This window comes from Ziziphus jujuba, chromosome 2 (genome assembly GCF_031755915.1).
Source record: "Ziziphus jujuba cultivar Dongzao chromosome 2, ASM3175591v1".
NCBI classification, from domain to species: domain Eukaryota; kingdom Viridiplantae; phylum Streptophyta; class Magnoliopsida; order Rosales; family Rhamnaceae; genus Ziziphus; species Ziziphus jujuba.
In genome coordinates this window covers 6,842,039-6,904,443 of record NC_083380.1, presented here as the reverse complement: position 1 = coordinate 6,904,443, position 62,405 = coordinate 6,842,039, and the positions used below count along the sequence as shown (strand labels likewise).

Genomic DNA, 62,405 nt, shown 5'->3' with positions numbered 1-62,405 from the left:
AATCATTGTTAACCTCCTGATGTAGCTAAAGTTTATGAGAAAGACTGACTGATTCTCGAGAACGCCAAGAATTGAAATAAAAAGAATAATTCTTTGAAATTTTATTAATCAAAATTGAACTGCCTTACAAAAATAAAATAAAACTTAACGCCTTATAATTATTGAAATTACAATAAATACATTAAAGAAGAAAAATTTGCTAATTTGAAAATAATATTAGAGTTCACAATCCTTTGATTCACAAACAATTAACGGAATTCAACTTGCACATTTCTAGGCTGAGATTTTAATTTTAATAAAAATAGTAATTGTAACTTTTTAAAACTCTCAATGATAAAATTTCATATGGGCACCTTATTAGTCACATCCAAAGACAGTGAGTATAATTTATGGCATTTTATCCTATTAAATTAGGCTAAAAGATTGTCAAAATCTCACATTTCCTGGAAAGCCATAAAAGCATCAGCAGCTTTATATATTCAAAATGTTCAACGTGGTCCATATAATTTAATGCTAGACACACTGTATCATCTCTTTTTAGTATTTTATATTTATCACAGTAGATCTGTTTGTCATTTTTTTTTAAGATAATTCTTAGTTAAATATCATAAAAGAAATTAAAAATCAGTATTTTATAATTAAATAATACTGTAAAAATATAATTATGACATTTAATTATTAAAATTAATTGTTAAAAACTAACTTATAATGTTTAAATGATGATTTTCAAAAAATGTAAAATCTAACAATAATTAGAACAAAATTGAGAGAGTTTAAATGATTTTTCTTTTTAATTGACAACTAAAAAGTGTTCTCGTCAACAAGGACCACAACTCTTAATATTTCTACAAAGCTTAGATCCTCTTCATTTTAATTGCTTAATAAGTGTTAAATCACAAAGCTTTAAGCTTAATGTTTGTTGGATCGGTGCTTAAAAGTTTTACCATTTGATCAGAAACTTAATTTAAACAGCATTTTTAGCAAATATTAAGCTTAAAAAATAAGAGGAAAGTATACTATTTAAACATCATATTCATTCATAAACAACAACAATTAATTTCTATTATCTTTCTCGAGTTTTCTTTTTTTTTTTTCTTTCACCAATTTCATGAGGAAATTGTTATCATGAAAAAAAACCAAGAATTAATTTCTATTAGCTTTCTAAAGTTCTCTTTTTTTTCTTTTTTCTTTTTTTTTCTTTTTTTTTACCAATTTTATGAGGAAAATTTTATCATGTAAAAAAACCAAAATTAGAAGATTTATTGAAATAAAAAACTCATTTGATTCTGCAAGAATAATTTATTCTTTTTTTTGACTAGAACTACAAGAATAAGAAATTTCAACTATAGCCTGATTGTCATTATGATATGCAGAGATTTCTCAGCAATTACATTGATTAAAGTAAACAGATTTACATTGCCATGGCCTTGTCTATAGAATTTTCATTGATTTTGAAAAAGGACACACGCTCGCTTGCCTCCTTTAGGAGTCTGTAATAAGTTTGAAACTTGGTTGTCATGAATTTTCTTTGGTACTGTGTTGGTGGGGAACCGTTGGAGTGTTGGTTGGATTAATTAAATGAACTTCTATGTGAATGAAAGGAGCTGAAATGACAACACAGGGAGCACAGAAGAAGGGGAAGAAAAAGCAGGATCGAACATGAGTCAATCTCATATTTGGCTGAACATCAGTGAAGGGATTTTGTCTTCCAAGCATTACACGTGTTGGAGGGTTTAAGGTTAATGTTGCAGATGTCACACGTAGTCGCACACGATTGGACAGTGATCCCCCATCAAAAAGGTTGTAGTAAATATATTTTAACATAAAAATAGAACTATAAGAGTTATTTTAACCTTCCATGTATGGTAAAATCTTAGACACATGTAAGGCCAAGATTGGATGTATAGACATATCTAATAAATGTAGGCTTTTTGGTCTGCCTTCCAGGTAGAGCCCGTGGGGTAAGCATCAAAATGCGAAATAGAAAGAAATGGAAGGAAAGCTTTTCACCTCTGTTGTTTTTCATTGCCATACTGAGAAAGGAAACTAAAAAATAATTATATATACTTTCTAATTTCCGAAAAACCTAAAACATTTTCTTTTTTGCTTTTCTTTTTTTAAACTTTTATTTCTTTATTTATTTGTTTTGTATTAAGCTAATACGTATCTAGTCCTCGCTCTCACATTTAAAACTAATTTAGTAAATTTAAAATGAGTTATATATTTTTAAAAATTTGATAAATTATTATTGAATTTCATAGACTTCATTAAAAAATTATAAAAATCCAACGAATCGTTGACGTTAAAGTTAAATTTCATATTAATAATTTTTTTCACAATTTTACTTTAGAAATCCTTTTAAATCTATTAAAATTTTTCAATTTTTAAAATCATTTAAAATTAATTATTTTTTAAATGATTTTAGATTTTAAAACAATTCTACAAAGTTTTAATTGAATACATCTAGATTTTAATTGACTTTTATAAAAAAATTTAAAATCTGAATTAAATATCATTAGACTTGTATGAATTTTTTTAATATCTAAATCGAATACCTTTAAACTTCTGAGCATTTTTAAAATCCTTCAAATTCTAAATTGAATACATCCCTTAAAAAAAATGCATTTTTAAATATTCGAAATAATTGAAAGAATTCAAATTAATGGATATTTTTGTTTCCAACGTTTGAAACACCGCTGGGTTAGAAAATGAAGAAACGCCTCCATTAGTGGGTTAGAACAAAAGAAAAGGCCATATCAATGAAAGGTGGTGGGTTAATTTGTTTTGTTATTTTATTCACTTATCTTGTTGATATATATATATATATATATATACCTGCAAACATTGTTGTTGATTTGCTACACATAGATCTTCTTCTTTATATTTCATTGAAGCTTTCTTTGTTTTTGCTCTTCTTTATCTTTTTCTTTCTTTTACTTTCAACAACTATTCCTCTTGATATTCCTCTTCACACTAAATCACAATTTTCTAGTGAATAAGTTTGTAGCTCTAGTGGAAACAATTACATGGCTTCCATTAATGTTTCTGATTCTATGCTCTGTGAGAGGAGAATTTCTTCCCAGCATTGATGCTCACTTGATGAATTGCATGGAGTCGGACCGAGAAGCTCTCATTGACTTCAAGAATGGTCTTCATGATCCTGCAAATAGGCTTTCTTCATGGAAGGGAAGCAACTGTTGTCGTTGGCGGGGAATAAGTTGTGAAAACACTACTGGAGCTGTTTTGCAGTTGATCTTCGTAATCCACATCCAAATAATAATGATGATGAATCTCTCAATAGGTATGGATTCTGGAACCTCAGTGGGGAAATTAAACCTTCATTGACAAAACTCATGTCCTTGAGGCATTTGGACTTGAGTTTTAACATGTTCATTGACAACCCAATTTCTAATTTTTTTGGATCTTTGAAAAACTTACAATACCTGAACCTCTCTAATGGTGGGTTTAGTGGTGCAATTCCTCTAAATTTATGGAACCTTTCTAGCTTGCAGTATCTTGATGTTTCTAGTGATTTGATTTGGAGGGAGTCAGGTTAATTTGTTGATAATCTTAAATGGTCAACAGGTCTTGTTTCTCTAAAGCATCTTGGGATGAATAGAGTTGATCTGTCAATGGTAGGATCAGACTGGATTAGGCAACTAAATAAACTCCCATCCTTAACCGAGTTGCATCTATCTTTTTGTGGCTTATCTGGTTCCATTCCACCTCCGACCCCTTTAAATTTAACTTCACTTGTTGTCTTAGATCTTAAGTCTAATTCCTTGAATTCAAAAATCCTCGATTGGCTTGTCAATATTTGTCAGGACCCATCCAAGATCCCTCATTGGAACCCTAGACAAGTCCTGATCCTAGGAAAATCCTACCGGACCTTCCAATGGAAAATCCGGCAGAACATCCCCTAAAGGTTGGACTTACCACAAAATTTTCCTGCACGGAAAATACTTTTAGAAATATTCCCTTATTCCTCCCACCTTACTACAATTTGTTTCCACAAATTTACAGCATTCCAAAATAATAACAGGGAATCAGTAAGCAATTAAATAAATATCTATCCAATCCGTATACAGAGCATTATACAAATAAATATGAAATTAATACAATGATAGATGAAGCAATACAAGATGGAGAGGAAAAAGGGAAGAAATGCTTCTTGGACTTTCGGCAATGAACTGAGACGTCGAGCTCGCCCTAGACGATCAACGTCTCCCAACCTGGGCCTAGGAGAATGGAATTTAAAAACATGAGATGCTAATCATCTCAGTGAGTGATCCAATCTATTATACAATTATAATATTAATAATATAACAATAAAAGAAACTTAATTAATCAATACCAAACAATTAAATGAATAATTATAATAAATATTTGAAATAATATTTTCTCTCAAAACTCTCACAATTCATTCTTTTAGAAATGTTTTCCTTTTTAAAATGTTTTACAAAACCCGCTATTTGTATGCCCTGAAAACCAAGAAAACAATTAGTCAACTAAATATCAAATAAAGTATAATAAATCAAGCATCCAAAATTTATAATGAAAATAAAATAGAAATAAAAATAAAAATAATTTTGTAACAATTACTAAATGATTGATAAATGTCATGAACAAAGTATACAAAAATATTAATGAAACTTACATTAAGACAATTCAGAAAATAATAAAAATAATTAGAATGAACTAATTAATTGAACAATTAAATAAAGGAATAATTAAACCAAATTAAAACCTCCATTTAAAATAAATGGTAAGAACATAGTAAGATCTCTTTAAAATCATCAAATCAACGTAAATAGTAAAATCAAGATAAAATACATTGTTAAAACATTAATATAAATATGTAATTAAAACATAATAAAATTCCATAAAATTTGTATTAAAATCTCCAATTGAAATAAATAATAAAAACAACATTAAATACATTCTAATTTAAATATAATTTCAAAATATTTATTTTGAAAATCATGTCTGAAAACCACTTCATGCACCCACTATATACCAGTAGCACCAATGGTACCCAGCATCCCGAGCACCTCCAGATAGGAGGTTAAAGAGAGAAACCGATATACGGTCGTGTGGCGTCCCACCACGCCGCTGCTAACAGACGTCCTGGCCATGGAGGGGCGGTCTACCCTCATCCGATGGCAACCACAGGACAACCCCATAAATCCCCTGTGTGCTACTCACACCCACCTGCACACTAATCATATCCATTTGTGCACTAATCACATCCATATACACAGAACACCAGTACGTCTATGGTGCATCTAAAAACTCGTAAATCATAAATCAATATTTTTCAAAATCTCCAAATTTCATAAATATTATCGGGTTTATTCCATCCAATTAAACCCGTAATTTTCCACATTCTCTTTTAAATCATCATTATAAATCCATCAAGTTCAAATCCATCAATTTGAATATACAAATTTTTCAATGGCATAAGGTCAGGCCATTAATATTTCAATGCATAAATATTTTTGAAACATAATAATTTAAATGCATATTTTTCTCAAATTCTCAAAAATCAATTTAAATCAATAATATGAAAACCATATAAATTCCATATATAATTAATTCATATAATTGTGCACAATAATTGAATAATAACCATAGCAATAATTAAAATAAATCAAAACCACAATTTCTCTAAATTCTCAAATATATTCTTTTGGCACCAAAACATGTATTAAAAATATTATAAATTGGCAATACAATTCTAGATAGAAATTCTCATAATATCGAACACATAAACATATTTTTGAAATATTCAATTATGAAATATTCCAACAAATTAATTTAATAATTAATAATTTCAATTTCAATTTCATAAAATTCTTTAGATCAAAATATTTCTTAATATATAAATATTTTGATTCATTCAATTGAGCATCAAATTTTCAAATATAAATCTACTAAATATTTATCACATAGAATATCAATTTCAAATATTCAATTAATACAAAATATTCACAAATATTATTCCCCAAATTAATTTGAAGGTGGGTCACTCACCTCGAGCATGCAATCCAACCAAGATCCTCCATAGGATCAATTCTACGGCTCATACTTGCTCCTAAAACAATAATATTACAGAGGATCAAATAAATTAATATTTTATTCGGATAAATAATACCCGGTACCTGGGGGTTTAACACAAACGGTGTCCAAAATTCATAAATAAGATATCAACGGAAAGCTAAAGGGATGAGGAATACATTACCGATGTCCGTTGGACTCAATTTGATTGGCAGGGACCGGCAGAATGGACGGGAAGTTTCAACCAAACTTCAACTTGTCGTATCTCCCAAACGACAAGGAATTGAGCTGAATGGACCTCGAAATCGAGCTCTGAAGGTCCAAAATAGATGGAAATGAGTATCAATTTGGCCGGGTGGTAGCCGGATCGCCAACAGAGCCAATTTTTCCATCGTCGGCAACGAAGCCCGATCTGGCCGCATCCGGTGACAGTTGGCCGCCATTTTCCGACTGCTGGTCGGAATCTTCCCCCTCTTCCTCCCCATCAGGCACGTGTGGCTTCATATGATCGAAAAAAAGAGAAACGGCGTGAAGCCGAGAGGGAGAAGGAAGGAAGAAGGAAGAAGGAAGAAAGAAGAAGGAAGAAGAAGAAGACAAGAAAAGAAAAAGAAAAAGAAAGAAATTTTCGTGGGTGTTTCCCCACGTGAGGAAAAAAGAAATTTTTTTTTAAATAATAATAATATTAACAAAATAATAAAATAATAAAATAAATAAATAATATTAAGATAATATAGTATTTAATATGGTTGACATGTGGCATCTCCTCATTGTGACACATGGCACCCTTTACACACGTGGCATACTGTTTATATATTTAAAAATAATATTAAGATAATACTGTATTTGAAAAACTTTACAGGTCTATAACTTTTAAACAAAATATCCAAATCAAGTGTACGGCTAGTTTACGGACTCGTATCGATAAGTTATTCACATTCATACATGAGTCAAAGCTCATATCTCAAAAATAAAAATCAACTCGGTACCCTTGAACAATTTGGATCTCAACTTGTTTTGCTCATAACTTTCAAACCATAGCTTCGTTTTCGACGTGCTACTAGTTTATGAACTCGTGCCAATGTGTACTTCGTAATGGGACCTCGGTCAATGTGAAATTCCACCGAAAGCAAAAGTCAACATTTGACCCCTTCTTTGTCAATGATGGTCAAACCTGGTCAACCTCGGTCAAATTTGAGAAATTTTCAGTGTACTTCGAGATGGGGTTTTACAATATTAATAGCCTTGTTACTTTGGATATAAGCAGTACTTATATGCATGGAACAATTCAACTTTGTTTGAGTGAACTACCAAATTTGTAGTTTTTATATCTGGGAGACAATTTTCTCTCACAAAGTTGTCATCGATTGTTTGGGGGACAATGGGAGAAGATACACGTCCTTGACTTCAGACGGAATAATCTGCATGGGAAACTTCCTGCCTCCATTGGAAACCTGACATTTCTCAATCACTTAGATCTTAATTCCAATAGTGTTGATGGTGGGATTCCAAGCTCTATTGGAAAACTTTGCAATTTGATTTCCTTATATATGTCTGGTAATTACATCAACGAAACCTTACCAAAATTCCTTGAAGGAGCAGAAATTTGCCTTTTTAGGAGGCCACTGACTAGTCTGCAATCTTGGACTTGTCACGCAATCACTTGGTTGGTAGTTTACCAGAATGGTTGGGTCAACTTGAGAATCTTGTAGCACTTTATTTATCCTATAATTCTCTAAATGGTCAAACCCCAGCTTCCTTCGGATCACTCCAAAATCGTTCTGGGAGGCCACTACCAAATCTGCAATACTTGTACTTGTCAGACAATCAATTGGTTGGTAAACTACCAAAGTTGCTAGCTCAGCTCGAGAATCTTGTTGAGCTTGATTTGTTCAATAACTCTCTATATGGTCCCATCCCAACTTCTTTTGTAATATTACAGCAAAATCTTACTGTTCTGCTTCTAGGAGAGAATGAGCTAAATGGGACCCTCCCTGAAAGTTTGGGACAGCTTTTTGAGTTGCGTATCTTTGACGTTTCATCCAATCAATTGACAGGTTTAGTTACTGAAGCGCATTTTCTAAAGCTAAAAAAGCTATCAGATTTGGATCTGTCTTCAAGCTCTTTCACCTTGGATGTCAAATCCGATTGGGTTCCTCCATTCCAGGTCTCTTCTCTTGCAATGAGTTCCTGCCATTTGGGTCCTTCGTCATTTCCAACTTGGCTAAAGTCACAAAAGCAGGTCTACGATGTGGATTTCTCAAATGCTAGCATTTCTGGCTCCATACCTTACTGGTTTTGGGAATTTTCTTCTTCATTGTCACTGTTGAATCTTTCTTTTAATTAACTAACAGGTCAACTATAAAGTCCACTAAAGTTTGGTTCACAAATTTTGTTAATGGGATACGTACCAGGTGCAGTAGTTTATTTCAGCTTAAATAATTTCAGTGGGTCCATTCCTATTCTAAGTGGCAACTTTGACTTACTTGATCTATCCAAAAATAAATTTTCTGGTAATATTTCAAATAAATGGAATATCACCGGTGCTACATTTTCTTTCCTTTCTATTGCTGAGGACCAACTAAATGGAGAAATCCTACTTGGAACATTGTTCCTGCACTTAAAGTCATTGATCTTTCTAATAACAACTTAATAGGAAGTATTCCATCAAGCATTGGAAATTGTGTTCATCTCTCTGTAATAACCACTTGTCTGGAACCATTCCTACATTCTTGGGTCAATTAAGTTGGCTTGAAACATTGCATCTCAATGACAATAAGCTATATGGACAGCTCCCATCAACTTTACAAAACTTATCGAGTTTGGAGACCTTAAATCTTGGAAACAACAGATTAAATGGTAGAATTCCACCATTGATTGGGAAAGGATTTGAAAGTCTAAGAATTCTTAGCTTGAGGTCTAATTCATTTTCAGGAGAACTTCCGGCTCTGTTATCAGATTTAAGTTCACTACAAGTCCTGGACCTAGCAGAAAATCAGTTGATAGGTAGTATTCCAGCTAGTTTTGGACATTTCAAAGGTATGTCACAAGCCCAAATCATTAACCATTATCTATTGTATCAGGCTCGTAACTACGTATATACTTTGGTTGGCAAATAGTATGAAAGTTTTGTCGTAAACACGAAAGGCCAACTTCAAAGATACACCAAGGCCCTCTCTCTTGTAACCATGCTAGATCTCTCAGGGAATAACTTGAGTGGAGATCTTCCTACGAAGATGACAAATTTGTTCGGTTTGGTCATTCTCACCTTGTCAAGAAACCATTTCACTGGTCACATTCCCAAAAGCATTTCAAAGCTGAAGCAATTGTCTTCTCTTGATCTGTTGGATTTTAGAACAAAAAACACAACAAAAATGAAAGAGAAAGAAGCTTAAATTGGTGCGGTCTGGACACCCTCATTCATTATGGACATATCATATAACCACAAGTTTTCAGAAACAGTAAACCACCTAATTTTCACCTACTACTGAGGTAATCATATTGCCAAAGGACAAGCCATACTTTGGCTACCTAATACAACAGTGTTTTTATCAAAAACTGAAAGTACAATAACTAATCATTACAAAGCAACTTATGAGAGCAACAAAAGTGACATTACACTAACACTCCTCCTTGGCACTTTTGCTAGAAACTCAAAGATCATTTCTTAGTGTTTCAAACCTGTTTCTTGGCAAAGCTTTCGTTAAAATATCAGCAAGCTGGACCTCAGAACTGCAATGAACCAGCTTCATTTCACCATTTCTTTCAGCTTCTCTCATAGCATGATATTTGATTGAAATATGCTTTGTTCTTCTATGTTGACCTGGATTTTCAGCAATGGAAATTGCAGACTTGTTATCACAGTATATTGAGGTAGCTTCTTCTTGCCTCTCATTTAAATCAACAAGCAACTTCCTTAGCCATAAAGCTTGATTTGAAGCAGCTGCAGCAGCAATATATTCAGCTTCAGCTATGGATTGAGCAACTGAAGTCTGTTTTTGGGAGCTCCATGAAAAAAGACCTGAATCAAGAGAAAATAAGTCCCCTGAAGTACTTTTTAAATTCTCCATGCTTTCAGCCCAATCACTATCAACATATCCCATCAACTTGCCTTCTTCTTGCTTCAAAAACCAAACACCATAGTCTATGGTGCCTCTAATGTACCTTAGCACTCTTTTAGCTACAGAATAATGCATATGTGAAGGAGCATGCATAAATCTGGAAAGCAAACTCACAGAAAACATAATGTCAAGTCTAGAAGCACATAAATATAGCAAACTTCCAATAAGGCTTCTATAGGTTGAAACTTCAATCTTGGCAGCACCATCTTCAAGTTCAAATTTTTGATTGTAAACCATTGGAGTGTCAGCTGGATTACACTTCTCCATGTCAAACTTTTTGAGTAGTTCCACAGCATAATTCTTTTGGGATAAGAAAATGCCATGACTAAATTGATATATCTCCATGCCAAGAAAGTAGTTCATCACTCCTAAATCTAACATTTCAAACACCTTTTGCATTTCAGATTTAAACTCCAACACACTTTGAGAAACAATCAAGTCATCAACATATAGAGAAACAATCAATTTTTCATCATTTGAACCTGACTTCATGTACAAAGTAGGCTCATTCTCACTCCTTTTAAATACTTTTCCAACAAGGTGTGAGTCAATTCTGCTATACCAAGCTCTGGGAGCTTGTTTCAAGCCATAAAGAGCTTTATGCAATTTATAAACTTTGTCTTCCTTTCCTTGAACAATAAAGCCTTCAGGTTGTTTAACATATACTTCTTCCTCTAGGTAACCATTTAGAAATGCAGATTTCACATCTAAATGGTAAGCTTTCCAGCGGCAAGTGCTAGAAAAATCTGATTGTTTCATGTCTCGCAACTTGTGCAAACGTATCTCCATAATCAATACCAGGTTGCTGCACATAACCTTTAACTACCAATCTTGCTTTATGCTTATTTATTGTACCATCAGCATTGACCTTGGTCCTAAATACCCATTTCACTCCAATGGCCTTTTTGCCTTGGGTTTGGTTCACTAATTCCTAAGTTTTGTTTTTGCCAATCATATTGATTTTCATTTTCATGGCCTCTCTCCATGTCTCGAACTGATTTGTGTCATTGAAAGTAATTGGATCACACAATGATAGGTTGCATCTTTGATATTCATCAGTCAAGGGTTTTGTACCTTGAACATCGGACAGAGGTCTTATAGCTCGGACATCGGACAGTGATCTTGTATCTCAGACATCAGATAGGGGTCTTGTAGCTTGGACATCGGACAAGAGTCTTGTATCTCAGACATCGGACAGGAGTCTTATATCTCGAACATCGGACAGAGGTCTTATAGCTCGGACATCGGACAGAGGTCTAGTATCTTGGACATCAGACAGGGGTCTTATAGCTCGAACATCGGATATGAGTCTTGTATCTCGGACATCGGACAAGGGTTTTATAGCTCGGACATCGGACATGAGTCTTGTATCTCAAACATCAAACAAAGGTCTTGTATCTCGGACATTTCTCTCGAATGCATCAGTGAAGGGTCTTGTACCTCGGATGTTTATCTTGGATGCATCAGTCAAAGATCTTGTACCTTGGATGCTTATCTCAGATGCATCAGTCAGAGGTCTTGTACCTCGGATGCTTTTCTCATATACATCAGTCAAGGACCTTGTACCTCGGTTTCCAACAGCATCTTCATCATTTGAATCATTCTCCTCTTGAATCTCGTCATGTTCTTGGATAAACTTCTTTTTTGAGGCTTGAACTTCACTTTTTTCCCAATTCCAAACAGCAGCTTCATCAACTTTAACATTCCTACTAACAATTAGCTTGTTAGTTTTCAAATGATATACTCTGTACCCTTTTTTTTGTGCTGCTGTAACCAACAAAAATTCCTATATCAGCTTTTTGATCCAACTTATCTCTCTTAATTTTAGGAAAATGTGTATAACAAATGGTCCTGAATATCTTCAAATGCTCCACGGTAGGCTTGACTCCATACCACACCTTATATGGAGTTTTAAACTCCAATGCTTTAGTTGGTAATCTATTTAGTAAATACACTGAGGTGTTCACTGCTTCAGCCCAAAACTTCTTTGGTAATTGCTTCTCAAACAACAAGCATCTACACATTTTCATAATAGTCCTATTCTTCCTCTCACTAACCCCATTTTGCTGAGGAGTATAGGGAGAGGTCAGCTGATGTTGAATTCCAGCTTCTTTGCATTTCAACTCAAACTTTTGAGCTGTATATTCAGTCCCATTATCAGATCGTATCACTTTGATGCTACATTTTGCTTGATTTTCCACCATGGCTTTAAAGCTGGTGAAAATTTTAGCAACTTCAGATTTTTTGTTTCAGAAAATACACCCAACACATTTTGGAGAAATCGTCTATGAAAGTGAGAAAATATCTACTACCGTTGATAGAATTCTCACTCATAGGTCCACATACATCACTATGAATTAACTGAAGCTTTTCAGAGGCTCTCCAAGCGCCTTTCGAAGGGAATGACAGCCTTTGTTGCTTACCAAGCTGACACACTTCACACACTTCCAGGTTTTTGCTAACAGCATGCATATTCTCCACCAATTTCTTTTCATGCATTAGATTCAAGGAGTCATAGTTAAAATGACATGGTCTTTTATGCCACAACTTAGATTTATCACTAGTTTTGGCATAAAAAACATTATTTTCCTTCTTGTTCCATTCTACCACAAAGCTTTTATCTTTCATTCCAACATTTAGAATTTCACTTCCATGTTGATCATATATTATGCAAGACTTATCTTGAAAATTCAAAGAATATCCATTTTCAAGCATTTGTCCCACACTTAACAAGCTTTGATTAATTTTGGATACATCTAACACATTTGAAATGAGTTTAGTACCTGTTGAAGTTTCCACAGCCCCTTCTCCTTTGCCTTGAACTTCAATAAAATCTCCATTTCCTATTTGCACTATGGAAACAAAGCTTCTATCCAAGGTCTTAAAGAGATCAGCATTATGAGTCATATGTTGAGTGCAGCCACTATCCACCAACCAAGCTTCTTTGTTGCCGTTTTCTACATAACATGTAGCAACAAATAGCCTTTCCTCATTTGCCGTGCTTCATCAGTAACTTGTACTTGGTGTGCTTGTTGCACTGGTCCTCCTTTGTTTTTGCAAACTTTTTCAATATGTCCCAGTTGTTTGCAAACTCTACATTGAACATTTAGCCTAAACCAACAATATTTTTCAGGATGGTTGTCTTTTTTGCAATAAGAGCACTTCGTAAACTTCTTTCGTTCACCTTCTCTGCTTGTACCAACATCATGTTTTCCTTTAACATTACTTCCTCCACCTTGCTGCTTCTTTTGATTATTGTTTGCTGGAGCCTTACCTTTTTGTAATGCTAAAAAAGCACTTTCTGAGATTTATTCTTGTCTTATAGATCTTCTTTGTTCAGTTGCTTGTAAGGCATTAACAAGCTCTGACAAAGAAATATGATTCAAGTCTCTTGACTCCTCCAAGGATGATATCTTTGCTTCGAACTTTTCTAGTAAGCTGATCAGCACTTTCTCCACCACTCTTCTATCTCCTAGCTCCTCTCCAAGAATTCTGATCTGGTTTACTACCTTCATAAGTCTATCAATAAAGTCTTTTACCAACTCAAAATCCTTCATTCTTAAAGTTTCAAACTCCCTCCTTAAGTTCAAAACCTGCATTTGTCTTGTTCTTGCACTTCCCTGGAACTCTTCTTTTAGCTTGTCCCAGACCTCTTTAGTTGTAGTACAAGCCATAATTCTGGTGAACATCACTTTTGAAACACCAGCATGTAAGGCAGATAAAGCTTTAAACGTTTTAGCAATCTCCTCACTATGTTGCTTTATTTGAGTGATAGTGGGATTTGTTGTCAAAGGGGGAGGATTTCTTTCGGTCTCTACTACTTCCCACAAGTCAAAAGCTTGAAGGTAAGCTTTCATTTTTATAGACCACATGGCATAATTTTCTCCAGAAAATATAGGAGGTGATAGAGCAGAAAAATGAGTTGAAGCCATTTAGAAAGGAAGGAAAGGTAGAAGGAAGGTTTCTTGTATTTTTGCTATTTCACTCACAGCCCCTCCAAGATCATTAGAGCTTTGATACCATTTGTTGGATTTTAGAACAAAAAACATAGCAAAAACGAAAAAGAAAGAAGCTTAAACTGGTGTGGTCTAGACACCCTCGTTCATTATAGACATAGCATATAACCACAAGTTTTCAGAAACAGTAAACCACCTAATTTTCACCTACTACTGCGGTAATCATATTGCCAAAAGACAAGCCATACTTTGGCTGCCTAATACAACAGTGTTTTTATCAAAAACTGAAAGTACAGTAACTAATCACTACAAAGCAACTTATGACAGCAACAAAAGTGACATTACACTAACATGATCTCTCGAGTAATAGGTTCTCCGGTGCTATTCCTCAAAGTTTGGGGTCACTTTCATTCCTAGGGTATCTGAATCTGTCAAACAATGAATTGTCTGGTCCTATTCTTGATAAAGATCATATGCTTACTTTCGATGCATCCTCTTTTGCTGGAAATGTTGGCCTTTGTGGTAGTTCACTTGCTGTAAAATGTCTAGGTGATGATGAAAATGAGAAACTAGATAAGGGATGGATGACTCCTAAGGATACTAGTAATGGTGACAGCTTCATTGATAAGTGGTTTTATTTGAGCATTGGATTGGGATTTGCAGCTGGAATTCTTGTCCCGTATTTGATAATGGCGATGAGAAAATCTCGGAGCATAGCCTACTTTGATGTTGTTGATAAAGCTGTGGATAGAATACTATATCTATGGTTGAAATATAGAACCATAAAGCAGACGACTAGAGGGCATCAGCGAAGAAGATAAAGAATATGTTTTCTTTCTTCAATTTGTTACCACATGTGCTTTCCTTTCTTTGTTCATGTCAGGTTACTCGTCAAACTGGTTTTGTGATAAATAGTGCTTCTAAACTTTCATTCCTAAATAATAATATGTTTCTTTGACAATGTGTTTCTCATCGACTAATATACTAAACTAGAGGGCATCAATGCGCATTAGGCATGCTTTAAGGTAACTTGCTCTCCTTGCCAACCAAGATTCCGAAACATTTTTCTGGAGTTTAACAATCCAAAGTATTTTTAGATGCCTTTCTGATCTTCACATTAGTTCCCATCCAAAAATTATAAAAGGAGAACAAAGATAGGGAACCTAAATGTTGCACACACCATGTAGGTATGTACTAGCAAGAGAAAGCAAATCAGCAGGGAACCTGCAACCAGAGGCAAGTTTGACATTCTTGGGAATATCAATAACAACAGCAGCAGCAGTATTATATAAAAGGAGAAGAAAGACAGAGAAACCTAAATGCAATACACAACATCTAGGTATTTACCAGCTAGAGAAAGCAAATCAGCAACCAGTGGCAAGTATAACATTATTGGGAATATGAATAACAACAGAGGAAAATAAGAAGAAAAAGAAAGTTTCTAACTTAAACAGAAAAGGAGAAACAAAATAATAAAAGGATATAATCAAAAGTCACAATTAAATATACTTGACATCTAAGTAATTGCATCCTATATTCATGCACATCATCAAGGTAATAATATTTCTAATATTGTCCATAATAGCTATTATGCAATGGCATCAAAATAATTTCCATTATCTATAACTTGACAACCAAGTTGCTCCAGAAATGGGTAGCATATACAGAAAAAATACTCACTTGACAACCAATTTTAATTTAAAAGAGAAAACACATAACAACAATTGCATCCACAACATACATAGTTTGCACAGCAGAAATCTTAATTGCACAACATAAATCTTGAAACATTACATCAATTTTAAGGACCACAGTTTTGGCAATCTATTCACCAAAAAAATAAATAAATAAACGTATAAAGTTTTAGCAATCTTTGTAATTGTTCCCAAAAAATAAAAATTCTAGATCAGCCCCAGCGATGAAGAATTTAGGATGCCAATGCGCCCCCAAAACACACAAAACCAATGCAATAAAGTTATAGCTAGCAGCTGATAGAGCATAACCATTTCGACACTAAACATGCACAGGAAAAACAGATATCATACAAAGTCCACTTAACTATATCTATTACAACATTTTAGAATAATAATGAATCAATTTAATAGTCAACTTACATTTAACAAATAGTTATGCATTAATTAATTTTAAAACTCTGTTCATACTTTAGTGGTAAAACAGTTATGTTTGAAAGTTAAAACATAGATTGAATCAGAGGTTCAAGTGTCTTAGGATTTCAAAACTACATAATTTTTTCTTGTAAGATTTAAATTGAGTCAGAATAGTTTAAACTTTAAACACGTTATGCAATCAATAATAAGGGAAGGAAATCATGAGAGAGATACCTGCACTGCATATATATATATATATATATATTTGCTAAAAAAGGGTGTTTATATATATATTTTTTTTGCTAAAAAAGGGTGTTGTATTAACCAAAAAAAGCAGGCATACAAAACAAACAAAAAAGCATGCTGCTAATGAATCAGGCTATGGTAACTAAGCCATTTTCCTAATTCATCACATCTACAAAATCCTGAGAGATCATGAAGGGAGAAACTATACGAAAGAAATCAATTAAAAGACCCCAATGAGATGCTAAGTGAGCTAATTTATTGTTATGTCTTAGGGTCAAGACAAAAGAAACAGAGCCAAAGAGGGGACAAACCCCACATTGCACCTTTTCATTTTCACCACGCCTTTTGAGTCACCTACCATTCCCTCACCTAAAATCCACATTGCTTTTTATAGTTGCCTGCCAAATACAAAGAAGAGTGACTTTCCTTTCAGTTTACTACCCAATTATGTTTCCTCTCTTTTTAGTATTTACTTTTTCACATCTTCCTAAAAAACAAAAAAGAAGTCTTTACTCTTTCACTTGTTCTAACTTATTAAAATTTCACATTTCTAATAAATGGAACATAGGTTGAAGATCCCTTTGATTTTATAATCTGCACGTTTTGCAGCACGCACATTTTATATATAGCTCTTGGAAAAATTGATTTTCTCAGAAGATTGTATAATGGGAATCAATCAGATATGAGTGCTTTTTTGTACTCAAGAGTTGATCCCCATCTTGCAAAAGTTGAATTGTCTTTGTAGTATCTTTCACAACTTTAATTCTTCTTTTTTTTTTTTTTTTTTTTTTTTTTTTGGCTGGTGAGGCTTTGGGATGTTGGTGCCTCTAACCATCAGGGCCACCACACGGCCTCATCTTTCACAACTTTATTTGATATCAAAAGAGACAACTATTATTATTACCAAAAAAAAAAAAAAAAGGAGAGAACTATGCTAAAAGTCTGACTTCCAAACAGAGTCTTATTGCTTGCAGATGATAAAATCTGTTAAAGCCAATTGTTTTTAATGCTCTATTTCATAAGATTTCAGTCCAATCAATCTGCTATTTTTAACTGTTTGAAGAAATACTTGTCAATCTATAGCTTGTAAAGTATAGTCTTTGCTCCTTAAAATTACGAACAGCTACTTGTAGCCTACAGAGTAATGTTAGTACATGCATAGTGCTTTACATTACTTGTGATCAAATTTAAAAAGGATTTGCAAAACAAATTCAGTTATTTTTTTTGCATTTTTTAATTGTAAGTTTTTTATTCTTCACTGTTGTAGTACTTGTAAGTTTTTATTCAATGATTTTGAATAGCCTGCTTAGCTTTATTCTACATCTCCATATTATGATAGATGGTCTTTTACTGCTAATGTGGAAGAAGACATATTATTGTACAAAAATTTGACCAACTAATTAGCTTTAGGCCAAGTTTGTTTTTCTCATGTTTGGTTACATGAAGAAATGTAGAAAAATTTGCAAGCTGCCTGTCATGAATGCTGATAGTGAGACAAGAACAATTTGCTGAGGGAAGAAAGATGTTGAAGCCAATGAGAGAATAGGTCCGATTTTTCTTTATAGAGGGATTCTGTTCTCCTCACTTTTTCAAGGGAAACTTCCTTTTACATTTTCATTCAATTTTTTTTCTTCGGTATTTTTCTAATACCAAACAATATAATTTTAAATCTAGCTAAAATTTAAACATGTCGTCTAAGTCAACGAAAAAGAGGACAATAAAATTTAGTTTTAATTTTTCATTTGGAAATGAAATAACTTAATTTGGATGATTTAAACATGTTCTCTCTCTCTCTCTCTCTCTCTCTCTCTCTCTCGGATTCTACTTTTCGAGGGCGTGTATGGTTAGGACAAAAAAAATGAACATCAAACCATTATAAGATGGTTTCGTAACATCACACATCGGTTGGAGAGGGGTACGAAGCGGTCTTTATAAGGCTGTGGATACCTCTCCCTTCAAGACGGGTTCTTGGGTGGGAAAGTAAAACCGTGAAGGGGGCTACGGCCTGGAATACCCCAAAGAGGACAATATCTTGATTGGGCCTGGGAGGCTCGGGCAAGTGGGACTTGCAGGTTGAGAGGTGGGACCTCTAACCATGAAGACACGTTTTGATAAAACCTTGAGGCCAGGGGGGAGAGAGGGAGTGAACCCTGGGCCAAAGAGGACAATATCTTGATGCAGGTGGTACTGGGCTGTTACAGTGGTATCAGAGCCTGCAACAGCCCAGTACCACCCGCGTCAAGATATTGTCCTCTTTGGCCCAGGGTTCACTCCCTCTCTCCCTCCTGGTCTTAAGGTTTTGTCAAAACGCGTCTTGAAGGGAGAGGTATCCACAGCCTTATAAACACCACTTAGTGCCCCTCTCCAACCGATGTGGGATGTTACAATTTGTAACAACCCAGTACCAACCGCATCAAGATATTATCCTTTTTAGCCCAGGGTTCACACCCTCTCTCTCCTTGGCCTCAAGGTTTTATCAAAATGCGTCTTCATGGTTAGAGGTCCCACCTCTCAACCTGCCGATCCCACCTCTCAACCTGCCAGTCCCACTGGCCCAGGCCTCCCAGGCCCAATCAAGATACTGTCTGCTTTGGGGTATTCCAGGCTGTAGCCCCCCTCACGGTTTTACTTTCCCATCCAGGAACGCGTCTTGAAGAGAGAGGTATCCATAGTCTTATAAAGACCGCTTCGTGCCCCTCTCCAACCGATATGGGATGTTACAGTGGTATCAGAGCCGGACCCGGATCGGTGTGCCAGCGAGGACGCTGGGCCTCAAGGGGGGAGGATTGTAACATCCCACATCGGTTGAAGAGGGGCACGAAGCGCTCTTTATAAGGCTGTGGATGCCTCTCCCTTCAAGATGCGTTCCTGGGTGGGAAAGTAAAACCGTGAGGGGGGCTATGGCTTAGAATACCCCAAAGTGGACAATATCTTGATTGGGCTTGGGAGGCCCGGGCTAGTGGGACTGGCAGGTTGAAAGGTGGGACCTCTAACCATGAAGTCGCGTTTTGACAAAACCTTGAGGCCAGGGGGGAGAGAGGGAGTGAACCCTAGGCCAAAGAGGACAATATCTTGATGCGGATGGTACTGGGCTGTTACAGTTCTGTTACGTCATGACTTTTAGTGGCACAATGACTTATTAATTGGGGTGCTATGCATTTTACAACGTCGATCGGTGAGCTAGTAGTCCAATAATATTTCTATTTATAGATTGGTCTAGCATGCATTCCTAAAGTTGGAAAGATGTCGCTGTCTTGAGAAGAACGTGGTTAGAGCAGAGATTTTTCTGTAAAGTCGTCTAATTGATTTTCCAATGTCAGTTCAGTTTGTCTAAAGGAAGTAACAAGTGCATGTCATGTTATCCTTTTTATCGGAGGTAAGGTTGGTAATTTTATAAGGAAGAAAAAGAGACTTTTGCATAGTTTAAAGACCAAAGCGATATTTTTGCATAATTTAAGAATAAAAATAAGATTTTGTACAGTTGAAGGGCCAAATATGATAAATTATTAAAAGCTAATTTTTGAAAGAAAAATAATTTGAAAAAATGTTTATAAATATTAAAAATTAAAAGAAAAATATGTCCACCTCAATTAAAAAGATAAATTTGTTTCAAAGGATAAATAAATGAACTAGGAAAATTATATTTGTATACATTTTTCTTTTTCCAATAAAACTATTGTAGAATTTTTAAATAGTGTCAAATTAAAATATAAATTTGAAAAATATTATGTACGTTTGAAAGAAATAGTAGTTTTCATAATTGATGAATGACATACAGAGATTTCTCAGCAATTACATTCACCAAAGTACACAGATTTACATTGCCATGATCTTGTCTATAGAAGTTTCATTGACTTGGAAAAAAGAAACCCACTTGGCTCCTTAGAAGTTTGTAATGAGTTTGAGACTTGGTCGTCAATAATTTTCCAACTTTGGTATTGCATTGGTGGGAACAGTTGAAGTTTTAGCTGGATTAATTAAATAGACTTTTAAGGAAATGAAAGGAACCGAAATGACAAGACAGAGAGCAAAGAAGAAGGGAAACAAAAAGCAAGATAGAATTTGTCCATCTCATATGTATGGCTGAGCATGAGTCAAGGGATTTTGTCTTCCAAGGATTACATGTGTTGAAGCGTTCAAGTTTATCGTGCAGATGTCATAGCTAATCGCACAAGATTGCACAGTCGTCCCCCACCAGGGCGATATCGTGGTAAATATAATTTAACTTAAAAGTAGAATTTTTGTGGTGAATATATTTTAACTTAAAAATAGATTTAGAGATATTTTTACCTTTCTTGTATGGTAAAATCTTGACACATTTAAGGCCAAGATTGAAGGTATAGACAAATATAATAAATCTTGGCCTTTGGTCTTGCTTTGAGGTGGAACCCATGGGGTGTAGACGTAAGCACCAGATTGTGAAATGGAACGAAAAGCTATTCACCTCTGTTTTTTCTTCGTCGCCGCGTTTACTTGGTTGCTGGCTATATGACAATTTTATGGTGTAGACAGGAGCGAAGGTGGGTTTTGGCTTCAGGGGCCATACTTCCCATTTTCACTTTTGATATTTTATATATATTATATAAATTTTTTGAGTTTTTAGCTTTGTTGGCCTCATTATAAAATTAATTTTAATTTTTTTAGTCTTCAAATCAAGCTAGGATATTTTTTTTTTTTGGATTTTTTTATGTGGATCTTAATTAATTTATTTTTAGAAAATATTGGATTATAATGTTTATAGTTATTTTTTCATTTAAAGTTAGATAAACAATATATTTTTCATCCTATTTATGTCCTATAATATACCGTAAAAAGATAATAAATAAAAAAAAATAAAAATTTTCCTCCTCGTTGTCTTTGATATGTATTGACTTCCAATTTTTAATCATTTACTTTTTGTTTTTTTCTTGTTCGTTTTCAATTCCATTCCATCTGTTTTTTTTTTTTTTTTTTTTTTAATTGTCTATGAATGTAGTAACATATTTGCAAAACAATAAAATAAAAAAAAAAACCAAAATAGTATAGATTCAATTCTAAATAATTTTAGAAATTTAATAGGATAAAGGATATTATATTATTTTTATTTATGTTTTGTTTTTATTTTTTTTAATTTTTGAATGAATTGATATATGATCCAGTTAAAATACTATAATAAAATTAGATATACTTTTTAACCGTACAAAACAAAAATACACGTTTTTATTTGTGCTATTATAAAATGTTGTACATTAAAATTTTTTGTGGTATATATATGTATATTTTGACGAAAACCTTGGCCCCCAAAGGCGAACATCCTGCCTCTGCCCTTGGATGTGGATATCAGCATTATATTTTGATGTGCATTCATGCATATTAGGTTTTGTAATTAAAATAACATGTACTTAATGATGGATATGCATGAATCTGCACTATAGAAGAATTATATATATATATATATTTGTCAATTTCTTTAGTTGTAGGTCACAGTTAGCTGTTCAAAAACCAACAATGTGCACATTACTATAAGCAAATCCTTTTCAAAGTTTAGTATTTATATATAATTGTATCTCATTGAGATTCAAATTGTTTTAATATCTTTTCAATAATTGATCTTACTCAATAATTATTCCTCATATCCAGGTAATTTCAGATATAAAGAGTGTACCTTTGATAGAAACAAATACTAGGGCTTCTATTCATGTTAGTAAAAATAATCTTAAGGACCAACGTGTAACTTAAATTAAAGTTTAGTTGCCAAAATGTCTAAAAAATAAAAGTTTGAAGACCAAGTACAAATGAAAGTATAATTCAGGGACTAAAAGCGCTAATAACCCTATAATTATATATTTCACAATAAAAATATATTGTTACATATAATTCCACCTTTTAACCTCCAACTAGGTCAACAGCTCTTTGATTGATCTAGAAAGAAAATGAAAAAAGAATTATATATTTTTCAATTTCCAAAAAATCTAAAAAATTTTTTTTATTGTTTTTAATTTTTAATTTTTAGTTGTTTATTTATATTGTATTAAGCTTATACGTGTCTCGTCCTTTCCCAACGAGCCCACTCTCACATCCAAAAGTAATAACATAAAATAAAAATGCATTTTTTACATGTCAGAAATAATTAAATGATCCAAATTAATGGATATTTTTTCCAACGTTTACAACACGGCTGGTTTAGAAAATGAGAGAAACGCCGCCGTTAGTGGGTTAGAAAAGGCCACGTTAGTGGTTGGTCGTGGGTACATTCAAGCATTGTTAATTTGCTACACAGAGTCATCTTCCATATTCAGAGCCCAAAAAAAAAAAAAAAAAAAAAAGACTCATCTTCTTTTTCTTTGCTTTTATTTTCAACAACTATTCCTCTTGATCTTCCTCTTCACCAAAAACGCAGTTTCCTTGCAAAAAGTTTGTAGCTCTGATGGAAACAATTACAGGGCTTCCATTTATGTTTCTGATTCTCTGCCTTGTGACAAGAGAATTTCTTCTCAACAGTGACGCTCAATTAACGAACTGCATGGATTCAGACCGAGAAGCTCTTGTTGACTTCAAGAATGGTCTTCATGATCCTGAGAACCGGCTTTCTTCATGGAAGGGAAGCAACTGTTGTCAATGGTGGGGAATAAGCTGTGAGACCACTTCTGGAGCAGTTATTGCAGTTGATCTCCATAACCCATATCCAAATAATTATGATGAATCTACAGGTACGTCTGGATTCTGGAACCTTAGTGGGGAAATTAGACCTTCATTGACGAAACTCAAGTTCTTGAGGCTTTTGGACTTGAGTTTCAACACATTTGATGGCAACACAATTCCTCAATTTTTTGGATCTTTGAAAAATTTGCAGTATCTGAACCTCTCTAATAGTGGGTTTAGGGGTCCCATCCCAGATTCTTTTGGAATATTACAGCAAAATCTTACCCATCTGAAACTAAATGACAATGCACTAAACGGGACTCTCCCAGAAAGTTTGGGACAACTTTCCGAGTTGTCTACATTTGATGTTTCTTCCAATAAATTGACAGGTGTAGTTACTGAAGCACATTTTTTAAAGCTAAAAAAGCTAAGTTATTTAGATCTGTCTTCAAACTCTTTCAAATTGAATGTCAATTCCAATTGGGTTCCCCCATTTCAAATCTCTTCTCTTTCAATGAGAGCCTGCCATTTGGGTCCTTCATTTCCTGCTTGGCTCAAGTCACAAAAGCAAGTAATGTCTTTGGATTTCTCAAATGCTAGCCTTTCTGGCTCCATACCTAACTGGTTTTGGGAATTTTCTTATCCCTTATTACGGTTGAATCTTTCTTTCAATCAACTAGCAGGTCAACTACCAAGTCGACTAGAGTTTAGTGCACTTGGCTTTCCAAGTCAAGTCATTCATTTAACGGGTGCAGTAGTTGATTTCAGCTCAAATAACTTCAGTGGGTCTATTCCTAAACCACGTGGCATTAACATACTCGATCTATCCAAAAATAAACTTTCTGGTAATATTCCAAATAATATAAGCCAGTCCTTGGTTTTCCTTTCTATTGCTTACAACCAGATAAATGGAGAAATCCCCGCTTCAATATGTAACATTGGTCCTTATCTTAAAGCCATTGATCTTTCCAATAACAACTTAACTGGAAGTATTCCATCAAGTATTGGAAATTGTTCTGATCTCTCTGTACTAGACATTAGTAATAACAACTTGTCTGGAACCATTCCTACCTTCTTGGGTCAATTAGGTGGGCTTCAAACATTGCACCTGCATGGCAACAAGCTCTACGGACGGCTCCCATCATCTTTCCAAAACTTATCTAGTTTGGAAACACTAAATCTTGGAAACAACAGATTAAGTGGTGTAATTCCACCATGGATTGGGAAAGGATTTGAAAGGCTAAGAATTCTTAGCTTGAGGTCTAATTCATTTTCAGGAGAACTTCCAGCTCTGCTATCAAACTTAAGCTCACTACAGATCCTGGACCTAGCAGAAAATCAGTTGGTAGGCAGTATTCCGCCTAGCTTTGGACATTTCAAAGGTATGCACATGTCACAAGCCCAAATGATTAACCATTATCTATTGTATAGGCCTTCCCGTAGTGGCATTTACATACTCGGAGGGGGAAACTACGAGATTGTTGGCAGCTACTATGAAAGCTTTGTTGTAAATATGAAAGGCCAGCCTCTAAGATATACGAAGACCCTTTCTCTTGTAACGGCACTAGACCTCTCAGGAAATAATTTGAGCGGAGATCTTCCTATAGAGATAACAAATTTGTTGGGTTTGCTCGTTCTCGACTTGTCAAGCAACCAAATTACTGGTCATATTCCCGAAAGCATTTCAAAGTTGAAGGAATTGCTTTCTCTTGATCTCTCCAGTAATAGGTTCTCCGGTGCGATTCCTCAAAGCTTGGGGTCACTTTCATCCCTGGGGTATCTGAATCTGTCAAACAATGAATTGTCTGGTCCTATTCCTGATAAAGATCAGATGCTCACCTTCAATGCATCCTCTTTTGCTGGAAATGTTGGCCTTTGTGGTCGTCAACTTGCTGTAAAATGTCCAGGTGATGATAAAAATGGGAAACCAGATAAGGGAAGGACAGCTCCCAAGGATGCTGGTAATGGTGACAGCTTCATTAATAAGTGGTTTTACTTGAGCATTGGATTGGGATTTGCAGCTGGAATTCTTGTTCCGTATTTGATAATGACGATGAGAAAATCTTGGAGCATAGCCTACTTTGATGTTGTTGATAAAGTTGTAGATAGAATACTATATTTGTGGTTGAAATATAGAACCACAAAGCAGAGGACAGGAAGGCATCAGCAAAGAAGATAAAGAGTATGTTTTCTTTCTTCAGTTTGTTACTATATCTGCTTCCTAATAATAATATGTTTCTTTGACAATGTGTTTCTCATCTACTTAACTTTACTAAACTCAGAAAATGCTTTTTCTGTTTGTGAGTACTTCCTGTTGGGGAAGGTGAGAAGCTTCACCATATATTCAAGGAGAAAGCAAAGAGGTTTTCAATGTCAGCTTAATTTCTTTGGAAGTGAATTTCAGGGACACCGTTGAAAGCATGAAGGAGAAGGGTTTCCTCATAGATTATCTAATTACAAATAGTACATTTCTTTTTTCTGTTTCACTATCCCAACCTTCTGTAATTTGTGATGGTTTTAAAAGCTGTGTTCAGATCAATATTATAGTAAATGTCAATTTTCTATTAGTTTTCAGCTTTATGAAATATGTGAAATTTCTGGTTAAGTGCTGCGAGGCATATTAGCTTGCATATTAACATGCATATTCTTGGCTTCCTCACTGTGTCAATTTCACACATTTGAGGTTGTTGCACCAATTTTACAGGGAGGGGGGAGCATAACTTCCTTGCTTTCTTGACATTCTTGCTTTAAACGTGCCACCCCCACCCCACTTCCTCCCAAAAAAAGGGAAAAAAAAGGAAAAAGGAAAAATCAATTACCAAAACAAAAAAACAAAAACAGAACATGGCTCTGTTTCTCCTTGTAACTGCAAAATAGCTTTTGGGTTCTAAAAACAACATTAATTAGTTATGCACATAAACGAAAATGTAATTAGAAACTATACTAAGCAAAACCGTTTGTCAAGTCAAGTAATAAGCAGAGCCTTTTTTCATGTCTGGTTTTCCATTATTTCTTTGCGTACAAGCTAACTGCTTCACAAGTTATCATTTGGATTAGATGCCATGCTATTCTTACATCTGATAAGAAACTTTAAAAGAAAAAAATTTATTACGTTTGCCGCACATTATATATATATATATATATATAGCTCTTGAAAAAAAAATTATTTTCTCCAAAGATTTTAAGGGGAATTAATCAGACTTGAGTGTTTTATTTGATATTGGAGGAGAGAACTTCTGCTGAAATACGACTTTTAAATAGTCTCAATGCTTGCAGATTGATGAAAAATATTAAAACAAATAGCCTTTAATGCTCTATATATTTTGTCAAGTTTCACTCCACCCTAACAAACTTTTCTGTTTATAACTGTTTCAAGAAATACTTGTCAATAAATGGCTTGTTAAGTAGTCTTTACTTCTTAGAATCACGAACAGCTAGTTATAATATTGCCTACGGTCTACAGACTGAGTACTATACATGCATAAAAATGATGTGATAAACAAAAATTTGGTTTCTAGATCCATCTTCAGTTAGTTTTCTCATTTTTTAAATTTCCACATAACTTAAGCATTTATCAGCATAATGTGATCATCCCCTTAATAATACTGAATCAGATATTGACATGCTTTGTATTGCTTATTAAACAACAGTTTTAAAGACTATCTTTTTTTTTTTTTTTTAAATCTTAATAATGCATTCTTAGTTGGTTTGGATATCTAATTTTTCAGACATTCACGTACTTTGTCCCTGAACTTGAATTATGCTTGCATAGTGGCCCTTATCCGAAATTTTGCTTACACAAATATAGTCCTTAAACTGATCATGTTTTGGCACTTCAGGACAAAATCTCGAGCAAAATTTGACTTTAAGGAAGAAAGTGGCACCAATTACCCTGCAAAGAGAGAGAGAGAGAGAAACCAGGTTGAATAATCCAAAGTTAAGGATGCAACATCTTCAAACTATTATTGCAGATGTCATCATTAAAGCAAGCCTTTCATGGAATAAATTTCAACAAATTTGGAAAAAATGAATCTGATTATCACTATTATCTATATTAAACAACCAAAATGACTTGCTTTTTAGCCACTTTTTGCTATAGTTTTATTCTTGTCTGCCGCGAAGGGAGCTAAGATCGAAAAAGAAATTTATATATGAATATCAGGACGAGAGAATTGCTTTTATCACTGACTTGGTAAAGAGATATACTTGCCTTGAAAATGATTATTATAATAAAATACTGTTATAATAAAATAGCTTCTATTTGATTATTATAATAAAATACTATTTTCATCAAAGACTAGAAAATGATTACTTTTATATATAATTTTACAATACTAGATTCCCATAGACTTTTCAACATGCATGGTTCAAAAATATAGAAGAGAAATATGTATCAATTCAAGTTGTAGGGAGAAGACCATGATCGGCTGAAACATATAATATGGTATGTAGTATTGTAAAAGAATTTTTATCTTCCTTTCCAACTTGTAGAAATTATATCATGAAGAAATATATTATGTGAATATATAAGGTGAAAGGCATGCTTAGTTTTATTTTATACCTATAAATAATTTTCCACACTTTTTGACAATTTTAACTATATTTTACCATGAGACTACGGAAAATCTGAAAAGGAAAAATGGACTAATTAGCTTTACCAGATCTTGAATTTTTCCGTGGCTTCCTCAAAAGTTGTTCATATTTTGGTTTCTTATTCAATCGAAATTTCCTATATTTTCATAATATTGTTGGTTAATTGGAAGTTTGTTCTTATATAAGAATGCTTCTTCATTCTTCACCAAGACACAGTTTATTTTTCAATTTCATTTCTGGTTTCTGGCATGAAGTGTCTATCTTTGATGGTAACAATTACAGGGCTTCTATTAAAGTGCATTATAAGATATATTTTATAACAGCTAATATACATAAAGATAAATAACTTTTATTATCTTATTCTATGAAAATTCTGACGATAGGAAAGTAGTTTGGGTGGTAGTTACCATGTACATAGCTGTGAATCATTCATTTTTTAAAAATTGCCAAGGTTCTTATTGTGGTCGATTATAAATGAAGGGGGTCGTGAAAATGAAAAGTTTATATGGTAACCTTTATTATGAAAGGCAAAAGCTAGATGATTATAACACAACTCCTGAAGAAAATAAGCTTCAAATACCATGCACTATAAATAAACTATAAAATGCTTTAAAGGATGGATCTAGTTACCCTCTATTTTAATCCAATTTTACGCCTCTTTACTCGCCTAAAATCACTCTGTCGGGCTTTCCAAATTGTCATCAACTTGCAGATAAAGCAACAGAGAAAGAAAGAGGGAGAACATGATTGAAAAATCAAAAGGGTATTGAATTAGGATGCGACAAATTCCAACTATATGCCAAATCTTATTATTAAAGTAAGCCTTTTGTGGAATAAATTGGAACAAATTTGGAAAAATGAAGTTGTTGATCATTATTATCTACATAAACAAGTTATATAGACCTGTTTATATCCAATTTTGTTATATTTTATTCTTTTCTGAATAAAAGGTGGCAAAGACTTTTTACCAAGATAGCCAAGTAGAAAGAAAAGAAGACATTTTCTCAGTGGCTTCCACATTGACTTGGAAAAATGACCTGCTTGTCTCCAGATTCAGTAACGTGTCTATATTATTTATCATCACCATGGAACAGCAATGGAGAGCCAAGTCCAGACCAGTTTCTGCTGGGGTCAGTAAGATGGTGCTTTTGGCAATTTTATATTATTAGCAATAACTTTTTTCATGCATAAATACAGCCACTAGGTTACATTTTTTATCTATTACTTTCAATTCAAAGTTTCTTCTCCCTCTTCACAAAAACACAGTTTATATTGAATTCCCTTCATGGATTCTGGCATAAAGGCTGTACCTTTAATGGAAACAATTACAGGGCTTCCATTTATATTACTGCTTCTCTGCTTAATGACAAGAGAATTTCTTCCCAACACAAATGCTCACTTGATGAATTGCTGGGAGTCGGATCAAGAAGCTCTCATTGACTTCAAGAATGGTCTTAATGATCCTGCAAACCGGCTTTCTTCATGGAAGGGAAGCAACTGTTGCCAATGGTGGGGAATAAGTTGTGATAACACATCTGGAGCTGTTATTGCAGTTGATCTCCGTGATCCACATCAAGACGGATTTCAGTTTTTTGGCAGGTATGTACACCCTACTATCAGTGGGGATATAAGTCCTCCATTGATGACACTGAAGTCCTTGAGACATTTGGACTTGAGTTTAAATGCATTCATTGACAACCCAATTCCTGAATTTCTTGGATCTTTAAAAAATTTGCAATATCTAAACCTTTCAAATGCTGGGTTTAGTGGTGCAATTCCTCAAAATTTAGGGAACCTTTCTAGCTTGCAGTATTTTGATCTTGATAATAGTATGACTTTGGAATGGCATTCGGGTTTATACGTTGATAATCTTGATTGGGTAACAGGTCTTGTTTCTCTTAAGCATCTTGACATGGATGCAGTTGATCTTTCAAATGTAGGATCACATTGGATTATGAAACTAAATAAGTTCTCATCCTTAACCGAGTTGCATCTATCTGATTGTAGCTTATCTGGTTCCATTCCTCGTCTTACCTTTGTAAATTTAACTTAACTTGTTTTCCTAGGTCTTAGGTCTAATGACTTGAATTCAAAAATACCTGATTGGCTTGTTAATATTAGCAGCCTTGTTACTTTGGATTTAAACAGTGGTAGATTCTTTGGAAGAATTCCACTTGGTTTTAGTGACCTTCCAAATTTGTAGTTTTTATATCTTGGTCACAATGATCTTACAGCAAGTTGACATCAACTGTTGGGGGGTAGATGGGAGAAGATACAAGATCTTGACTTGGAATCCATTAGCCTGCATGGGAAGCTTCCTGCCTCCATTGGAAACATGACATTTCTCTCTTTCTTAAATCTTTTTTCCAATAATGTTAAGGGTGGGATTCCAAGCTCTATTGGTAAACTTTGCAACCTGGTCTATTTTAATATAGGAAAAAATAACTTGACAGGAACTTTGCCAAAATTCCTTGAAGGAATTGAAAATTGCCTTTCTAGGAAGCCACTGCCCAGTCTGCAGGTGTTGAACTTGCCAAACAATCATTTGGTTGGTAAACTACCGGAGTGGCTGACTCAGCTTGCGAATCTCGTTGAGCTTGATTTGTCCTCCGGTAACTCTCTGTGCGGTCCCATCCCAGCCTCTATTGGAATATTGCAGCAAAAGCTTACCTATCTGAACCTAAACAACAATGAACTAAATGGGACCCTCCCAAAAAGTTTGGGACAACTTTCTAAGTTGTCTTTCCTAGATGTTTCTTCCAATCGTTTGACACGCACAGTTACTAAAACACATTTTTTAAAGCTTGAAATGCTATGTGTTTTAGATTTGTCTTCAAGCTCTTTTACCTTGGCTGTCAATTCCAATTGGGTTCCCCCTTTCCAAGTTGAGACTCTTCTTATGGATTCATGCTGCATGGTCCTTCATTTCCTTCTTGGCTTAAGTCACAAAAAGAACTCACATATTTGAATTTGTCAAATACAAGTATTTCTGGTTCCGTACCCTACTGGTTTTGGGAACATTTTCTTAACCTATCCACATTGAATATTTCCAATAATCAACGAGACGGTCAGTTACCAAGTCATTTAAACTATGCTCCAACATTAGACAATGGCACATTTTTATTTAAGCTCAAACAGCTTCAGGGGAGCCATTCATATTCTGAGTGGCGACTTTTGGATCATTAATCTATCAAAAAATAAATTTTCCGGTACCATTCCAAATAACATTTCGTTCGGTAAATATTTGAACTTCCTATTTCTTTCTGACAACCAGATAAGTGGAGAAATCCCACCTTCTATAGGTAAAATTACTGGTATTTATGCTATTGATCTTTTGAGTAACAACTTAATGAGAAATATTCCATCAAGCGTTGGGAATTGTACTTCTCTAGAGGTATTAGACCTGAGTAAGAATGTCAGGACCCGTCCAAAATTCCTCACCAGAACCCTAGACAAGCCCTGATCCCAGGGAAACTCTACCGAACCCTCCAATGGAAAATCTGGCAGAACCTCCCCTAAAGAGTTGGACTTACCACAAATTTCCTGCACTGAAAACACACTTCTATATACATCCCCTTATTCCTCCCACGTTACTACAATATATTTCCACAATTTGCAGCACTCCAAAAGAATAACAAGGAATTAATGTAATATTTAATAAAATGTGTCCAATACAGTAAACGGAGCATTATACAAATAAATGTGGAATTAATACAATAACAGATAAAGAAGTAATACAAGATGAAGAGGAAAAAGGGAAGAAATGCTTCTTGAACTTTCGGCAATGAACTGAGATGTCGGGCTCGCCCTGGACGAACGTCTACCAATCCTTGTACCTAGGGGAATGGAATTTAGAAATATGAGATGCTAATCATCTCAGTGAGTGACCCTATCTATTGTACACTTTTAATATTAATAATATAACAATAACAGGAATTTAATTACTCAATACCAACAATTAAATAAATAAATAAATAATAATTCATTGAAAAAAACATTTACTCTCAAAACCCTCACTATTCACTTCGTTGGAAAGGTTCCCCTTTTAAAACATTTTTGCAAAACCCGTTATTCGTATTCCCCGAAAACCAAGGAATCAATTAATTTAATAAATAATAATTAAATAATCCAAATATAAATAAAATGTAATAAAATATAATAAATAATTTTAGAACACTTTAGGGTTTGAAATTTCTATCTGACAATTTATATTGACGCACCACACCATATATCAGTGATGCCCTCCGATACCCAGCGTCCCGAGCACGGACTGGCGGGGCGTTAAAGAGAGAAACTTGCATACGGTCGCTTCGGCGTCCCGACAGCGCCGCTGCTGAAACCGTCATCCCGACCACGGAGGGGGGCGGCTGACGTGCATTACATAAAACTTGCCTGCCCTCGGTCCAATGGGAACTCACGGGAGACATTATAACTTGCACACTAATCACATATATAGTACAGAATACCAGTACTGTATGAGTGCGTCTAAAACCAATTATTAAATTTATTATTAAAGTACAAATTTTCCAAAATTCATCATGGGAATTATACCATTTTTCAAATTCACCATCCCACATTTGTTTCTTTAAATTCAAACCACAATTTCTTTAGATTCCCAAATATATTATTTTGGCACCAAAACATATATTAAAAACATTATAAATTAGCAATACCATTTATCTGGAAATTCTCTTAATATCAAATACATAAAACATATTTACCAAATATTTAATTATGAAATATTCCAACAATGAAGTTTGATAATAATTACCAAAATCTCAAATTCCTTAAACCAAAATATTTTATAATGCACAAATATTTAATTCCATTCAATTTTGGCACCAAAATTCCAAATATAAATTTATTAAATATTCAACACATCAAACATAATTTTCAAACAACCAATTTACACAAAATATATATATCTTAACATCCCAAAATAATTTTGAAGGTGGGTTACTCACCTGGAATACGCAATTAAACCACAATCCACCATAGGATCGATTCGTCAATCTACACGTGCTCCTAAAATAACAATTTACACACAGTCAAATAAAATAATATTTTATTCGAGTAAATAATATCCGTACCTGAGGGGTCTAACACAAACGTCAACCAAAATTGATCAATAATATACCGAATCGAAGCTTGAGTGACGAGGATTACGAATCTGGTCTAACTTCTCGGAGATCGGACCGGTGGTGGCCGAAATCTCGTCGGAAATCTCTTGGCCTTTAGAGCCTTGATTCTCCCAAACCATCACGAATTGGAGGAAAAGGACACCGGATTTGGATTCAGGGGGTCGGAATTAGTGGGGAGGGACCGGAGACGTGACTGGGTACTCGCCGGAATAGTGATTTCTTCGGTGAGCCATTGCGATCACCGGCAACTGTCACCGCCGACGGCTTGTGCGGTGGCTGGTGGCTAAGATTTTTGGGGGTTTTGTAGATCAAGGGGAGAGGGTTTCAACGAGATTGGCGGTGACAAGAATGGAGGCCGGAATGTGGAGATCTCGGCAGTTGAAGAAATCGGTGCCGCCGCCGGAAAAAGCCCTGATCCGGGAGCATGAAACTTTGGGGGTTGGCCGGAAACGAGGAGGTGGTGAGGGATGGCTGGCGTGTGTGGCCTGAAAACGGCCGAAAGTGGGTCAAACGGCAGTGGCCGATGGTGGAGGGGAAAAATGGCCGTCGCCGGAAAACGTTCCGATCCTGGCACGTTACCGGCCGGTTGGCCATGAGATTTGGGTGGCCGGTCGGAATTGAGGAGACGGAGGCAGTGGGTGGCGCGTGTGGCCCTCCGGTGGCCAGACGATGGCCAATCGGTGGTGGCCGGTGTTTCTCCTCCTTTTTTTCTCTCTCCTCTCTCCCTTTCTCTCTCTTCTCTCCCACCTCACCTAAGAAAAACCACGTGGGTGCCACTGTGCACTCACAAGAACGGCTGAGATTGCGACACGTGGTGTTTCACTATTCACTGTTCAAAAATATTAAAATATTACGGTATTCGGAAAACTTCACATGTCCATAACTTTCAAACCACATGTCCAAATCGGATGTGCCACTAGTCTACGGACTCGTATGGATGAGTACTTCACAACCATGCATGATTCAAAGCTCATTTCCCCATAAATAAAAAGTCAACTCCAACACCCTTGGATAGTTTGGACCCCAATCTTGTTTTGCTCATAACTTTTAAACCGTAGCTCCATTTTCGACGTGCTATAGTCTACGAACTCGTGCCAATGCGTACTTTGTAATGGTACCTCAGTCAACCTAGAATTCCATCCGAGTCAAAAAGTCAACTTTTGACCCCTTGGTTAACGGTCAAAGTCAACGATCAACGGTCAACCTCGGTCAAAGTTGGAAAATTTCCGTTATACTTTGGGATGGGGTGTTACAAAGAACAAGTTGTCTGGAAACATACCTAGCTCCTTGGGTCAGCTAAGCAAGCTTAAATCGCTCCATCTAAGCGACAACAAGTTCTCTGGAGAGCTGACTACGTCCTTGCAGAACTTATCTTGGTTGGAGACATTAGATCTTGGAAACAACAGATTAACGGGTAGAATTCCACAATAGATTGGAGAAGGTTTTCAAAATCTAAGTATTCTTAGCTTGAGGTCGTATGCATTTTTCGGAAAACTTCCATTGGCGCTGTCAAATTTAAGCTTAATGCAGCTTTTTGACTTTGCAGGAAATCTGTTAAATGGCAGCGTACCTGCTAGTTTTAGAAATCTCAAAGCTATGACCCAAGTTCAAAACCATAACAATTATCATTTATATGGGGGTTTGAATGGCTATTATGCAGAAAATTTTGTTGTGACAGCAAAAAACCAGCATCTGGAATTCACCAAGAGCCTCTCCCTTGTTGTCAGCTTAGATCTCTCGGGAAATAATTTGAATGGAGATCTTCCTGGAGAGATAACAAATTTGTTGGGCTTAGTGTTTCTGAACTTTTCTAGAAACCATATCAGTGGACACATTCCCGAAAGCATTTCGAGGTTGACACAATTGTCATCACTTGATCTCTCACACAATAAGTTTTCAGGTGCTATTCCTCCAAGTTTGGGATCTCTCTCATTTTTGGGGTATCTGAATCTATCAGACAATGACTTCACTGGTAAGATTTGTAACACCCCGACCCAAATTACATCGGAATCCGTGCACGTTGACCGAGGTTGACCGTTGACCGAGTGGGTCAAAAGTTGACTTTTTGTTCCAGTTGGAATTTCTAGTTGACCAGGGTACCGTGGCGAAGTTCATGATGCCTCGAGTTCGTAGACTAGTAGCACGTCGAAAACTGAGCTGCGGTTTGAAAGTTATGGGCAAAACAAGTCGAGGTACAAACAGTCCAAAAGGTGCCGGGAGTTGACTTTTTGTTGTTGTGTAATTTTGTTTTGACACTTGTATGGTTGTAAAGTAATCGTCTATACGAGTTCATAGACTAACGGCACACTTAAATTGGACATCTGGTTAAAAGGTTATGGATGTTTGAAGTTCGCCGGATACCGTAATATTTTATTATATCTGGCTTAAGTGCACAGTAATGCCATGTGTCGCCACCTGATTGGTCCACGTGGATGAACAGTGTCCCCCATGGTGGCTTTTATTTGGCAAAAATGCTGGGGAACAGAGAGAAAGAGAGAGAGGAGAGAGAGAGAGAGAGAGAGAGAGACGACCGGCCGCCGGAATCGTCCAATTTTTCCGCCGACCCTTGCTACACGTGCCGGCCAGACGGGAGCACCTTCCCATTTCCAGCCAAACCCTAAAATCTCACGACCGTTGGTCGCCGGATGCGCCCAGATCGAGCCGACGAAGCTCGGCGGTGATTTTTCCCTCCACCGCCGGCCACCGCCGTTTGCCCAGTTTCCGGCCATTTTCAGGCCACACGCGCCAGCCACCCCTCATCACCTCCTCAATTCCGGCCTACCCACCAAATTTCACAGCCACCGGACCTCCGATGCGCGGGGATCAGAGCGTTTTCCGACGAGGCACCGAAAATCTTCAAACCCCGATCTCTCCGCCGTCCGGCCTCCGTTTGCCTCACCGTCGGTCCGTTGGAATCCTCTCCCCTCGATCTACAAAACTGCCAACAATCTCAGCCAACGGCCACCGCATGCACTGCCGCCGGCGACGGTTGCCGGTGACCGCGACGGCTCGCCGGAAGTCACTGTTCCGGAGAGTACCCAGTTGCACCGCCGGTCCCTGTCCACTGATTCCGACCTCCTGAATCCAAATCCGACATCCTTTTCCGCCAATTCACGATTGTTTGGGAGGATTTAGGAGTCGAATCCCGAAAGCTTTCTGGCGAGATTCCGGCCACCTCGGGTTTGATCTCCGGGAAGTAAGACCGAATCCGTGATCCTCATCACTCAAGCTTCGATTCGGTATATCACTCGTAATTTTTAGTTGTCGTTTGTGTTCGCTCCTCGGGTACCCATTTGGGAGTTACCCGATTAAAATATTAATATATTTGGTTGGTGTACTGTGGATGTTTTAGGTGCGCATGCTAGTAGTGGAGTTGATCCTGCGGAGGATCTTAGCTGATATACGTGCTTAAGGTGAGTGACCCACCTTTAAAAAATATTTTAGGCAATTAATTATATTTAATTGGTGTTTAATTGGTATTTCAATTATGCTCATGTGGTGCAATTTAATTATGATTTTATTCTGATTTAATTTATTTATTATGCATGAGCAAAGTATATTTCAGTAATAATCGTATGTGGTTTTAAGTATTATTTTTCGGGCATAATTGGTTTAAATATTTTATGAAAATATTTGTTTAAATTGGTGGTTTAATTTTATAATTATGCCCACGGTATTTTATTTGTTGAACCTCGTATTACGAGAAAAATTATTGTTTTATTGATTATCGATGTTTTCGTATCGGGTTGTTAAATGAAAATATGTGGGATGGTAAATGTGAAAATTGGTATATTTCCCACGGTAATTTTGGAAAGAACGGTACGGTTGATTTGATAATTATTTTAGACGCATTCATACAATATTGGTGTTCTGGTGTATGTATATGTGGTTTAACGCGCAAGTATTATGTCTCCCGTGGTTGCCATTGGACCGTGGGCAGACAAGTTTGATATTGGCCACAGCCGCCTCCCTCCTTGGCCGGGATGACGGTTTCAGCAGCGGTACTGTCGGGACGCCGAAGTGCCGTTTGCAAGTTTCTCTCTTTAATCTCCCCGCCAGTCGGTGCTCAGGACGCTGGGTATCGGAGGGCATCACAGGTATATGGTGTGGTGCGTCAAGTATAATTTTCAGATAAAGTTTCAAACCCCAAAAGTGTTCAAAAATTATTTATTATAATTTAGTACATTTTAATTATATATTGGGGTATTTATTTATTTGTTTATTTATTTATCGTTTATTAAATTGTTTGATCCCTTGGTTTTCGGGAAATACGAATATCGGGTTTTGTGAAAATGTTTTAAAAGGGGAACATTTCCAACGGAGTGATTAGTGAGAGTTTTGAGGGAAATTATTATTTCCAACTGCTATTATTATTTATTTATTTAATTGTCGGTATTAAATTAAATTCCCTCATTTGTTACTATTATTATTAAAAGTGTTCAGTAGCTAGGGTCACTCATTGAGATGATTAGCATCTCACATTTTTAAGTTCCGTTCCCTTAGGTGCAAGGGGTGGTAGACGTTCTTCCGGAGCGAACCAATTCTCCGCCGCTATCGTGTTTCGAGAAGTACTTTTGTACTCGTTCAATTCAGTTGTATTATTTCTTTTATCTTTGTTGTATTTCCTATTGATTAGCACTTCATAAAGCTCTGTATACTATTTGGACACCTATGTTTTATTTATGCATTGGGTTGCTGTTATTGTTGTGAAGTGCTGTAAATTTGTGGGATCAATTTGTAGTTTTGTGGGAGGAATAAGGGGATGAATTTAGAAGTGTGTTTTCAGTGCAGGTAATTTTTGGTAAGTCCTACCCTTAGGGGAGGTGCTGCTGGATTTTCCGTTGGAAGGTTCGGTGGTATTTCCCTGGGATCAGGGCTTGTCTAGGGTTCCGGGGAGGAATTCTGGATGGGTCCTGACAGATTACCTACAACGATCAAACGATCAATTTCAGTGCATCCTCTTATGTTGGAAATCATGGCCTTTGTGGTAGTCCACTTGATGTAAAATGTCCAGGTGATGAAGACGATGATGATACAGATAAGGGATCGACCATTCACAAGGATAATAGTAATGGTGGCAGCTTCATAGATAATTGGTTTTACCTGAGTGTTGGATTGGGATTTGTAGCAGGAATTCTTTTTCCTTTTCTGGTAATGTCAATGAGAAAGTCTTGGAGTGTTGCCTACTTTCATGCTGTGGAAAAGTTTCAAAAAGAATACTATATTTGTGGTTAAAATATAGAACCATGCAGCAGAGGAATAGAGGGCATCAGCATAGAATATAAGTGTATGTTTTCTTTCTTCAATTTATTACCTTTATCATTGATTTACTTTTAGGATTAAATTCCAGTACTTCCATTATGGTGAAATCAAAGACATGTGAATGAATAATGGTGGAAATGCATGCATGTAGTTATTACCCTTTTTTTTTTTTTTTTTTTTATAAATCCCTTTTTATTATAGCCATTTTATTCAGAAAAAGAAGTAAATGTTTGTGAAGAGCAATCGAAGACCATGATACTAGCTTTTGCTTCAATTTTATATTATAATCGACAAAGTAAGTTGGGTTTCATATATGTAAATTGTTGCTAATTCATATATATAACTAGTTGCTAACTATACAATGTATATCTTTTATTCTCAAGTGATATTTTGATAATGAATTTGGGACGATGATTCTCTACCCTTAAGTGTGCATTTTGTACCCACTGTAACATTTTTCTTGAACGGATATTTGGACCATCAACTGAATTATTATTGATTACCTCTTTATTGTTGTTGGTTACAGGCTCAGTACTCTTGATCACAAGACTACGGAGAGAATGGCTGTTTATGGATTCAGATTTTCTTCCTTAATAGACAATCTTTATCTAGTGGAAGTTTTATGTGCCATGTATTTAACTTTTGCTTGTTTAATCAAACAAATAAGCCTTGTATCTTCAGATTATCTTTCTTAATAGATAACCTTTGTTTAGTGGAAGTTTGATATGCTATGTATTCAACTTTTGCTTGTTTAATCAAATAAATAAGCCTTTTATTCAGATTGTAGAAGAAAATTAAAACCCAAAAAACTTGGATTTTGTTGACAACTATGTAGTTTTGTTTTTGCAATTTTAAATTTTGCATATACTTGATAGAAAACAAAATCAATATCTCTTAAAATTAGAGGCTGGAGGACAAAAATTGTGTAATAGATTATCTATATATTTTTGGTTTTGTTGATTTTGGTTGACGCAATAATTAAATGGGGTATATTGACACCCTGACAAGAATTCTGGAGTCCAACAAATTTCCTCTGTTTTTAATTGGCTTTACAATCAGCAAGTATTTATAACAGGGGCAAATGCAAGAGTAGCAGATAATAAAAATTTAAACATATTCAATAAGCAAAACTTTGGCAATTACTTGAATTCAACATGAATGTACATAGATTCTAACAATCTGCTAATCATTCACATAAACTCACATAAGTTGGCGTCCAAAATTTAGTAAACGAATTTGATATTTTTAAGTTTTCTTCAATGATTTTGAATATATAGTACTCTGCTTAGCATTATTGTTTAACTCCATATTAAAGAGATTGTATTTTACAGCTAATATACAAGAAGGCAAACAACTTTTATGAACTATTTTACCAAATTTGATGTAGGTCAAAATAGAATTGTAGCAATTAATATGGATATATATAGCTGTGGATTACTTATTTTTTCATTTAAAAAAAAAAAAAAGGAAAATTGCTGAGTTGAACGATGGTCAATTATTATTGAAGAGGTGAAAAATGGATAGCATTATATGTCAAAGCGTCAGTCATGAAAGGCAAAAAGCTAAATGATTTTGATCCAACTCCTGAAACACGCTTCAAACATGTAGAATGGTGAGCCTGTTTTCAGTTTCTTTTTTTTTTTTTTTTTTATCTTGGTTCTTTCTTTCTGTCATGGATTTTATGTTTTGAAGACAGATTTGGGGAAAAATATGAACAAACATCAAACCATTATAAGGTGGTGTCTAGTATTTCATGATTTAGTAATATTATGATGTTTCATGATTTAGTAATATTATGATTTAGTAAGATCATTATTTGTAGTCCCCAGCTCAGTCTTGTTGTACACAAGTAGTAAAAGAAGACTACTTGTGTTAAATTCTTTGTAAGCAATATACATGTCTTTTATTTCATTTTTTTGTTACTTTTTTTTGTTTCTTCGGTTATTATCTTTGTTTCAGTTTCTTTTTCATTTTTTCTTTTTTCCCCATTTATTTATTTCTTTTGTTGTAATTATCTTCAAATAATGACTCTTATATATAAAAAAGTTCCGCATCATTTTTACGTTGACCAACCAAAAAAAAAAAACAAAATATAAATATTTTGAAGTAATGAAGATCTTTTGAGGTTTGAAATAGCGAATGTAGAATATCGGATGAAAACGGAAAAAAAAAAAAAGGCTTAATGACTATAAAATATAATTTAAGTTTTAAGGGCCAACTTTGTTGAAAAAATTATTGCGTTTTTTTATTATTTTTTCATATAATAACAGTACTATTTATCACGCAATTAGCTAAAGTCATTGAAAGATAATTTATGATAAAAAGAGTTTATTTGCTGGCGACATAATGAATGCTTAAACAAATATTGGGATTTAGAATACAAATTTGAAGGTAATTTTGAATGTCAAAATATATATGGTTCAAAAACAACATTGAAATTTCATCTATACTCCAACTGTAAACATATATTCACATTATCATGGAATTCTACCTCACAAGTCATGGAATGAGTCATACATGGCTTACTCGTTAGATTCAACCTTTTTTTTTTTTTTTAATATCTTTTTGTTGTTTGGAAGTTGTTCTAATCTTTCCTTTTGTTCTTATTTCCAATAGCTACTAAATTTCTCGTGTATGAAATTAAAACCTTCTTCTTCACTAGAATGCATTATATATTGAAATTCAAATGATGGTTTGTGACTTACAGATTTAGTGATCTTCCCCCCTTCTTCTTCACTAGAATGCATTATATATTGAAATTCAATGGAGGGTTTGTGACTTACAGATTTAGTGATCTTCCCCTCGAAGTCTCACAGGCTTATCTGTCCCCCAAACTAGGCTTCTTGACAATGCATTTCTAATTGGTAAATTTAGTGGGTGTTTATGATCCAACTTGGTCAATTTGTTTCCAAGTACACGATAGCCATTAGATAAAGGTCTTCTATGTATATAGATTTTGAAAATTACTATAAAATTATTTTTGTTTTCTAATATAGTGAAGGAAATATATTCTGATAAGTGGAAGACAAAAATGAAATGTACTTATTGAAATTGAATTTATTACGATTGAATTAAATCAAGTACATATACCTGAAAAAAAAAATATTGGGATTTAAAATGAAAATTTAAAAGTAATTTTGAATATCAACATAAATATGTTTTAAAAACAACAATCAAATTCCGTGTATACTAGTATAAACATATTACAATATTATGAAATTATGACTCATAAGTTGTTAAATGAGTCCGTTCTTGGTTGCTCATTAGATTCAACTTTTCTATTTTTATCTTTTTGTTAGTTGGAAGTGTTCTGATATTTTCCTTTGCTTTTATTTCCAATAACAATTAAACTCCTTTTGTGTACGAAAGTAAAAATTTCTTCTCCACCACAATGCATTGTATATTGAAATTTAATGGACGGTTTTGGCTTACAGATTTAGTGGTCTTCACCAAGATGCCATTCTCATAGAACTTTCCCCTCAGACTAGGCTTTTTGACAATGCATTTGTAACACCCCGTCCCAAAGTACAACGGAAATTTTCCAACTTTGACCGAGGTTGACCGTTGACCCAAAGGGGTCAAAAGTTGACTTTATGACTCAGATGGAATTCTAGGTTGAATGAGGTACCGTTACGAAGTACACGTTGGCACGCGTTTGTAGACTAATAGCACGTCGAAAACGGAGCAACGGTTTGAAAGTTATGGCCAAAACAAGTCAAGATTCAAACTGTCCAAAAGGTGCCGGGAGTTGACTTTTTATGGTTGTAGAATTTTTCTTTGACTTTTGTATGGTTGTAAAGTGCTCGTCGATACGAGTTCATAGACTAGCGGCACGCTTAAATTGGACATCTGGTTAAGAAGTTATTGACATGTGAAGTTTTCCGAATACCGTAATATTTTAATATTGTTGAATTGGTGAACAGTAAAACACCACGTGTCGACATCTGAGAGGTCCACATGGGTGAACGGTATCACCCACGGTGGCTTTTATTTTGGCAAAACGGGGGGAGGAGAGAGAAAGCGAGAGAGAAGAGAGAGAGAGAGAGAGAGAGCTAGAGAGAGAAACGACCGGCCACCGCCACTTAGTCGTTTTTCGGCCACCCTTTCCCTACACGTGCCACCCCACTGCCTCTGCCTCCTCAATTTCGACCGGCCACCCAAATCTCACGGCCAACCAACCGGTAACGCCCCGGGATCAGAGCGTTTTTCGACGACGGCGATTTTTCCCCGCCACCACCGGCCACCGCCATTTGACCCATTTCCAGCCATTTTTAGGCCACACGCGCCAGCCACCCCTCACCACCTCCTCATTTCTGGCCAGCCTATCAAATTTCACGGCCAACCAACTGGCGACGCGCCTGGATCGGGGCTTTTTTAGCGACGGCGCCGCCACCTTCAAACCCAGATCTCTTATCCGTCCGGCCTCCATTTGCCCCACCGCTAGTCCCGTTGGAACCCTCTCCCTTTGATCTACCAAAATCCCCAAAAATCTCAGCCATCGGCCATCGGACGCGCCGCCGCCGGTGATGGTTACCCGTGACCGCGGCTGCTCGCCAGAAAATCCAGTTCTGGGAAATACCAAGTTGCACCGCCGGTCCCTCCCCACTAATTCCGACCCCCTGAATCCAAATCCGGTGTCCTTTCCTCCAATTCATGAAGGTTTGGGAGAATTGAGGCTCTAAAAGCTTAAAGCTTTCTGGCGAGATTCCGACCACCTCGGGTCCGATCTCCGGGAAGTAAGAGCGGATTCGTAATCCTCATCACTCAAGATTCGATTCGATATATTACTCGTCAATTTTGGTTAACGTTTGTGTTTAACCCCCCGGGTACCGGGTGTTATTTACCCGAATAAAATATTAATTTATTTGACTGTGTTTGAATTGTTGTTCTAGGAGCACGTGTACATCATGGAATTGATCCCATGGAGGATCTTGGGTTAATTGCTTGCTCGAGGTGAGTGACCCACCTTCAAAATTATTTTGGGATGTTAAAATATATATGTTTTGTGCTAATTGGTTATTTGAAAATATGTTCGATGTATTGAATATATAGTAAATTTATATTTGGAATTTTTGATGCCAAAATTGAATGGAATTAAATATTTAGGCATCATAAAATATGTTGGTTCTAAGGAATTTGAGATTTTGGTAAATTTTATTAAATTTCATTGTTAAAATATCTCATAATTAAATATTTGATAAATATGTTTTATGTATTTGATATTAAGAGAATTTCTAGATAAATGTTATTGCTAATTTATAATGTTTTTAATATATGTTTTGGTGCCAAAAGAATATATTTGGAAATTTAAAGAAATTGTGGTTTGATTTATTTTAATTATTGCTATGGTTATTAGTTTTAAAAAATTGTTTTGGGATATAATATAATATATATGTGTTCGAATAATTTGGCTTATATACCATTTGATTGAATGTTTGGATTATACATATAAAAATATTTGCCTTATTAAATATGAGTTGTCATTTTATGTAAGGTTTGACAATATATTAAATGGTTTTAAATTCTAATGGGTTCATAAGTGAACTTGGATTTGTTAAATATTTTGGTATTTAATTTGGGATTTTAAATCATTTTGGAAATGATTTATTTGAGAAGTAGATGGAAAATTTTATGATTTTAAGCATGTTCAAATATTTTAAGAATCTTATGGGTTTAAAAATTGATTTATGGTAAATATATTTCACTGTGGTATTTCTGATTTTTGTATGAACTGACAATTTGAAAATTTTTGAAATATTTAAACAAGCGGTTGAATTTGACAATTAAATTATGATTAGGATACAGTAGGATACTGTATCGGTTATTTTTAATTGATGTACCATATAGTACCAGAGTTTGGTTCAGTATTATATTACAGCGTGCTGGGTTTACCACGGTGCCGTGAGGTTGGTTTCATCCAACGGTTATCTATTATTACCACGGACTGTGAGGTCAGATTTATCCAACCGTTTATTATTATTACTACGGTGCCGTGAGGTTGGTATCACCCAAAGGTTTATTATTGCTATGGACCGTGAGGTTGGGTACGTCCCGACGGTTATTTATTATTTCCACGACACCTTTCATATATTGAGGGTAGTGAGGTGGGTGTATCCCACGGTTTACAGATTGGTACATCGTATGGTACATTGTATATATTGTATAAATCGTTGTTTTTATTATTTATTTAAATTTAAAGCTTTGCGCAAATTTTATGGAATTGTTATCGTAAATTTATTACCTATTCTCATTAATGTTCAAGAGTTATTTGTCTTGATTTTATCATTTAAATCGATTGATATTTTAAAATAAATTCTGTTATATTTTTTTTATTAATTGTTTTATATAGATGTTTAAATTGATTTAAAATATTCCTTTGGTTATTTCCTTGACTTAAAGAATAAATTTTATAATTTATATATTGGATTTATTTTTGTTCTTATGCCAAATTTCTTTAATATAAGTATTATTTGTGATTTTATTTATGGTATCCACTGATGTCTTATTCTTTATTTCCATTATAAATTTGGATCCTTAAATTCTTGTATTTTACTCAAATTTATTGACTAATTGTTTTCCTTGATTTTTGGGGTATAAAAGATTGGGTTCTGCGAAAATGTTTTAAAAGGGGAACCTTTCTACAGAGTGAATGGTGAGGGTTTTGAAAGAAATTATTATTTTTCAATTAATTATTAATTAATTAATTATTTATTATTAATTAATCAAGTGTACTATAATTGTCGTGGCTTTATAATTGTACAGTAGTTAAGGTCACTCACTGAGATGATTAGCATCTCATATTTTTAAATTCCGTTCCCCCAGGTCCAGGTTGGGAGACGTTGATTGTCCGGGGCGAGCCCGACGCCTCAGTTCATTGCCGAAAGTCCAAGAAGTATTTCTTTCCTTTTTCTTCTCCAATTTGTATTGCTTCTTTATCTGACATTATATTAATTCCACATTTATTTGTATAATGCTCTGTATACTGTATTGGACATTTAGTTATTAATTATGCGCTGATTTACTGTTATTCATTTGGAGTGCTGTAAATTTGTGGAATTAAATTGTAGTAATGTGTCAGGACCCGTCCAGAATTTCTCCCCGGAACCCTAGAAAAGCCCTGATCCTAAGGAATCCCTACCGGACCCTCCAACAGAAAATCCGGCAGAGCCTCCCCTAAGGGATGGACTTACCACAATTTACCTGCATTGAAAACACACTTCAAAAAAACATCCCCTTATTCCTCCCACAATACTACAAATTGATTTCACAAATTTACAGCACTTCAAAATAAAACAACAGCAGCAACCCAGTGCATTAAAAACAACTACATGTCCAATACAGTATACAGAGCATTATACAGATACATGTGGAATTTATACAATGACAGATAAGAAGTAGTACAAGATGAAGAGGAAAAAGGGAAGAAATACTTCTTGAACCTTCGGCAACGAACTGAGACGTTGGGCTCGCCCCGGACAATCAACGTCTCCAACCTGGACCTAGGGGAACGGAATTTAAGAGTGTGAGATGCTAATCATCTCAGTGAGTGACCCTATCTACTATACAATATAATACCACGGTAATAAGTAGATAGATAATAATTCATTGGAAATAATAATTTCTCTCAAAACCCTTACAATTCTCTCAGTTGGAAAAGTTCCCCTTTTAAAACATTTTCACAAAACCCGATATTCGTACTTCCCGAAAACCAATGAACCAAATAATTAATAAACAACAAATAAATAAATAAATAAATACCCCAAATATAAATAAACTGCAATAAATTATAATAAATAATTTTGTACCATTTGGGGTTTGAAACTTTATTTGAAAATTACACCTGACAATTACACCTGACGCACCACACCATATATCGGTGATGCCCTCCGATACCCAGCGTCCCGAGCACCGACTGGTGGGGAGGTTAAAGAGAGAAACCTGCAACGGCACTTTGGCGTCTCGACAGTATCGCTGCTAAAACCATCTCCCGGCCAAGGGAGGGGCGGCTGTGGCCAATATCAAACTTGCCTGCCCAGTCCAATGGCAACCATGGGAGAAATAATAACCGCGCGCTAAACCACATAATAACCGCGTGCTACCACGTGTCCATATACCATACACCAGAACACCAATACTGTATGAGTGCGTCTAAAAATAAACATTAATAACCAACCGTACCGTTTTCCAAAATTACCGTGGGAAATATATTAAAATTTCACACTTACCATCCCACATATTTTTATTTAATAAACCGGTATGAAACATTGATAACCAACAAACCACAATTTCCTCGAAGTACGAGATGCAACCATAAAAATACCGTGGGCATAATTTATATAATTTAAACATATATTTTCGTAAAATATTTAACCCAATTATGCCCGGAAAATTAAATTTAAAACCACGTACAAATACTACCAAAATACACTTTGCTCATGCATAATAAATAAATTAAACCACAATAAAACCATAACCAAATTATACCACATGAGCATAAATTAAATACCAATTAAACATAATTAATTGCCCAAAAATGATATAAAATCCAGACACAATCAATTACTGAAAATACTTGCTCATGTGTAATAAATACCATTTAATCATAATGAAATAATAATCGGGAATTTCTAATGACCCAAAATTTCATTTAGCACCAATGGGTAAATATATATATAAAATAATATTTTTCCCGATTATATTTAAAATACGCCACATGAGCAGCAATTACAGGTATCAAATTAATACCACATAAATACAATTAATTACCCCAAAAATATTTTCAAAGGTGGGTCACTCACCTGGAGCATGCAATTAAACCATGATCCACCACGGGATCAATTCCATGACTCACCCGTGCTCCTAGAACAAAATTCACAGACAGTCAAATAAATTAATATTTTATTCGGCTAAATAATACCCGGTACCCGGTGGGTCAAACACAAACGTTAACCAAAATAGGCGAATGATATACCGAATCGAAGCTCGTGGAACGAGGAGCGCATTACTGGTCTCCATCGACCCCAATTCCACCGGAGGTGGCCGGAATTTGGCCGGAAAGTTTCAGCTGGTTTTCAATTCCTCGTATCTCGCAACCCGCTTCGAATTTTTGAGATTGGAGGCCATTTTTGAACTCAGAGGACCCAAAATAGGGGGAGAGGAGGTTTAATTCGGACTGGGCTGGCCGGAAAACATAAGAAAAGAGGAGAGAGAAAATTTTCCGGCCGGCGGCTTCTCCGGCCCGATCGGCGCGCGTCCGGCGGCCGGTGACCGTGAAAATTGGCGGCTGAGCTCGCCTCCTCCCTCCGCTCGTCACTGGCCGGCGCGTGAGGACTATGGGTGGTCGGAATTTAAAAACACGGGAGAGAGAGAGACAACGGCCGGTGGGAGAAAAAAAAAAAATTGTGCGTGCTTTGTTGATGGCTCAGGGAAGAAGAAGGGAAAAAAGAAAAGAAAAGGAAAAGAAAAAGAAAAAGGAAAAAGGAAAAATAAAAAATAAAAATATTATTATTTAAAATAATAATAAAAATAATATGATTTTTCACATGGTTGACATGTGGCTTCTCCACATGGTGACACATGGTCACCTTCATTAAGTCACATGTGGCACATCGTTACGCGTTTAAAAATAATATTAAAATAATACGGTATTTGAAAAACTCTACAGGTCCATAACTTTCAAACCACATGTCCAAATCAGACGTGCCGCTAGTCTACGGACTCGTATCGACGAGCACTTCACAACCATGCATGAGTCAACGCTCAACCTTGCATGAATAAAAAGTCAACTCCAGCACCCCTTGGACAGTTTGGACCTCAACTTGTTTTGCTCATAACTTTCAAACCGTAGCTCCGTTTTCAACGTACTACCAGTCTATGAACTCGTGCCAACGTGTACTTCGTAACGGTACCTTAATCAACCTAGAATTCCAACCGGGTCAAAAAGTCAACTTTTGACCCCTTTGGTCAACAGTCAACGGTCAAAGTCAATAGTCAACAGTCAACCTCGGTCAACGTGTAAAAATTTCCGACATGGTTCGGGATGGGATGTTACATAAAGTGGGAGAAATAAGGGGATGTTTATAGAAGTGTGTTTTCAGTGCAGGAAATTTATGGTAAGTCCAACCCTTAGGGGAGGTTCTGTCGGATTTTCCATTGGAAGGTCCGGTAGGGTTTTCCTAAGATCAGGGCTTGTCTAGGGTTCCGGTGAGAAATTTTGGACGGGTCCTGACACATTTCTTAAAGATAAATTTAAGGGTGTTTATTATCCAACTTAGTCTATATAACCATTAGATCAACGTCTTCTGTATAAAATTTGAAAATTAAGTGGTAGTTTGATTATGTTATTTTCTAAACAAACTATAAAAAGCCAACCCAACATGGAGTCAAATTGTCAGAAATGTATTCTATTAGTGAAATGCAAAAAATGAAATGTAATTATTGAAATTCAATTTATTACAAATGAATGAAACCAAGTACATATATTGAAAAAAAAAAAAAATTCAAAAGCTCCCCCCCTTATTTTGTCTTTCTCTCCACTCTCTCTCTTCCCATCTTCGTCTATCTACTTACTTTCTCTTTTCATTTTTATCTCTCTCCCCCCCCCCCATCTCTATACTTCTAGCATTCTGTCTTTACTTTTATCAAATCCACCTTCTCTTTACTTTTTTCCCCTCAACATCGTTCCTATAAAAGTCTTCGCTCTCTCTTTTAATTTCTCTCTTATTCACATTTGTTTTTTACTTATCTTACACATTTTCACCATTTTCTTCTAAAAACAATCTCTACACTTTCACTACTTTCTCCATAAATCTCTAATCTTATATAATCTTTTAAACTTTCTATTGCCACCTTTTTACCCTACACTTTTTATACTACATTCTCTTTCTAATCACTCTAGCTCCTTGTTCTAGTTGCTTTCTCCATTTGGCTATTGCCTCATTTATTTCGTAAACTATCAATGCCTTCCTGTAAACCCTATTTGTGTCCTTAATTATCACTACTAGAATCGAGCTGATAAATGACGCAACTACTGCGTCGCACGAAATAAACAGCGACACATTCAATGGAGTCGCCAAATGTCTTGTCGCTAAATACCTAATACAACAGACGACACATCATAACAGTCGTCTATTCATAATTTTTAGCGACACAAAGTTAATGTTTGGCAAACCATATAACAATGAACTTATAGCGATGCTTTAATAAATTGTCACTAAAAATGTTTTAGCAACTTGTTCATAAAACGTCGCTAAATATTTAAGTCGCTAAATATTGATTTAGATAGCGACTCATGTATGTTTTAGCAAAGCATTTTTTTGTCACCTATTTAGCAACGAATTATGTGAGTCTCCTTGTTAGCGACCCATATATATTTAGCAACTCTTTTTTAGTGTCTCCCATTTAGCGACGCATATATGGTTTAGCGACAAATTATAAAAGTCGCATATTTATGTGTTTTTAGCGATGCAGTTTCTCATTTAGCGACACAATCAACAATTAACTTAAAACGACTCATACATTTAGCAACACTTTACGAAAAAGTCGTAAAAAATTTGTTAGCGACGTTTTTGTTAAGTGTTGCTAGATATTTATGTCGATACAATGGGGAAAAATTCTTTTAGCGACATTTTGTAAAGAGTTGTGAAATTTATGAGTTGCCAAAATTATCTTATATATGTCGCTATATATTTTAGGCAATTTTTAAATATTTTCATGTGTCGCCATTTCTTTTCTTTTTTTTAAATTTTTAAAAATTTATTAAAATAGTTAAAATATAAAAGTAATTAAAATACAAAAAAACCTAAACTAGCTTCGTCCAAAATAATTAGAATACAAAAATTTAAAATAAATACTTGTTCATAACAAAATAATTAAATATCATCTCATTGACATATTTTGATATATGCATACTCATTGAGATGGAAGTTGACATTCTCGTGTTGATGATATTACACCCTCATACTACATATGGAAAAATTAAAAAATTTATTAACACTTATGCAAAATAAATTAATAAAAACTTAATCATTATTAAATTTGTAATTTGGTAAATGAAAATTTAATGAATATCACCTTCTTAAGATTTAGCGTGGCACATTTATCCTAATTAAAAGTGAAAAATACATAAGAAAAAAATAATTAATGAATAAATAAATATTACTTAAAACATAAGTTAATAAATTTACGTACCAATTTATTTAGAAGATATTATTTATCCATATCCCCTTACAGTCATTACGAACATAGCCACTCTCACATTCATCCTCATGATCATTTTTGTAACACTCTGTCCCGAAGTACACCGGAAATTTTCCAACTTTGACAGAGGTTGACCGTTGACCCAAGGGGTCAAAAGTTGACTTTTTGACTCGGACGAAATTCTAGGTTGACTGAGGTACCGTTACAATTTACACGTTGCCATGTGTTCATAGACTAGTAGCACGTTGAAAATAGAGCTACGGTTTGAAAGTTATGAGCCACCGCCATTTAGCTGTTTTTCGGCCACCTCACGGCCAACTGGATGGTAACGCGCCGAATCGGAGAGTTTTCCCGCGACGGCCATTTTTCCCCTCCACCACCGGCCAATGTCATTTGACCCACTTCTGGCCATTTTCAGGCCACACGTGCCAGCCAACCCTCACCAGCTCCTCATTTCTGGCCAGCCCACCAAATTTCACGGCTACCGGACCTCCAACGCGCCGGGATCGGAGTATTTTCTGGCGAGGGGCCGAAAATCTTCAAACCCAGATCTCTTCACCATCCGGCCTTCGTTTGCCTCACCGCCTGTCCCGTTGGAACCCTCTCCCCTCAAGCTACAAAATCCCCAAAAATCTCGACCACAGCCACCTGACGCGCCATCGGCGGTGGTGGTTTCCAGTGGGATTCGGTGGCTCGCCTGAAAATCCAATTTCGGCGAGTACCCAGTTGCACCGTCGGTCCCTCCCTACTAATTCCGAACCCCTGAACTTGGATCCGGGGTCCTTTTCCTCCAATTCACGACGGTTTGGGAGAATTGAGGCTCTAAAGGTCGAAAGCTTTCCGGCGAGATTCCGGCCACCTTAGGTCTGATCTCCGGGAAGTAAGACCGGATTCGTAATCCTCATCACTCAAGCTTCGATTTGGTATATTATTCGTCAATTTTGGTTAACGTTTGTGTTTATCCCCTCGGGTACCGGGTATTATTTACCCGAATAAAATATTATTTTATTTGACTGTGTGTGAATTGTTGTTCTAGGAGCACATGTGCATCGTGGAATTGATCCCATGGAGGATCTTAGGTTAATTGCGTGCTCCAGGTGAGTGACCCACCTTCAAAATTATTTTGGGATGTTAAAAAATATATATTTTGTGTTAATTGGTTATTTGAAAATATGTTTGATGTGTTGAATATTTAGTAAATTTATATTTGGAATTTTTGATGCCAAAATTGAATGGAATTAAATATTTGGGCATCATAAAATGTGTTGATTCTAAGGAATTTGAGATTTTGGTAAATTTTATCAAATTTCATTGTTGAAATATGTCATAATTAAATATTTGATAAATATGTTTTATGTATTTGATATTAAGAGAATTTCAAGATAAATGGTATTGCTAATTTATAATGTTTTTAATATATGTTTTGGTGCCAAAAGAATATATTTGGAATTTTAAAGAAATTGTGGTGTGATTTATTTTAATTATTGCTATGGTTATTACTTTTAAAAATTGTTTTGGGGCATAATATATAATATAAATGTTCGAATAATTTGGCTTATATACCATTTGATTGAATGTTTGGATTATGCATATAAAAATATTTGCCTTATTAAATATGAGTTGTCATTTTACGTAAGGTTTGACAATGTATTAAATGATTTTATATTCTAATGGGTTCATAAGTGAACTTGGAGTAGTTAAATATTTTGGTATTTAAACTGAGGTTTTAAATCATTTCAGAAATGATTTATTTGAGAAGCAGATGGAAAATTTTATGATTGTAAGCATGTTCAAATATTTTAAGAATTTTATGGGTTTAAAAATTGATTTATGGTGAATATATTTCACTGTGGTATTTCTGATTTTCGTATGAAATGAAGATTTGAAAATTTTGAAATATTTAAACGAGCGGTTGAACTTGACAATTAAATTATGATTATGATACAGTAGGATACTGTATCGGTTATTTTTAATTGATGTACCATATAGTACCAGAGTTTGGTTTAGTATTATATTACAGCATATTGTGTTTACCACGGTGCCGTGAGGTTGGTTTCATCCAACGGTTATCTATTATTACCACGGACTGTGAGGTCGGGTTCATCCGACGGTTTATTTATTATTACCACGATACTGTGAGGTTGGTATCATCCAACGGTTTATTATTGCCACGGGCCGTGAGGTTGGGTACGTCCCGACGGTTATTTATTATTTCCATGACACTGTTCATATATTGAGGGCCGTGAGGTGGGTGTATCCCACGGTTTGTATATGAGTACATTGTATATGTTTGTATATATATTGTTGTGTTATAAATATTGGGGTGATTCCTACATTCTCATATTTATTTGGTGGAACTGTATTTATTATGGTGTATGCTCAAATATTTATATCTTGATTTGAGACATATAATAATATTACAATGATCGTTCATTCATGTAACACCTCGTCCCAAATCGTACCGGAATCCGTGCACGATGACCGAGGTTGACCGTTGACCGAGTAGGTCAAAAGTTGACTTTTTGCTCCAGTTGGAATTTCGAGTTGATCAGGGTACCGTGGCAAAGTGCACGATGCCCCGAGTTCGTAAACTAGTAGCACGTTGAAAACAGAGCTATGGTTTGAAAGTTATGGGCAAAACAAGTTGAAGTCCAAATTATCCAAGGGGTGCCGGAGTTGACTCTTTATTTATGGGGAAATGAGCTTTGACTCGTGCATGGTTGTGAAGTGCTCGTCGATACGAGTTCACAGACTAGCGGCACGCTTAAAACGGACATCCGATTGAAAAGTTATGGATGCATGAAGTTTGCCGGATACCATAATATTTTAATGTTTTTAAGTCGATGAACAGTGAAATGCCACATGTCAGCTTCTGATTGGTCCACGTGGCATGAACAGTGCCACACAGTGGCATTTATTTGATAAAATTCTCAGGGAAGAGAGAGAAAGAGAGAGAGGAGAGATAAGGAGAGAGAGAGTCCGACCGGCGTCAGAATTTTTCAAAATTTCTGGCCGAATTACTGTACACGCACCGGCCAGCAAGGTTCCCCTCCCCATTTCTGGCAAAACCTCAAATTTTCACGGCGATCGGCCGCCGGACGAGCCCGGATCGGACGTTTGAAGATCGGCGGTGAGTTTTTCCCTCCACCGCCGATCGACCCATTTCCGGCCATTTTCCGGCCACACGCGCCTGACACCCTTTATCCTCTCCTCAAGTCCGGCCGACCCACCAAGTTTCACGGCCATCGGACCACCGATGCGTCGGGATCGGAGCGTTTTTCGGTGAGGGGCCGGAAATCTTCAAACCGTGATTTTTCCGCCATTCGGCCTCCGTTTGCCTCACCGCCGATCCTGTTGGATTTCTCTCCCCACGATCTACAAATTTGAAAAAAATCACGGCCAACGGCCACCGTACACGCCGCCGCGGGCGACAGTTGCCGGTGACCGTGGTGGCTCGCCGGAAGTTACTGTTCCGGCGAGTACCCAGTCTTCCGGCCGGCTCTAGTCCACTGTGTTCGACCTCCTGAACCCGAATCTGGCATCCATTTCCACCATTTCCTGAACCCCGTCGGGTCCGATCACCGGAAAGTAAGACTGAATCCGTGATCATCACCACTCGAGCTTCGATTCTGTATATAACTTGTAACCTTTAGATATCGTTTGGTGTTCGCTCCCCGGGTACCCATTTGGGAATTACCCAGATAAAATATTAATATTTTTGGTTGGTACACTGTAGTTGTGTAGGTGCGCGTACGAGTGGTGGAGTTGATCTCGAGGAGGATCTTAGTTGATTTACGCGCTCAAGGTGAGTGACCCACCTTCAAAAATTATTTTGGGCAATTAATTATGTTTATTTGGTATTTAAATTGGTATTTAAATTATGCTCATGTGGTATGATTTAATTATGGTTTTATTATGGTTTTGTACGTGGTTTGAAATATGATTTTTCGGGCATAATTGGGTTAAATATTTTACGAAAATATTTGTTTAAATTTTATAAATTATGCCTGCGGTATTTTTATGGTTGCATCTCGTATTTCGAAAAAATTGTGGTTTGTTGTTATTGCTGTTTCGTACCGGGTTGGTTAAATAAAAATATGTGGGATGGTAAGTGTGTGCATTTAATGTATTTCCCACGGTAATTTTGGAAAACGGTACGGTTGGTTAATAATGTTTATTTTTAGACGCACTCATACAGTATTGGTGTTCTGGTGTATGGTGTATGGACACGTGGTAGCGCGCAGGTATTATATGGTTTAGCGCACGGTTATTACTTCACCCGTGAGTTGCCATTGGACCGTGGGCAGGCAAGTTTATTTGCACACAGCCGCCCCCCTCCTTGGCCGGGTTGATGGTTTCAGCAGCGGTACTGTCGGGACGCCAAAGTGCCGTTGCAGGTTTCTCTCTTTAACCCCCCCGCCAGTCGGTGCTCGGGACGCTGGATATCGGAGGGCATCACCGGTATATGGTGTGGTGCGTCAGGTGTAATTTGCTAATAATGTTTTAAACCCCAAAAGTGTTAAAAAATTATTTACTATAATTTATTACATTTTAATTATATATTGGGGTATGTTTTTATTTATTTATTGTTTATCAAATGGTTTAATCCCTTGGTTTTCGGGAAGTACGTACATCGGATTTTATGAAAAGGTTTTAAAAAGGGAACATTTCAAACGGAGCGATTGGTGAGAGTTTTGAGGGAAATTATTATTTCAACAGTTATTATTATTCATTTATTAATTTTTGGTATTTATTCAATTTCCTTAATTGTTATTATTATTATTATTTTATTATCATTAAAAGTGTTCAGTAGTCAGGGTCACTCATTGAGATGATTAGCATCTCACGTTTTTAAGTTCCGTTCCCTTAGGTGCAAGTGATGGTAGACGTTCTTCCGGAGCGAACCAAGTTTCCGCCGCTGTTGTGTTTCTGTACTCTTTTATTTCAGTGTATTATTTCTTTCATCCTTGTTGTATTTCTGTTGATTAGCACTTCTTAAAGCTCTGTATACTATTGGGATACTTATGTTTTATTGATGCACTGGACTGTTGTTGTTTTTTAGAAGTGCTGAAATTTGTGGAATCAATCTGTAGTAATGTGGGAGGAATAAGGGGATGTTTTTAGAAGTGTGTTTTCAGTGCAGGTAAATTTGTGGTTAGTCCATCCCTTAGGGGAGGCTCTGCCGGATTTTCTGTTGGAGGGTCCGGTAGGGTTTCCCTAGGATCAGGGCTTGTCTAGGGTTCCGGGGAGGGAATTCTGGACGGGTCCTGACAATTCATATTTTTGAGCATCAGTTTTTATGATATTAATTGGGGTACAAGTTTGGGTTTTGGTGAAATGATTTTTAAAAAGGGTAACTTTTCTAACGGAGTGAATGATGAGGGTTTTGAGAGAAAATATTGTTTCCAATTAATTATTAATTATTTATTTATTTATTCTTAATTAATCAAGTATACTATAATTATCATGGTTTTATAATTGTACAGTAGTTAGGGTCACTCACTGAGATGATTAGCATCTCATATTTTTAAATTCCGTTCCCCTAGGTCTAGGTTGGGAGACGTTGATCGTCGGGGGCGAGCTCGACGTGTCAGTTCATTGCCGAAAGTCCAAGAAGCATTCCTTCCTTTTTCCTCTCCATCTTGTATTACTTCTTTATCTGTCATTGTATTAATTCCACATTTATTTGTATAATGCTCTGTATACTGTATTGGACATTTAGTTATTAATTATGCACTAAATTATTGTTATTCATTTGAAGTGCTGCAAATTTGTGGAATTATATTGTAGTAACGTGGGAGGAATAAGGGGATGTTTATAGAAGTGTGTTTTCAATGCAGGAAATTTTTGGTTAGTCCTACCCTTAAGGGGGGTGCTGTCGGATTTTCCGTTGGAAGGTTCGGTGGTATTTTCCTGGGATCAGGGCTTGTCTAGGGTTCCGGGGAGAAATTTTGGACGAGTCCTGACAATTTTCATCAATACTTGGCAATTGTATGGCAAATAGATTGTGAGCCATCGTAGTATCGCCAAGAACATATTCTTCAACCAATTCTTCTTCAACAAAAGTACAATGTCGTGGTGGAGTTAAAACAACGGACCATTTCGAATCAAGTTGATCTTCAACATAAAATATTTGTTGAACTTATGAAGCCATGATGAATGGGTCAGATTTATATCCAATTTTACTAAAGTTAACACATGTAAACCCCATCTCATCAACTTTCACACCACTATTGTCAACCCAATCACACTTGAACATTGGAATTCGAAACATAGTGTAATCGACGTCCCAAATCTCTCTTATGATCCCATAGCATGCCATTTCAGCTAAAATTGGGTTATTATCCTTAACACTAGCAAAATGCTCACTTTTGGCAATAACTTTGACACCACTATTCTGGGTGACCCTCTTATTATACATATTTAAAGTGTTGAATCTAACCCCTCTAATGACATATCCTTCATGTTTCGTTACCACTCATTGTGGACCATGGGCTAACCATCTTATTGTTTCAGAAACTGTGTGATTAGGTTGACTTCGCTCTGTGTAATCTAGTCAATTGAAAAAAATATGAAAAGTTAAAATTAAAACAATGATATTATATATTGAATATTTAACTTTCCCATACATAAATGTATGTATATTATATATTGTATCACGTAACCAGTACATAAATGTATGTTTTTGTTCGTCTTGAAACCATTTTGCTTTCTTTCCTCGATTTTTTTTGCTTGACTTCAAGACTTCAAAATGAATACTAAAACAAATAAAAATTGTTGTAATTAATAAAAATATCCAACATTTCAACTTATTGATGCATATTAATATATTCAAAATATCAACTAAATTATACATATTGATATATATATATATATATTAAAAATATCAACTAATTTATACATTAACATGTATATACGCACCTGACATACGGTTCCACTTCTGGTGTATTCGAAAGTATGCATCTATGGACTTTCTCCTAAAGTTGTTGATCAATTGATTGATTTTTTCCACCTTTAATGGGGACACCAACATCATCCTTATCATTTAACTTTTGATAACTATCAATTAGGTTTCCAACTGCATCTAACCCTCTCTGAAATTCACTACAAAACTCAATCACTTCTTCACATATGTAACTCTTGGCAATACAACCTTTTGACTGATTTTTATTTCGAACATAACTTTTCAATACTTTCATGTACCTCTCAAATGGGTATATCCACCTAAAATGTATTGGTCCACACAATCTTACCTCTCGAACCAAATGTACAGTTAGATGAACCATTACATCAAAAAACGATGGTGGAAAAAAATTCTCTAGAAGGCATAAAGTTGTAACAAGATCATTTTGAATTTTGTCCAATTCAGCAACAATGATAGACTTCTTGCAAATTGCATTGAAGAAAAAACAAAGTCTTGCAATTGCATGTCTCACATGTTTAGGAACAATTGCATGAATTGCAAGACGCAAGAGTTGATGCATCAATGTATGACAATCATGAGATTTCAATCCTACCATCTTTAAGTCCTCCATTGAAACAAGATTCCTAAAGTTTGAAGAATAACCATCTTGAACCTTTAAGTCCGCCAAACACTTACAAAACAATTTCTTCTCATGCTTTGATAATATATAGCAGGCCGGTGGTAGGAAAATTCGATTTCCTTGTGGCTTGGGGCCAAGTCTATCTGCAAACCCATTTCTTGTAAATCTAACCGAGCATTAACTCCGTCCTTCTTCTTACCAAGAATATTGAGCAATGTACCATATATGCTCTCACAAACATTTTTCTCAATATGCATGACATCTAAATTATGTTGCACATGGAGAAATTTTCAATATTCCAATTCAAAAAAAATGGACTTCCTCTTCCAACATTCTTCAGAATCAATAGTCCTTTTCCTCTTGTTTGAGTTATTAAAACTCATTGCATTAAGCTTATCTAAGATTTCTTCTCCAGTCAACGATTTTGGAGGCACTCCAAATTCTTGAAATCCATTGAAAGCCTTCTTTTGCCTTCTATAGTGATGATTGGAGTAAGAAATCTTCTATGCCCGGTAAAACTCATTTTTTTTTCCATGCTTTAGCCTTGTAGCAAAAGTATTTTCACTACAAATTGGACAAGCATAATATCCCTTCACTGCATGACCGGACAAGTTACCATTAGTTAGGAAATCATTTATTGTCCATAGAAACACTGCCTTCAAAGTGAATTTCTCTTGACGGTAAGCATCGAAGACCGTAACACCCTTATTCCGCAATCGCTACAGGTCTTCAACTAACGGCTCCATGTATACATCAATTTGATTTCTGGGTTGCTTCGGTCCAGAAATTAGAAGACTTAACATCATAAATTTCTGTTTCATACATAACCAAGGAGGAAGATTATACACAACCATCATCACAGGCAACAACTATACCTACTACTCAACATATTATGTGGGTTAACTCCGTCGGCCACAGTCCCAAGTCTTAAATTTCTATCTTCGGACTCAAAGGTTGGCCATAAACGATCAACCAACTTCCAAGATGGAGAATCCGTAGGGTGTTGCATTTCCCCTATCTTAACCTTTCTCCCATTGGCATGCCATGTCAAATTCTTAGCCGTTTCAACACTACGAAACATTCATTTAAAATGAGGAATAATAGGAAAGTACCATAAAATTTTATTTGGAATATTGCTAACAACTCCATTCTTATCAATTTTCCATCTAGCAGATCCACATTTAGGATATTCATTAAGGTCCACATATTCCTTCCTAAACAAAATACAACTTTTAGGACATGCATGAATCTTGGTGTACTCCATTCCCAAAGCACTCAAAGTCTTCTTAACATTACACATGGATGTTGGCAACACATTGTCATTTGACAACATCTCGGATAGCAATTGCAACAGTACATGAAAGCTCTTATCAAAATATCCATATCTTACCTTTATGTTGTACAATTTAACCAAGGCCGACAACTTGGTAAATTTGGTACAACCTGGGTACAAAGGTTTCTCCGCATCCTCCAATAAGATAGCAAATTCATTAGGATCATTATCAAAAGTTTCTAATGCAACACGGGTCATTTCTAAGCTATTAAAAACCACGTCTTCCTTACTACCACTATAATTTTAATTATATTCTACATTAATATTTCCAAAATGCAAAGGTGGTCCAATATCATCAGCACATGACTCACCATGCCAAGTCCATCGCCGATAGTTGACATCAAACCCATTTCAATATATATGGCCTTTAATATCCCTAATAGTATGGATTTTCATATTCCCACATTGCATGCAAAGACACCGTACAACATTACAATCATTGGTATTCTCGATGCTAAATTTCAAAAATTCATTCAACCCCTTAGCAAAATCACTTGATGTTCTATCCTTTGTTATCCATGATTTATTCATTTCCCTACCAATCTAAGCAGAACAATGTCAAACAATATCACACAAAAAATTATCGACAAAAGCAAGATTAAGAAAATCCATCGCAAACAAATTACTGACAAAAGCAATATTAAGAAAACCTAGTGAACCTCGACAAAAGCAAGATTAAGAAAATCCAGCGAACCTAACCTTCAGTTATAATGAAATAAATAAATAAAAAATAATCCAACCCACCACATGTTACCGCCAATCATAAAGAGAAAAGAAACTCACCAAAACCATGGAGACGAAGAAAGAAAAGCCAAGCTAACCATGAGGGCGACACAGAGAAATCCAACTTCCAGATAGCAACACAGGCAAATGGAAACTTAAACACGAAATATCCCACTCTTCAAATCTCTTTTAGATTGCTTCCAATTCTAACACCTATTATGAAGTGTACTACTAACATATATTTTGTGAAAAGAAATGGTATTCAAATCCCGCGTAAAATTTTAAAACAAGCCAAAAATTTTAAGAAAATTGATAAACAGGTGACGTATTGAAATAAACTGTGTCGTTAAAGGATAAACATTTTTAGGGATGCCCTTTTTTTTAATTCTTTTAAAAAAAAAAATTTTCTCCAAGTACTATTTATATCCTTTTAAACTTTTGGCAATAACTCTAAATTTGTAATTTTTCATTTAAAAAACTAGATGAACTAGCAACTCCTTGAAATAAAAAGGAGACGCAGATACATATAAAAGGGTCGCCTTATCCAATAGTATTTAAAATTTATTTTTTAATTTTAGTTACTTTTTTTAAATTTCAACTACAAATATTTTCACAAACATCAATTCAATTGATCTAAAAATAGAAAACAATTTTATCAATGCTCGTTTCAATTATTCACACATATGTGTATACACAAACACAAAAACACATCTCACGACATAATTTGAGATTGGATATAACAATTGTAAATTGATCTAAAGCAAGGACCCATAGTCCAATTGCTCAACGTAAGTATGTTCAACGAGTTGAACTTTCATGTTTTTGGCTATCAACGATAGTTTATTTGAACCCAAATAAAATAATAGATTACATTTGTTTCTTCTTTTGAAATAACAAGTGACGCATTAAATGATACATGGCTCGCCAGATAATTTAAGGCGACCCTTTCAAAAGGACAATAGGCGACGCATAAATATTATTACACATCCCCTGTTAGCCATTAATTTTTTTGTTTTCCTATTTTTTTTTTATCAATCTAATGTTCTTTCAATATTAAATCACTAGTGAAAATATTAAAGCAAAATAAATGATAAAGTTTTTCTTCTTTTTTTATTTGTAAAAAATTTTAGTAACAGGCGACACATAAGCATAATTAAGAGTCGCCTATTAGATATTTATTCATGTTTTTTGGTTTATTGTTTTCAATCAATCTGATTTTTTTTCAGCATCAAATCACCAATAAAAATATTTAAGCAACTTATTAACTAAACTTTTTTTTTTTTTTGTTCAAAAGCATGGTAACAGGCGATGCATAACCATAATTACACGTCGTTTGTTAGCAAATCTTTTTTGTTTTGTTTTGGGTGCTCTTTTTTTTTAATCAATCTGATTTTCTTTCAGCATCAAATCACCATTAAAAATATTTAAAACATATAAATGGGGTTTTTTTTTTAAATAATTTTAATAGGCGATGCATTACCACATTTCCACATCGCCTGTTAGCAAATCTTTTTTTTTTTTAATCAATCTAATTTTCTTTACAATATCAAATATCTTGTGAAAATATTTAAGCAACTTATTAACTGAACTTTTTTTTTTTCCCCACAAAAGCATGGTAACAGGCGACGCATAACCATATTTACACGTCGCTTGTTGGCCATTTTTTTTTTTTCTTCTTGGGTGCTCTTTTTGTTTAATCAATCTTATTTTCTTTCAGCATCAAATCATCATTGAAAATATTTAAACAACATAAATGAGTTTGCTTTTTTTAAAAAAAAATAATAATTGTAATAGGTGACGCATAATCATATTTTTGCATCACCTTTTACCAAACATATATATATATATATATATATATATTTTGTTTTTGATTTTTTAATCAATCTAATTTTTTTTCAATATCAAATATCCAGTGAAAATATTTAAGCAACTTATTAACTGAACTTTTTTTTTTTTTTTTTAACCCAAAAGCATGGTAATAGGTGATCAAAACCATAGTTACGCGTCGCTTGTTACCAAAACTTTTTTTCTTTTTTGGTGCTCTTTTTGTTTAATCAATTTGATTTTCTTTCAGTAACAAATCATCAGTGAAAATATTTAAACAACATAAATGAGTGTTTTTTTTTTTAATTATTGGTAATAGATGACGTATAATAATATTTATGCATCGCTTGTTAGCAAATTTTTTTTTTTTTTGGTTTTTTGTTTTTTAATCAATCTGATTTTCTTTTAACATCAAATATCCAGTGAAAATATTTAAGCAACTTATTAACTGAACATTTTTTTTTTTTTAACAAAACCATGGTAGCAGGTGACACATAACCATAGTTACACGTTGCTTGTTAGTAAATCTTTTTTTTTTTTTTGGGTGCTCTTTTTTTTTAATAAATCTGATTTTCTTTCAGCATCAAATCACCAGTGAAAATATTTAAATAACATAAATTAGTTTTTTTTTTAACATATTTTTAATAGGCGACGCATAATCGTATTTCCACATCGCCTATT

General features: G+C 35.2%; 3 protein-coding genes across 5 annotated transcripts; all 3 read left to right on the top strand.

Annotated features, from left to right (window-relative positions):
* The first annotated feature begins 3,039 nt into the window (after positions 1–3,039).
* Positions 3,040–9,449, top strand: LOC107417693 (receptor-like protein EIX2). The gene is made up of 5 exons (XM_025073804.3): positions 3,040–3,196; positions 3,250–3,552; positions 7,809–8,349; positions 8,711–9,093; positions 9,202–9,449. The coding sequence occupies exons 1-5, from the start codon at positions 3,040–3,042 to the stop codon at positions 9,447–9,449; spliced, it is 1,632 nt and encodes a 543-aa protein (XP_024929572.3).
* Positions 9,450–22,671: 13,222 nt separating this feature from the next.
* LOC132799171 (receptor-like protein EIX1) lies at positions 22,672–25,691 on the top strand. 3 transcript variants are annotated; one of them, XM_048474397.2, is made up of 2 exons: positions 22,672–25,288; positions 25,412–25,691. In XM_048474397.2, exon 1 carries the CDS (start codon positions 22,892–22,894, stop codon positions 25,283–25,285), a length of 2,394 nt encoding a protein of 797 aa, XP_048330354.1. In that variant the 5' UTR covers positions 22,672–22,891; the 3' UTR covers positions 25,286–25,288; positions 25,412–25,691. The 3 variants fall into 3 exon arrangements, with proteins under 3 accessions (XP_048330354.1, XP_015881602.2, XP_015881601.2); XM_016026116.4 differs by having other exon boundaries at positions 22,673–25,288; positions 25,430–25,691; XM_016026115.4 differs by having other exon boundaries at positions 22,673–25,288; positions 25,389–25,691.
* A 2,983-nt stretch (positions 25,692–28,674) lies between these two features.
* Positions 28,675–38,643, top strand: LOC107429160 (receptor-like protein 35). The gene is made up of 7 exons (XM_060814911.1): positions 28,675–28,829; positions 29,031–29,702; positions 29,766–29,849; positions 30,135–30,311; positions 34,387–34,812; positions 37,855–37,991; positions 38,629–38,643. The coding sequence occupies exons 1-7, from the start codon at positions 28,796–28,798 to the stop codon at positions 38,641–38,643; spliced, it is 1,545 nt and encodes a 514-aa protein (XP_060670894.1). The 5' UTR covers positions 28,675–28,795.
* The last annotated feature ends 23,762 nt before the right edge of the window (positions 38,644–62,405 follow it).

What these genes read in the sequence shown, in the direction of transcription:
- LOC107417693 (XM_025073804.3), top strand. Translation starts at nt 3,040, where the DNA reads ATGTTTCTGATTCTATGCTCTGTGAGAGGAGAATTTCTTCCCAGCATT. An exon ending in TTCATGGAAGGGAAGCAACT is followed by an intron (nt 3,197 to 3,249) that starts GTTGTCGTTGGC and finishes GCTGTTTTGCAG; the next exon opens with TTGATCTTCGTAATCCACAT. An exon ending in TCTGGCTCCATACCTTACTG is followed by an intron (nt 8,350 to 8,710) that starts GTTTTGGGAATT and finishes ACAACTTAATAG; the next exon opens with GAAGTATTCCATCAAGCATT.
- LOC132799171 (XM_048474397.2), top strand. Translation starts at nt 22,892, where the DNA reads ATGGAAACAATTACAGGGCTTCCATTTATGTTTCTGATTCTCTGCCTT.
- LOC107429160 (XM_060814911.1), top strand. Translation starts at nt 28,796, where the DNA reads ATGGAGAGCCAAGTCCAGACCAGTTTCTGCTGGG. An exon ending in CGAGTTGCATCTATCTGATT is followed by an intron (nt 29,703 to 29,765) that starts GTAGCTTATCTG and finishes TTGTTTTCCTAG; the next exon opens with GTCTTAGGTCTAATGACTTG. An exon ending in TACTTTGGATTTAAACAGTG is followed by an intron (nt 29,850 to 30,134) that starts GTAGATTCTTTG and finishes ATTTTAATATAG; the next exon opens with GAAAAAATAACTTGACAGGA.